Source organism: Oreochromis aureus, linkage group 3 (assembly GCF_013358895.1).
Source record: "Oreochromis aureus strain Israel breed Guangdong linkage group 3, ZZ_aureus, whole genome shotgun sequence".
Taxonomy (NCBI): Eukaryota; Metazoa; Chordata; class Actinopteri; order Cichliformes; family Cichlidae; genus Oreochromis; species Oreochromis aureus.
Window position 1 is genome coordinate 43979364 of NC_052944.1, and position 60948 is coordinate 44040311.

The 60948-nt window shown below is 43.6% G+C and overlaps 2 protein-coding genes across 5 annotated transcripts; both read left to right on the plus strand.

Annotated features, from left to right (window-relative positions):
- Positions 1–34538: 34538 nt before the first annotated feature.
- Positions 34539–56721, plus strand: LOC120438155 (tripartite motif-containing protein 16-like). Of its 3 annotated transcripts, none has more exons than XM_039608587.1 (2): positions 34539–36346; positions 55954–56721. In XM_039608587.1, the coding sequence occupies exons 1-2, from the start codon at positions 34667–34669 to the stop codon at positions 55960–55962; spliced, it is 1689 nt and encodes a 562-aa protein (XP_039464521.1). In that variant the 5' UTR covers positions 34539–34666; the 3' UTR covers positions 55963–56721. The 3 variants fall into 3 exon arrangements, with proteins under 3 accessions (XP_039464521.1, XP_039464520.1, XP_039464519.1); XM_039608586.1 differs by having other exon boundaries at positions 34540–36364; positions 55972–56721; XM_039608585.1 differs by lacking the exon at positions 55954–56721 and having other exon boundaries at positions 34547–36850.
- LOC116334258 lies at positions 47143–54271 on the plus strand. Of its 2 annotated transcripts, none has more exons than XM_039608618.1 (5): positions 47143–47218; positions 47982–48102; positions 52518–52573; positions 52681–53037; positions 53238–54271. In XM_039608618.1, exons 3-5 carry the CDS (start codon positions 52525–52527, stop codon positions 53522–53524), a joined length of 693 nt encoding a protein of 230 aa, XP_039464552.1. In that variant the 5' UTR covers positions 47143–47218; positions 47982–48102; positions 52518–52524; the 3' UTR covers positions 53525–54271. The 2 variants fall into 2 exon arrangements, with proteins under 2 accessions (XP_039464552.1, XP_039464553.1); XM_039608619.1 differs by lacking the exon at positions 47143–47218 and adding an exon at positions 47827–47886.
- Positions 56722–60948: the final 4227 nt, after the last annotated feature.

Below are 60948 nucleotides of genomic sequence, written 5' to 3' on the forward strand. Positions count from 1 at the left end.
ATCAAGTGAGTGAAAAACCTGGAAATATTGGCCCCGTCTCAATATGTGTACTTGTGTTCTCGTGTACTCGTAATACGTCATCAATCGGAGACCAAGTACTGTTCCAATTCAAAGCACGCATCAAGCTGAGAACTCGCTCCGCCTGTTTTATCGAGCATGCATTGGTGGTGGTTTGTGTGGACTTGGTACAGCTAAATATCCCAGAATACATTTCATCCAAAACTCAAATGCAGCAATGGTGGAGGAGCACGGCTACAAACTTTTAAATATTAAATATTACTCTTTCTGGGTCACAAAATGAACTTTATTTTCGGGCAAGAATGTATCTCTGTAAACTTTAAATATCTGCTCCACTTATCAGGATATTTCCAAAAGTGCTCTGATGTTTTCAAAGACGTCTGTTACCCACCAGCTTGATAGCAGACCAAGAGGTCAAGGATCACTAGAGCCCAGCGAGCAGAGCGGATTCAAACCCCCCGTGGTCTTTCATTACTCAAGTTAAACATGATATATAAGTCTCTTAGATAACTTTGAAATGTTAATGTTTGGTTTATTTCAAAGATTAACATTTCGAACAGTGTTTTAAACACTGATTTCCTTTCTGATATGATACCAAGTAAAATTCAGGGTGGTATCGACGACACTGATCCATAACTGACACTCTGTGCAAACATGTAAGGTTTCATTGTATTTCAAAATCCAATTTATAATTGTATTATGTAATTATAATAATATAATAATATAGCTTCACAATGATTACAAGACATCAGAATACTTGTTCTTATTGCTTAATAATGCAGAATTATCATATTGAAATAAAAAAACCTCAAGTGACTCCGTGAGAGACGTCTGTCTCACCCCAGCAGCACCTGTCCCTCTCCTCCTCTTCAGTTCACATCAACATACGCTCATCATATTCTACGACAAGGTTCGTGGTGTTGCCACAACAACTCACTGTCTTGCCACATGTATCGCAAACAGTTTCTTGGCTGTTTGTGGAGGTAATACGTCCACATGTGACTCTGTTTATGCTCAGCCATTGTTGTGAGTGCGCACGCCAGGGGGCTGCGACACATTTATGCAGCTGTATTTCGCATATGACTATAAAAGGCGTAAGAGGAAGTAGTTCCTTCCAATTTAGCCGATCCGAATGATATAGTTTCTTTCCACTGTGTTCTGATTAATTAAAAACTACAAATTTACCCCCAAAGTACTAAAATGTCGATATTTTAATAAACACACCACTAATGTTAACAGTGTTTTATTTGTTCCTGAGTAAATCGGTTTGGCTGAGATTAGCTGACTCTGGATTAAACCTAACATGTTGTTGTTATGACCACATTTTGAGCCCATAGATGTCACTCCTAAAAACTTCCCCTTCTCCCTAAACAACCAAATGTCACATGTTGCCTTATCATTTTTTTGATTGGCTGACATGGTAAACTCTAACACCAATAGGGAAGGGGTGTTTTTTCTTTTTCTTTTTTCACTCGCAAGTGGAGAGCGTATGCTAGGCTGTCTGTAGAAAACGCCGTTTTTGTCTAGCATCCCTGTTGAGAATAACCTTTGCAAATAAACAACAGCTAATAATATAAGATCAAAGTATTTTATTTGATGTATTGACATAAATGACAGAAGAAAAAGGCCATGTATAGCAGGACTACTCAATTACACACTTAGGTGGGCCAGATTTTCTAACCAAAAAAAAATTTTCCCTGGCTCAGACATGCAAAAGTTAAACACGACCATATGTTACAGGCCTTCGATGGACCTGTTTTGAAACTGTTTTTTTAACAGAAAAGCAGAGACGGGAGACATCAGTTGCGTTCGGTCTGCAGGCTCTTCCTCGTCTGATTTATTAACAGAATTTAACAATGTCCTTTTCTTTTCATTTAGACACACATTGCTCTTTTAACAACAAAAACACATTCAATTAAGTCCATAGCTCAAACTCTTTTGGTTACCTTGCACTCTCGCAAGAATAAACGTACAAAATAATCACTGTATGAGTGTCCTTATTTACAATAAATCTGTAACCAAATTTTACTGCTGTTCAGCATCAAAAACATTTCTGTGCAGTACCCTTAACACTGCAATTAACCCGCTTATGTCACCATTATACTTTCTTTATACTTTAACAGATTCAAACAATATATTACATTTGTAAACAATAAACAAAAATACTCTAGCATTGTTCACAAACAGTTTACAATCATCCACAAACAGTATACATCAGACTATTTACATTTGACACATAAGAACTGGGTAGGTTCTAATCAACTATAACTTCAAATAATGTCAGGATAAAAGAAGTGTCCAAGAGCTGCATTTGTCACAAAATAAAACAGATAATAAGACCAGCTGCCTATTTAGACTACGAGTGAAATGGCGGCTTCCATTACAAAATGGCGGTATAGTTAGCTTTTTCTCAAACGGTGAAAAACACTCTCTCACAACATTCGCGGTCTTTAAACTAAAACAATAAAAGGTTTCTTGCCTTTATATGTGCATTGCAGTGAGCAAACTTAAAGTACTAACCTGTTTTTTAACAGAAAAGCAGAGACGGGGAGACATCAGTTGCGTCGGGTCTGCAGGCTCTTCCTCGTCTGAGGCACAGAAGCTATGCGACGACCTGTCGCAGTCAGCGCTATCTCCCCTTGTGGCAATGCCACGCAATTACATTGTCCATAACTTGAAATGAAAAGTGGCATACCACCATAAAATCAGGTCTTTTACATCAAAAACAATTCACAAAAAAAATTATAATTGTGACCATACACTTGTGGGCGTCACACACTCCCCAACAAAAAGAAAATGGCTCCTGACATTTAACCTTTTACCCTTTAGTATTCATTATACTCATTATTCAAACAATTCAAATCACATTCCCTTCCCACATACCCACATTCCTTGTTTACTAACATGTATAGATTGGGCGGTTATAATATACAGGGAAGGTGCCTGGGTGTGCCCAGTGAGATGTCGGAATGTGATATGGCACTAGGTGAAAGTAAGGTAACAGGGGATATGATGGCATGGTGTAGTGTGTTGTGTTTGGTGACTCGTGCACTTCAGCACAACTGACTGATGGGTGTACCCGGAGAGAGGGCTGGCCAAGGGTGTCATATGTGAAATGTGTAGCAGGTCGTCGTTCTCTAGTAGACCTTCTTGGAACTGATTCATTTGTCGGCGGGGTCACATTGGGTGTATACCGTGCCCTTTCTGAAAGCGGCAGTCCAACTTCTCCCCCGTCGACTGTGAAAGGCACTTCGGTGACTCCTGATTCCCGTCCCACCTCATGTTCCTCCTCTCCCATGTCATTGTCAAGTTCAGTGTTTTGGTGTCCACCATCTTGTTCCATTCCTGTTTCCCTCAATTCATCTGTTGCTGTTCGTTCCCCCAATACTGTTGCTTCTGTCGGCTGAGGTGCTCTACAGTTAACCACTCTGCTGAACTCAGCTGTTCCCCTTGAGGGTCCATCAGTATGGTTATAGGTATGTAGAGCATCCTCTTTGGTTCCACTCCTCAAATCATACCTCAACTCATAATACATTGAACTCTCATCATCATCGGAGCTTGTGTCAGAGTGGGGTTGAAATGCTGTCTCTCTTTGAGCTGGTTTGGTTTTTTTCTTGACGGCGGATGGCCCGTCCCCTTTATTTACAGCAGGCAAGTCCGCAGGAAGCTCATTGACAAGATGCAGTAGATTGCGATGCAGAACACGCACTCTTTTCCCATTTGCCTCTGAGGCCACTCTGTAGACTGGGCTGTCATTGTACTGTTCCTTCACCACATAAATGGTGTTCTCCCAGTAGGACCTTAACTTGCCAGGACCACCCCTCTCAGTCAGGTTCCGCACCAGTACTCTGTCTCCAGGTTGGAGTACCACTCCTTTCAAGTGCCGGTCATAGTGTTTCTTCCCACGATCACTTGACTTTTGGCTGTTTTCAGATGCAATCCTGTAAGCTTCAGTCATTTGTTCTTTCCATTTCTCAGCATAACCTCTTGCAGTTTGTGGTTCTCCATCAGTAACCAACTTGAACAGGAGGTCTACTGGCATTCGTGGATGTCGACCAAAAAGCAGAAAGAATGGTGAGTAACCCGTTGCTTCATGGCGCGTGCAATTGTACGCATGAACCATCTGTGGGAGATATTCTCTCCATCTTTCTTTTTTTTCTTCACCCAGGGTCCTCAGCATCTGCAAGATGGTACGATTAAAGCGTTCAGCTGGGTTGCCCTGAGGGTGGTACGGGGTTGTTCGAGAGTGCCCCACATTGCTCAACTGTTGCAGAGTCCGGAAGAGCTCGTTCTCGAACTCCGTCCCTGATCATGGTGCAGCCTTAAAGGGTAGCCAAATCTGGGGATATAATCACTGAAAATCCTTTCAGCTGCAGTTTTGCCACTCTTGTTGCGGGCTGGATAGGCCTGGGCATACCTAGTAAAGTGGTCTACCACAACTAGGATGTACTGATATCCGCCCCTGCTTGGCTCTAAGTGGAGGTAATCGACTGAAACCAATTCCATTGGTGAGCTTGTGGTAATGCTGGACATGGGAGCTCGGACATGTGTCACCGGTTTCTTCTGTTTGATACACGGGCACTGTTGGGTGACATAGGCTTCGATGTCTCGCCTCATGTATGGCCAGTAGAACCGTTGCCTCGCTAGGCTGAGAACTCTTTCTACCCCGACATGCCCCATGTCATCATGCAGATGTTTCAAGACCAGGGATTTGAAGCTAGCTGGTAAGACTAGTTGACGCTTTTCTGCAGTCTTACGATACAGAACTCCATCTTCTAAGCTCAGCTTTGTCCACTCATGCATCATTTTCCTCGCAGGACCTCTCACATTACGTCTCATGTCATCTGTCAGCTTTTGATCTGAGTCTTTCATTTTCATGATCTCACCTATTGCAGGGTCTGCTCTTTGAGCCCTTTGTAGTTCATCCAGATTGATGGGTGTGACCATTTCTTGGATTACTGGTTCAAGCTGGTCACCTTGTGCTAGAGCCAGAGCAGCGATCCATGCAACATCTCCATGCTTGCCTGCTCCACATCCCTCCCAAGTAGCGGCAACAGCTTCTTTGGGGAGCTCTTTTGTACATTCAGTGACGTATCTGTCAATGTCAAGGGGACTCCTCGACAGGGTGTCTGCGTCAACATTTACTTTGCCAGGCCTGTACCTTATATCAAACCTGAAATCTGATAGCTCTCCCACCCATCTGAACCCAACCGCATTCAACTTGGCGGTACTCATGACATAAGTTAAGGGATTGTTGTCCGTGTAGATGGTAAAATACGGGGCATAGAACAAGTAATCCCTGAACTTCTCGCAGACAGCCCACTTGAGGGCGAGAAACTCAAGCTTGCCCGAGTGGAGTCTGTAATTCTTTTCAGCTGGTGTCAGTGTTCGGGAGCCGTATCCAATCACTCTGAGCTTTCCATTCTGATGTTGGTAGAGAACGGCTCCAAGTCCTTTATCAGATGCGTCTGTATGAAGGACGAAGGGAAGCTCAAAATCTGGGTAGGCAAGTACAGGGGGGTTTACCAACATATCAATCAACTTACACAGGGCACCCTGGTGCTTCTCGGTCCACTCAACTGGTGTTTTGGATGGTAACTGTGCACCTTTCCCCTTCTGTCCTGTAACCTTCCCCAGAAGATGCTCCTCTTTGGTTTTCTTGGGTTGCAAAAGCTCATAGATGGGTTTTGCTATTCTTGAGAAATCCTGGATATATGAGCGATAGTAACTCAGGAACCCAGCGATCCTCCTCACATCTCCCACTGTGGCAGGTGTCTCCTTTTTCAGGGCGTACACCGCCTCGAGATCTTTTGGATCGATGCGTACTCCTTCAGCTGACACTAAGCGCCCAACATACCTCACTTCTCTTTTAAATAGGTCACATTTTGTTGGCCGGAGTTTGACTCCGTAGTTCTGCAGGGCTCTCAAGACTTTCCTCAGCCCTTCCACATGTTCCTCAAAAGTCTTGGCGTAGCACAAGATGTCATCCAAGTATGGGATGCAGCACTCATCCCGAAGGGGAGCCAGCATTTCTTCCATACTGCGTTGGAATGCAGCAGGTGCGTTGGTAAGGCCGAAGGGAATTCGCACCCATTCATAAAGGCCCCAGGGGGTGATGAATGCAGTCAGATGACGTGATCCTTCTGCTATAAAGCCCTGGTGATAGGCTTTTCCCTGGTCCAAAATGGAGAACCAGTTGTAACCTCCCAAGGTGTCAATGAGGTCCTGGATTCTTGGTAATGGGTGGCGATCAGGTACTGTGCGCTGGTTCAGGAGACGGTAGTCTATACAGAGCCTTAAGGAGCCATCCTTTTTCCGCACACAAACTATTGGCGCAGAGTAAGGAGATCTCGACTTTACAATCCATCCTCTTGCTAGGAGGTCCTCAATATACTCTTTAACCTCCTTATAGAGGGGTTTTGGAATTGAGGTGTATGATTTCTGAATTGGGGTTGTGTCTTTGAGTGTTATTGTCATTTCCAAGCTGGGGATGCACCCCATGTCGTTCTCATCACGTGCAAAAGCCCCTGACTCTTCCCTTAACATTTTCTTGGCAACAGTTTGTTGGTCTTCAGTCAGGTGGCTAACATCAACAGGTGGATCCCATTCCTGTGTTGCTTGATCTTCACCGCACTGCTGGGGTATTTGAGATACATCAGAGTCGACATCTTGAGTCACTTTGGGCTCACCGAGGTTTGGTAAGTCTGTTTGTACGACTCCTGCTATTGGTTCAATAGTTCCCAGGGCTGCTCTGCCAGTGAGGATCACATCGTGCTTAGTGTGGTTGCCAATAGGTACTTTGACATATGGGACTCTGGCGTCACAAACTGTGAGGAGGCTGTTGCCGACATCAAGCTGTTGCAGTTGTGGGTTACTCTCAGTTGGTTCAAAGAGCACGAGGGGGTTAGACATGTCAACTGTAGAGGAAACTTTACACTTAACATACTTAACTTGACCAGCTGGGATTACTACATCATGCAGGCCCACTTTTAGGACACTCTGGCTGACCCCGCTATTACTGGTAAGCTTGGTCTGGATGAAGTTGACCAGTGCCGTCGCTGTGTCATCCTGGAGGTTCATTGCGCTGCGCAGGAGGCTCACAATGGTGGGTATGAGGTTTGTACTAGCATTTGGCCCCAGTATCAGCTGTTCAATTACATTGAAACCAATCAGGGGGCAGTCCATGGGCACACTGCTCACTAAAAAGGGGACTTGTACAGTCAGGTTTGGGTCACTATTCTCCGGGAGACTCACCATCACGCCCACCCAGCCGTCGTAGGGTAATGGCTGGCCATTAACACCAAGCACACTAAGAGCCTTATCTCCAATAAGTTCTGTCAGTGGCCGGAGTTTGTGGTCAGAGAGGTAGGTTTTTGCCCACTGGCGATCAATGAGACTCACTTGTGCACCTGTGTCCAATAAACAGTCCACTGCAAAGCTATGAATGTAACACTTGATTTTACATTTTTTTCCAACAAGCTGTGCCACTCTCTCACTTGCCCCTGTGTCTGCATTTTTCGTTGGAGGGGTCGCCCAACTACTTCTGACATGAGCAAACTCTTCTGAGCACGTACCTGGTGACTTTGGGTCTGGCTGTTCACTGGTTCTGAGAGTGTGTATTTCAGCAGGAGGCCAACTAGAACTTCTGGGTTGGTTTCGTTTGAGACATCCCACTGCCCTGTGACCTGTCTCTCCACAGATAAAACAATGAGTGCATGAAGTAGCCCCACTTTCAATACACTTGGGACAGCCGTACTGTTTTGCAGTTTGTCTGGGCTTCTGCTTTGGGTGTGCACACTGACAAGTGGGTTCACGAGCCTGACTGGCTGTGAGAGACTCCACCACTTTGGTCAGGGTTTCCACCTTTGCAGCCAGCTCTTCTATGACTTTATTCTTACTCTTAGATTTACAGTCAGTCATTTCAGTGTCTTTAATAGGTTCAAGTTGAGCAGTATGAGCATGTGTTACCTTTTGTCGAGTGGAATATCCCAGTCTTCGCTGTCGCTCACTCTCTTCACTTGACACTTTGTTCACTTGCCTTATCAAGGCTTCATCTGACACACTGTAGTCTGAAAGTAGTGGCTTGAGTTCATTACGAATGTCACTATATTTTGGTAGAAGACCTTGATGAATGGTGCGTAGAAACACATTTTGGATCGTACGTGTCTCATACGCAACGTCCAGGTTATCCTGCCTGGATGCAAACATGACTTTCTGCTTCAGTCCAATCATCCTGTAAAGGAACTGTTGGGGAGTTTCATGGTCATGTTGCTTAGTGCTCAACAATTCCTGGAATAGCTCACTCCCACTCTTCTCACTCAGGTGTGAACGTAGCAAGCTTTTGAGTTCAATGAGGGTCAAGTCATCTTTACTGATCAACATGTCCTTAAACTGTCCAGGCTTGATAATACGGAGCACACCTTGAATGATCTCTCCCTCTGTGTGCTTCACCTTGAGCCCCTCCTCAATCTGCTTACACAGTCCATGGTAGCTAATGTCAGATGCAATGTCCCCAACCTGACCCCCATGTACTTTAAACTCTCTGCGTTGCAAAAATGGCAGGTCTCTTAGGGAAACCATGTGATCAGGCCTAGAGTGTCGCGTGTCTGTGGTGTAGTGGCTGTTTGTCCCACTCTCAGCTCGAGGCTGAAGTGGCTGTGTAATGGTGGGGGTGGGTGTGTCTTGTGTTGTCCCTTGTAAATCTGCTAACTTTTTACCAAGTGCCTCGTAGTTAGCCTTTAGCATTTCATACTCTGTTACTTGTGGATTAACAGACTCAAGAGGCAATATAGCTGAGGTAAGTACATCACTCTGTTCAGGGTGCTTAAGTGTTGTGAGAGTAACAACGTTTTCCTCTGAGACTACAGGGTGGGTTACTTCAGCGGTACGGCTATCAATGAGATGAATAATAGCATCTTTCAACAACAGTAGGTGTGAAAACCCCTGATCCTCTAAGTCAAGCAATGTCTTACAGCGCAGATAAGCACCTATATAATCAAAACAACTTTCCTCATCACCACGTCTTACACTTGCAGGGTCCACATCAGGTACTGGTGTGATATTTGTAGCAATCTGGAAGAGTTCCTCTGCTGTCAGCGCATAAAGACTCTTTCTGATCTGCCAGGCTAGTTCTTTTCTTTCACTGTCCTCCATTGTGTGTTCTTTGGCTAGCAACTCTTCACAGTGCAGTCAGCTCAAACACGCAGCACGTCACCTCTCCCGCAGGGGTTTCCCTCCTCGACACAGGTCCCGCTGCTGCCTCAGTTGCACGTCTGCTGTTCCAACACGTCTGCCCTGTGATGGCCGTCTCTGGTTCGTTGATTAAAGGATCAGCAGTCGCCCTCGTAGCATGCTGATCCCCGTACGGGCCACCAAAATTATGTTACAGGCCTTCGATGGACCTGTTTTGAAACTGTTTTTTTAACAGAAAAGCAGAGACGGGAGACATCAGTTGCGTTCGGTCTGCAGGCTCTTCCTCGTCTGATTTATTAACAGAATTTAACAATGTCCTTTTCTTTTCATTTAGACACACATTGCTCTTTTAACAACAAAAACACATTCAATTAAGTCCATAGCTCAAACTCTTTTGGTTACCTTGCACTCTCGCAAGAATAAACGTACAAAATAATCACTGTATGAGTGTCCTTATTTACAATAAATCTGTAACCAAATTTTACTGCTGTTCAGCATCAAAAACATTTCTGTGCAGTACCCTTAACACTGCAATTAACCCGCTTATGTCACCATTATACTTTCTTTATACTTTAACAGATTCAAACAATATATTACATTTGTAAACAATAAACAAAAATACTCTAGCATTGTTCACAAACAGTTTACAATCATCCACAAACAGTATACATCAGACTATTTACATTTGACACATAAGAACTGGGTAGGTTCTAATCAACTATAACTTCAAATAATGTCAGGATAAAAGAAGTGTCCAAGAGCTGCATTTGTCACAAAATAAAACAGATAATAAGACCAGCTGCCTATTTAGACTACGAGTGAAATGGCGGCTTCCATTACAAATGGCGGTATAGTTAGCTTTTTCTCAAACGGTGAAAACACACTCTCTCACAACATTCGCGGTCTTTAAACTAAAACAATAAAAGGTTTCTTGCCTTTATATGTGCATTGCAGTGAGCAAACTTAAAGTACTAACCTGTTTTTTTAACAGAAAAGCAGAGACGGGAGACATCAGTTGCGTTCGGTCTGCAGGCTCTTCCTCGTCTGAGGCACAGAAGCGTTGCGACGACCTGTCGCAGTCAGCGCTATCTCCCCCTTGTGGCAATGCCACGCAATTACATTGTCCATAACTTGAAATGAAAAGTGGCATACCACCATAAAATCAGGTCTTTTACATCAAAAACAATTCACAAAAAAAATTATAATTGTGACCATACACTTGTGGGCGTCACACATACACTAATTGCAAATTAAACAGTGATTTTGAATTGTGATGTGATGGTAAAATAAATATTTGTCAGTCTAAACTGGGTTAAATCTACGGGGTTAATGATGGGGAGGAGACGGAGAGAGACTGAGTACAGCTACAGAACCCACTTTCTGAAACGGACCCTGCTCACCATTCACCGACAATTCTGAGCTAACAAGTTGCATGTTATTCTTGGATGCGCTTGCAGGACCGGATTTAAAATAGCATGACAAACATATCATACCTGTTACAGCCAAACAGTATCATCAACGTAGCCCGAAGAACATTTGCTAATAACATGAAGTTAGCTAAGTCAGCTATATCATCGTAGCAAAAAAAAAAAAAAAAAAAAAAGCACCACCTACCGTTCTTTATGCAACTTCAAATGTCGGACAAAGTTGGAAGTTGTTCCATCTCCGTCTGTGATTCTCTTCTTGCATGTTTTGCATATTGCATTTCGTTTTTTGTTGACTACTTCGTAGTTTATGTACCCGAAAGAAATTACTCTTGGAAGCATTTTTGGCTCGAGCGTTTTTGTTCTTGTTTTTTTCAAATCTGGTTAATTTGATTGGCTGTGCTACAGCCCACGCTCACATACATACGGAGTGTGGTAAGAATGAATGAATGAATGAATAAAATTAATGGTCTGCACTTTTTATATAATATGTATGTTAAATTTTAGATTTGGGTAAAATATCAAGTCTTTTCAAGTAAACAGGTTCAAGTCCAATTCAAGTCCCAAGTCACTGGTGTAAAAGTCCAAGTCAAGTCACAAGTCTTACAACCTTTTTTCAAGTCAAGTCTAAAGTCATAAAATTAATGACTCGAGTCCAAGTCATGTGACTCGAGTCCACACCTCTGCTGTGCGGGAGCGGTTGTGTCTTCCTGACATCGAGCTCCTTTCAGTATCTGTCGGGCCTTTTTACTTACTGAGGGAGTTCCCTCAAATTTTTGTAACTGTTGTTTACATTCATCCTAAAGCTGACGTTAAAGTTGCTGCTGACGCCATTTTTAAAGTGGTACACAATCTGCAGACTCTCTCACCGGATGCTCCTAATTTTATTCTTGGTGATTTTAACAATTGTAATCTTAAGAAATCACTGAACAATTTCTTTCAATATGTCACTTGTCCTACGAGGCATAATAAAACGCTGAATTTGTGTTATGGACCAATTAAGGGGGCATATAAGTCTATAGCTGGACCTGCGCTAGGTTCTTCGGATCACAATGTTATTCACCTCCTCCCTGCTTACAGATCTGTGATTAGGAGGGAGAAGGCCTGTGTGAAGCGGACTAATGTCTGGACAAAAGACAGTTGTGCTGCTCTTCAGGGGTGTTTTGATTGCACTGACTGGTCCTTGTTTCAAGAGAGCACCTCTGATTTGGATGAACTCACTGATGTAGTGTGTAGCTACATCTCTTTTTGCAAAGACTCTGTGATTCCAGTCAGAGAATCTAAGACTTTCCCTAATAACAAGCCTTGGCTCTCTTAAGATATTAAGGATCTGATTCTTAAAAGGAAAATTGCTTTTAACAAGGGAGACGTTCCCACTGTGAGAATATTGAGGAAGGAGGTGAGGGCTGCAATAAAGATTGCCAAGATGAGGTACAGAAATAAGATTGAGGCAGAACTCAGCAGTAACAACCTCAAAAGAGCTTGCCTTGGTATGAAAACAATGGCAGGGCTACAGACGAAAGGTAAAAGTAGCATTACCTTAGAGGGGTTTACCTCTGACAAACATCTGGCAGACAGTCTTAACAGTTTTTACCTTCGTTTTGAGAACTATGACTGTTCTAGGCAGACCAGCACACTGAGGGAAAAGACTATCACTCCCCCATCAATTTGTATTGATGAGAGGGGGGTAGCTAATCTTTTTAGACACACCAAAAGCAAGAGTCCTGGACCTGACAACATCTGTGGACAGGTACTGAGAACTTGTGCTGATCAGCTGAGTGGGATTTTTCACTATATCTTCTCACTTTCTTTAGAGCTACAGACAGTACCTAAGATTTGGAAACATGCTATTATTGTTCCTGTTGCTAAGGGCAGTTCTCCTAAGGTACTGAATGATTTTAGGCCTGTGGCTCTGACTTCTTTAGTGATGAAGACATTTGAGAAGATAATTAAGAAGGAGATTTTAATGCAGGTTGAACACCATCTTGACCCCTTCCAGTTTGCCTATAGAGCAGGGAGAGGTGTGGAGGATGCTGTTGTCACACTCCTGCATCTCTTGTATAAGCATCTTGAGGCCCCCCACACCCATGCAAGATTATTATTTGCTGACTTTTCATCTGCATTTAATACAATTCAACCCCTCTTACTTGCTGACAGGCTTTAGAATCATTTCAAGCTTGACACTAGTCTGGTAGGCTCGGTGACAGACTTTCTGACCAATAGGTCACAATGTGTGAGGGTGAATCATGTATTTTCTGATGTGCTCTCCTCCTCTACTGGATCACCCCAGGGTTGTTGCCTCTCTCCCCTTCTGTTCATTCTGTACACAAATGAGTGTCGCAGCAATCTCACGAACAGACATATCCTGAAGTTTGCTGACGACACAGTGATCGTCAGTCTTCTAGTGGGGGATGAGTCAGGCCATGGACAGGTTGTTGATGATTTTGTGAATTGGTGTGATGAGTCCTTCCTTTCACTTAATGTGTCAAAAACTAAAGACATGATTATTGATTTTAGGAAGTCCTCTTATAGCTCATCACCCACTATCATTAAAACCGCCGATATTGGGATAGTTGAGAGTTATAAATATCTAGGTGTGGTACTTGACCATAAACTGTGTTTTGAATCTCATGCTGATGCCACTACTAAAAAAGTTCAACAAAGACTGTTCTTTTTAAGGAAAATGAGATCTTTTAATGTCTCATCTGAGATGTTGTCCTTGTTTTATAGAAGTTTTATCGAATCTGTGATGTCTTTTTGTATCGCTGCGTGGTTTGGTAACCTGACGGTGAAGAATAAGAATCGGTTGGGACTTCTGGTAAAAACTGCTAGCAAAATTTCATGGCGCTGGCAAGATGGACTTTTGGCCATTTACAATAGAAATGTGCTTAGAAAGGCTCATTCTATTATTAATTGTGTGAACCATCCACTTCACAGTGAGTTTGAGTTGTTGCCTTCCGGCCGCCGTTTTAGAGTACCTCCGAGGAGGACTAAAAGACTCCAGGTCTCTTTTATCCCGACTGCGTCTTGTCTCCTTAATGGCAAATAATTGTCCTTGAACTTTCTATCATTATTATTGTTATTATTATTTTTATAGTATTGTTCTGTTTATTTTTATCCTGCTGCTAAACTAATTTCCTTTTGTGGGACAATAAAGAAATTGAATTGAATTGAATTGAATTGAACATTGAAAATATTTTCATTCAGGAGGAAACAGTTTAACAGGGAACAAAAACAGCATGTTAATATGTAGTTTACTCTTAGTTAACTATGCTAACTAAGAGTAAACACACAATTATGTATTGCTGGTTATGGAGGAATTGTGTAACGGGCTGAATATGGATGTTCACTTACTCCTTTCAAATGTGTTTACTAGTTCTATGACCTGTGACCCTGGCACTCTCCTCGTCTTCACACCAGACAATTTCTATCATTATGTTATCAACAAGGCCTTGAATTATACTGGACAAGATCTGAAGTACTCCCTCCCTCCTGCTCGGTTCCTGTGCTACTGCGAGTGTAACTACCGCCCCTCCCCCCTCTGCTCAGCACGAGCACAAGACTCACGAGTGAAGCAAAGAAACAAAACACAGCTCCCAATAAGGAGCCGGATCACGCCATTCACTTCAAAGAGTTGGCTGTAAGAGCCATTTCGTTCGCGACCGACACATCACTAAAGAGCACATTACAGTAATATGATCCTGATTTAGCTGTTAACGGTTTCTTTTGCAACATAGCTGTTCATTTACAGACAGCTGAAAAGTAAAAATCTAATGATTCTCCAGCTTTTATCGTTCTGATTTCTCAGCATATTAAAGGGCATAAGCTAGAAGTTTGTATCCACAGACTCAAGCTTCAAGTGCTTTATCCAAGTGTGAGACTTTTCCCACTCACCCCAACCAGTCAAGGGAGATGTCAGCCCATCCCTGAGCCTAGTTCTGCTGGAGGTTTGTTCCTCTTGAAATCAACTTTTTCCTTCCCACTGTCACCAAGTGTAAAGTAAGGACAGATTATGGTTTCAGCTCTGGCGACTGTTGGGTTCAAAATATTGGGAAGAAAACACAGGAGGAATGCAAGTAACCACAATGGTCCAAAAGATGAATTCAAGCGATGACTTTAATGAAAATCACACGTGTGGGAGACACACCCTGCAGAACATCAAAGGTGGATCTCTCAAACAATAAACAACATAAAGGTTTTATATGGGCAGATTAATACAACGCCCCTTCATGTCTTAAACAGATACAATATTTGCATACGTCAAATCAAACCCACAAAACCCCAGTTAACTTTTGACCCCTTTTTAAAAGAACATTGACTTCCATCCTTCTCTCGGTGCAGTCCCCGCACCCACAGTCCCCACAAGACAGTTAGACATCCTGTACTCTTATCAAACCATCACCTACACCCACAAAAACTGCAACCTTAGCAAGCATGCTTACCTTTCACCTAAATAAACTCACTTGTATGTCTGTGTACGTGTGGGTGTGTGTGTATGTCTGTGCATATGTTACCCTTGCCTTGCACCCTATGTGACCTCTCTGCTTATGCAACCAGGCTGGAGCCATCCTATGTGTGATGATCTTGGCTTATATGTAAAATATATAAAAAAGGTATTAAACAAATGTCTCAATCTGATACCACTACTTAAAACTTAATAAAAAGGTATACATGAATAAAAATAATAAAAGAACAGAATACAAATGTATTGTAAGCATGTGCAATCCTTCAATAACTCAGGTCATCCTCACAGTAGATTGGCTAATCCTAACCAAAAGTTTATAACCCTCAAGAGACGACTTCTTGAGTCACAACTCCTTTAAGGCACAAATGCAATGTGTAAAATAATCATAGGTGCTCCTGCAATAACAAATTATCATATGATTATACTGGCACCTGTACATAAAGTAAATAAAGTAAATAAAAGTGAACTTAAAATGAATGCAAACTTTAAGGTAATATCAATAAATGCATCAATGCAAATGCTTGTTATATGATTATGATGCGATAACAGTATCCAAATAATAAAACTGAAAATAGTAAAATGAACTGATAAAAATGGCAGGAAAAATAACATCTCTTTTCTCCACAATTCCTCTGATGACCTCTGGAAAACATCCAGAGGTCACCAACACTGGTTGTCGTGTCACTCCTCGACCCACATGCCTCCTTCCATGTTTGTCAATGGCATCATGGACATTGAGTCACAGCTCCAGGGTCCACTGCCCTCGTAATCACCTTCTCTATCAAACCTCTGACACAAGGAATGAGACAACAGCCACAAGTGACCAGAATAGCCACTAAAACAGATAAAGAAAGCATGACCGAAATTACTAACCCTTTCCACCGTCCGAACACCGAGGTCATCCAGCCCTCCAGCGGATTCTCAATTCCAGAGTCTTCATGCATAGTTTTAGACAGACTCCTCAGACCCTCCAGAGCTCGGGTGACCGAGCCGTCTGGAGCAGTGTTATTCGGGATGAAAGTGCAACACTGATCACCGAACATAGCACAAACCCCGCCTTTTTCGCCAATAACATGTCCAGCGCCATTCTATTTTGCACTCCCATTAAAGAAGTCGGACCCATTTGCTCAGATAGCCCTTCCACTGCGTCTCTGGTAAGGTTAGAGAGTCTCAGCACATTGTAATGGACGTAATTAATTCTGTCTACATTCTTATTTGGGGTCACTGGAAAGAAAGCAGAAATTATGGGAAGATTTTCAAACCCAGCGGCTATTTGATCAGCAAGTTTATACTCATTCGGGACTCCCTGGGCACCTTTATGGAATCAATCCAGGTAGGTGAATTCATCCTAGGATCATAAGCATGTGTCCCCTCAGCCCCTCGTTTTACCAAAATGTGTCTTTTGCGCCTCAATGTCAATGTGCGTGTGTTGTGCTGTGGAATAGCCTTTAGCTGGTTACCAATTAACGTGAGTGGTGCTCCTAGTCTCACCATTGCACACGTCCCCCACACTTCCCAGAGGAACACGAACCAAGAGAGTTTTTGCCCACAATAATAATACAACCCACTTCTAGCCCATGTCCCAATTAGAGTGGTCGCATCACTTACATTATTTGTGGTTCTCCCGTCTGGATAACAGAGCACCAGTTTGGGTCAATTTCTCCCAGCTTATATTTTACTCTATCTGTGGAAAACTTAAAACACGTATAGTTATCTTTTCTGGGCATAAATGGTCCTGCTTTGGTATATTTGTCAATCGGTGGGAATAAACTGGACAACACAGTACAGTTGCCAGTACTCACCGCTCCTCTGGTCATTCGCAACATACAGTCATAGCCCCAGTGGTCTTCTGGATGTAAAGGTGCAGGTTCTGTAAACAAAGCGCGGCCTAGCAGGCGCACAAGCTATACAATTGGACACTTCCTGTTCTCTCGCATTTTGAGCCATCCAATCCAGCCAGATATTGCTGTCACTGAACCCTGTGGCACGTTCGATCAACTCCTGAGGTTTTAATCTGGAATAGTCCACTGACAGGACTCGTCTATCCTTTGGTTCCTGCTCCTCTGATACAGCGTCCAACGACCCGCTTTCCCCTTTTCCTGTAACATTGATAACAGCATTTGGTGAATTGTTAGTCCTGTATGTTCCTGCATCTTCTCGAACGAGTTTTATGGGATTTGCCTTACCAAGAAAGTTAACCTTAATTAACCCCTTTGGATCAGTTCCTACAGTTTCTACACCTAAAACTAAATATACAGGGTTTTACGACGCCAATTTCCCAATGACAAAGTCAATGGATTTTGAGATGAACTATAATCCTCTGAAGTCTTAGCTCATTCTCTAATCCTACTTCTGGCGGCTCCCAATTTTCTCCCGTGTAACCCCTCACCTGGTTCCAGTTCCGGCACCAGCTTTCATAAGGCCGACTTCCCCTTTCGCAATGTGTGTTTACCGCATAATCCCAACAGACCCACACGTTATAGCCTCTCCAGCCACTGCTTGCTCCCTTACAATTTATAACATCACATAAATCAAACGTAAATGCCGTTGTAGAACCATTAACATAATCTAGTTCTAAGCCACCATATGTGCTGAGACACTCGTCCTTTTACCTGAGACCTCACGCTTTGTTCTCACCCACGGTTTACTTTCACTACTTGGCGTCTCAGTTGGTGTTGGGCTGGAATGACCTCCTCGTTCAGACAGTTTGCTTGGGGCGGTCTGCAAAAATAAAGCAAAAACATATGGCCATGATTAGTATCATGACTGACATCAAACATACCACAGAAAGCAACATCTTAATATCTTTTCTCCCTCACGAGTTTCTGGTTGTTGTGATGGCATCGTGTCAGGCAAATCTTCTAAGGTTTCTAATTCTTGTAATGGCATTATGTAATGCAACTTTTGTGCTTTAGCATAAGACTTCAACTCTCTCTTCTTATTACAGTCTTTTCTCAGCTTATCAGTTCGTTACCACTCCTTTTTTGTGGCGTGGCGATCTTCTCTTCGGCTGCTCTTCTCTCTTGGCCTCCCAGGTGGACTACTGGTTGCCCGTTGCACGGCTGAGAGGATTTATTCTGCCTCTTATTTCCAACCGTGTTAGATGGTGCTTGGCCTTCCCCAGCAAGCCCTCGTCTGCCGCTGCGCACTCGCGTCCAGTGGAACCAAGTGTCACCTTTCCTTTCAACTGGACCGCTGTAGCCGTCCGGGCAGTCACCTCAAACGGACCCGTCCAGCGAGGCTCCTTCCACTTTCGCTTAATGACCTTCAGCCAGACAGCCTTCGCATCCGGAACCTCTCCTTTCCCGTGGGTTTCTCACACGCCACCTGTTTTGTGAAACTGGACACAAGTGCTTTCAACTCATTAAAATATTCAGTGTGAGACCTGTTAGTTCTCCTGGGCTGCTCCACCGGGCCTACTGTCCAGGGTGCCGGAAACTGCCTCCCGGTCAGCAGCTCGTAGGGACTATATCCTGTGGACTGATTAACAGAGCAACGTATGGTCATCAAAGCAATCGGCAGGGCTGCAACCCAACTCAGCCCTGTGTGTGTGCAAATCTTCGCTATCTTATTTTTCAGATTTAAGTTCATTCTTTCTACTTTCCCTTGAGATTGAGGATGATACACTGTTCCAAATTTGTGCTGAACACCCAACATTTTCTCCACTTCTGCCAAATCTTGGTTTTTAAAATGAGTTCCATTATCTGATCTAATTCTTTTGGGAAACCCATGTCGAGGAATGTAATGATTGATTAAACACTTAATTACACTCTTCGCGTCCTCCTTCTTTGTTGGCCACGCTTCGGGCCAGCCTGTCAAAGCATCTACACACACCAACAAATACCTGACTCCACCAGGACCTACATCAATCATGTCAGTGTAATCAATAACAATCTCTTCTCCTGGGCTCTCAGGCACCTGAAACTTACCTGATTCGGGCTTGACCGTTGGCTTGGGATTGTGTACTCCACAAATTAAACACGTCCTGGCCTTTTCCCTTATCATTTCTCTCAGATCAGGATGCCACCAATGACACAGATTCTTCTCCATCTGTGCCACACCCACGTGGGCCAGCCCATGGGCCTCACTTACCTTCTGTTTCGCCATTTTGGCTGTGAGGACGGGACGCCCGTCTGGCCCCCGCCACAAGCCACCGTCCTGACAGGCTCCTTTTCTTTGCCACACCCCCTTTTCCTCTGGTGTGGCCTCCTCCTGAGCCTGTCTCACCTCCTCAATCCTGTTGGTGATCACTTCCTCTTCAGCTATCACTTGGATCATTTGTCTTGGTCCTTTGTAGCCGGCTGCTTCCTTTGCGGCTTCATCTGCTCTCTGATTTCCTTTTGCCACCATGCTGGTTCCTTGTGAGTGACCCTTGCATTTTACGATGCTTACCTCATCCGGGTCTCCCAAAGCCTTTTCCAGTTCCTCCATTTCCTTTTGGTGGCAAATAGGTGCATTGGTTGCTGTTCTGAATCCTGCTCTTTTCCACTGGGCCAATTCCACATGCGCTGCTCCAAACGCATATGCTGAGTCAGTGTAGATGTTCACTCTCCTGTTCTTGGCCAATCTCAGAGCTTGAATTAAGGCTATCACTTCAGCTCTCTGGGCTGACTGCTGTCCCTCAATTCTTCCTGCTTCTTTGACCTGATACTCATTTCCTATCCTGCAGACTACAGCGTACCCTGCCTTCAATCCTTCTTCATCTCTGTGGCAACATCCATCTGTGAACCAATCTTCGGCTCCAGGTATGGGTTCCGCCTTCAGGTCTTCTCTGATTTTCTCTTCCACCTGAGCTTTTTTGACGCAATCGTGTGGTTCTCCTGATCCTATTAAATCTGCCATGTTAATGCCTTCATGAGTGAATGTCAAATTTGGGGCGTCTAAGACTTTGCTCAATCTCTGTTGTGCCAGTGATGTCATAGTAAACGCCTGTGAATTGACATACGCCACTACACTGTGTGTAGTCAGTATTTTTAAGGGGTGCTCTCTCACTACATGTGCTGTTTTCTGAATGATTTTTGCGACCCCTGCTGCATGTTGTGTGCATGTGGGATGCCTTGCTTCTGTTGGATTTAATTTTATGCTGACATACATGAGCACTTGCCTACTTCCCCCTTTTTTCTGAAACAACACACCATTTACAATGCCATTTGTTTCAGAAACATCCAAATAAAATGGTTCATTGTAATCAGGTGTTGCCAAATCAGTAGCTCTAGACAAATCCTGTTTCAGTGAAATGAACGCTGTTTCAGTGTCAGGCGTCCAAGGCAACACTGCCTTAAGATTTCGAACGCCAGCTGTCTTAATAAGATCCCTTAAAGGGCAGTTTTTCCTGCATAGTTTGGGATAAACTGTCTGCTGTAACCTGTCAAGCCAAGAAAAGAAAGCAATTCCTTTACAGTTCTCGGTTTTGGATGTGTCAGAATTTGGTCTCTGTGTGTGTTCATTAACCCCACTGATTTGTGTGCAATCACCCGGCCCAGGAATGTTACCTCTGGTAGAACTAATTGCAGTTTTTCTTTACTTACTTTGAAGCCACATTCTGCCAGTCTGTTCAACACCACCAGAGAAGCTGCCGTACAAGCCGCTGCTGACTGGGCTGCAATTAAGAGATCATCTACATACTGTATTAATGTACAGCCTTCAGGCAATTGACATGGAGACAAGGCCTCTTTCAGCACCTGATTGAAAATGCCTGGAGACAATGCAAAGCCCCTGTGGCAGCCGAGTGTATCTAAACTTTCGGCCTCTGTATGTAAATGAGAAAATGTCTCTGAGTGACTCATGCAATGGGAGACAGAAGAATGCATTTGCTAAATCAATACAGGTGAACCATTTTGATCCCATTTCAGTGCAGTTAAAGCTGTGTATGGGTTTGGCACAGGCACAGTGTCAGCATGCAGTATGGCATTAATTGCTCTCAAATCATGTGCCATACGGTACTTTCCTGTCCCCTGCTTTTCTACTGGCAAAATAGGTGTGTTCCAATGTGCGTATGATGGCTCTAACACTCCTACCTGCAGCAGCCCTTCAATGGTCTCTGCGATCCCTGCCTCCGCTTCTGGTTTGTGTCTATACTGCGGTCTGTTAATCGGTACATCTGACTTGAGCTGGAACAGAACAGGTGAACAAGTAGCCAGACCAACGTCCGTGGGCCCTTTGGACCACAGACTGTCAGGCAGTTTAGACAATTCAGCAACAGCATCAGGATGATCAGTTCTCTCCCTACCATGTGTTCTGGAAATTTCTTTGTGTTCAAGCACTACTGTGTTGTCACAGACACAATTGATTCGATATATTTTACATTTTGTGCATAAGAAACATTAGGAATTTGTGTGGACTGCCACCAAGCATTATCCAGTGCTCGCTTAACCATCGGTCCCAGATCCCTCGCCTCGTGCCCGTCATGGACCGCTAAGGTAATGTGCGGAGCTGAATCCTCTCCCACATTGTACCAAGGCAGTTGTTCATCAGTTAATTTCACAGCAGCGGCGACACCTTCTGGTCCAATATAAATGTTTTACAATGCACCTTCCAGGTCTGACCCTCAAGCTCAGACTGGAAATGTTCCCGATAGGTGTCATCATCTTCTCTATCATAGAACAGGGTAACATGGAATGGATCTCGTGGCGGGGAATAGGCGGCCAGGCTCATTATCCAGGGTTTCCACAGCACAAATTGTCTCAGAATGTCTTCGTCCACCAACCTGCCCCAGTAAATGTCGGCTTTCGGTTGTTCAGAGTCTTGGACTAGATATTGAGTCTTTGAAAGTGATCCCAGGCACGGGAATTCTTTTCCTCCCGGCAGAGCAACTGTCAGTCCATCTGCAGAACACATAATTGTAGCTCCCAGTTTCACAAGCAGATCCCTGCCCATGAGGTTTACAGGCACCTGTGGTGACACCACGTATTGGTGTTTCAAAGTCTGTTTTCCCAGCTTGGTCAATGCTGGATCAGTGAGAGGCAGAGTCATTGGAACACCGGAAAAGCCCACCACCTCAACCGTGTGACAGGAGAGTGATGCTCTGTCTGGTGTGGCTTTCAATGTTGAATAAGTTGCTCCAGTGTCCACCAGAAAGGACAATTCTGTCCCCTCCACGGACATCGACAGCATGGGCTCTGCCATTCCCACACTGTCTGCTCTCTCCGGGTTTTGTCAGAACTGCTCGCCCCCCCAGCCCCAGTCGACTACTGGGTACTGAGCAGCTGGTGCCGCATTTGGGTTTGGTGCCTGATGTATTCCCCTGAAACCACCTCTTCCTCTCGGGATCCACGTGCCTGGGGTTGATAGCCTCGCCCTTGATAGCTCGGGGTCGGGTTGGGGCAATTTCGAGCCCAGTGTCCTTGTGCTCCACATCTGAAGCAGCCAGTGGTCCAAACTGCGTTGCTGGGATTCCCTGCACTCTGAGCCCTTTGTCCTCCCCTCCAGGATCCACCACGCCCCCTCTGCGATCCCCCGGTTCCCCAATTCCCTGCAGGTTGGCGCTGCCTTGGTGCCTTAGCGGGCCAGCGGTCATCAGGGTAGAGGTTCGGGTCCAAATCCGGCCACTCAGGCACAGGATCAGGCTGTGGGGTTGCCACCATCATTCTCTTAGGACTCTCTTTAACTTCTTTCTTTTTCTCTCCCGCTTTATCTCTTGCCTCAATCAACTGTAATTTCACCAGTTGCGCCTGAGCCTCCTCCAGCTCCTTCTTTTGTTTGTTCACACTATCCTGTTCGTGCTGCAAGCGATGGGTCACATGTCGCTCCCACTGCACCGAATCTGCCACGGCAAAATCAGGATTCTTCTCTAGGTCAGCTGCGACTTGTTTGGGCAGTCCCGCTAGAACGGCGGCACGAAACCAAGCTCGATGCTCCCCCTCCTGGCCGGGATGTATGCCTGTTTGCGACAGCCACTGCTCCTTTGCTTTTGCTAAAAACTCTCTGGGGGTATCTTTTGGATCCCAAATAATCTTTGGTATAGCTCCAGTGTTGGGTGCTGGATATTTTTCACGAACTGCCTTTGCTATTTCGTTTTGCACTCTGTAATAGGGAACATCATTAGGGTACTCAGTGGTCTTAGCTATCTCCTCTACATCAGACAGACCTCCACCCACCATACAACGTCCAGCCAGACCTCTAAAATCTCCAATAGCCAATTCGTCTCCTTCGGTCAGTGCCGCGCTAATTTCCTTAACCAACTTGCTCCCCCCTCAGTTATTGGTGGGAGCTGGGAAAGCCAAGGCTTCCAAATCTCTGACCTTATATGCACGATAAATTGGCTGTTGTTTAGGTCCAACTATTAGGGGCATAACAGATTTTAGCTTAGACTTCCCTTTCCTATGCTTTCCTGTCCTCCCTGACCTTCTGAGTGGTCAAACATAGACCTCCTTACTCCTCGTGCTCCTACAGTCTCCTCCTTTGTTGGATTTTTTCCCACCGTTCTGTTCCTCAGGCTGATGACTGGACCTGGGTCAGCTTCAGCTTTTTCTCTCATGTCCTCTTCCTCATCACTCTCTTCTTCTGATGATGTCACACAGGCAGCTCTCTCTACCTTTGACATTTCTCTTGCTGTCTTCTGTCTAACCACATCCAGTGTATGCAAAACCTCCAACAGGCCACGTTCGTCCTCATTCATACACCCGTGCACTTGTCCTTCCCATCGTTCCTTCTTCAGTTTGGCCAGGATCCCTGTCCGGACCGGTGCTTCCCGGGCTGGTGTTGGCAATTCCTTGAATTTGGACAATGTGAGTTCGTCTCCTGGTGATGTCATATCCCCATTGGAGAGGTCAATTCAGTCTGGTTCTCTGGCCTTGACGGTCCTTCCATCGGGTCTTCTTCCTGGGCCACGTCACCACCAGTCAGCGAATGGTGAGGCGAGGACAAGCCTACATCTGCAGCTGAGGCCATTGTCCCTCCCCCACCCATGGGCTGAGTGTCCACCGCGCTAAACCCTTCTTCACAGGGAAGACTTGGAATTGTCAGGGGTGCACTCACATATTGCACGTCTGCAACTCCCCCCAGGACCACGCCTGTTTGACCCTCAGGGCCACGCACGTGTCCTCCTTCAAAAGTCATCATAGGCATGACATATGGTGGTGGTGGGGCACTGGGTGTCAATGTGGCCCAGGGATATAATCTTGGGGTGTAAGATTGGTTAGCTTCCTCTGCCTTTGGAGTCAGCTTCTTCATCTGGTCCTCTAGTGTCTTATGTTCTTGTTTCAATTGTTTCAAAGACTCCACGATACTTACCATTTCTTCTGTTTTTCCTGTTACATCCTCCTTTTCTTCCTTCATCCAGGAACATGCTGCATTCCACAAGAACAGCCACTTGCAACATTGCGTGTGTTTTGCCTTTAAGTCCTTAATTTCTCCTTTGGCTTTCCGGTTAACTGAACGCCCTCTGACTCTTTTTCCAGTTGTTTTATTTTCTGCTCACATCTCTCTCCTTCCGCTTTGAGCACTATATTTAGGGCTATTTTATCCTCCAATCCTTTCTGTTGGGAAGCAATAAATTTACTTACCTCCGCTTCCATAACCTGACACTCTTTTTCCACTGATTTGGATGCTCCAAGACCAGCCAAACGAATGGCTCTCTTGAGCTGTTCAAGCTGCTGCTTAAGAGGCTTATAGCCCCTTTCTCCACTTGATGTCACACTTGGGCTGTCAGCCATTTCCTAAAACACAGACTTACCTCCCCAAATGACGTCACTCGGCTCCTCCTCCCGGGTTACCTCGCCACGTCTGCCTTTCAGTTTCAGAATCAGTCTCACCGCTTTATCAGCCACTATCTCCTCCTCCACCTGCTCAACAACACACAGTTACCCAACCTGTCAGAAACTATCCCCGAGTTTAGCAACATTCGCATTAAATCACACTCCTTTATTTTCCACGGTAATTTCATAAAGACACCAGCACTGTATGTTGTCCTGTGTGCGCGATGTGATGTAACTCCATTCACAGAGCATCAAATCAGCGCAGACTTGCATCAAGGCGCCATCATCCTACATTAATAATAAAAATACACACCATGCTCTAGAGAAGAGAGCGACACACCGATTAAACTCAGGCTCATCTAATTCACAATTACACCCATTCAATCACACCCTTTGAAACAACACTCTGCAAAATCTCCTCCATTTCAAACACACCGCCACATCCACACAATCTCACCCACACACTTTCATCACCCATATTATTCATTTAAAATCACCTCGCTCCAGAACGTCACAAGCAATCACACGGCCACCATCATGCCATTATATTAAAATCAGACCCACTATCAACAGCCTCAATCATTGAAAGAAGGAAATTAGCCGCAGAAGAAGGCGCCCATCCCGGTCGTCTACATTCCCGCCAACTCAATCAACCCCTGAAATAAAAAGTAACAACGGCTCAAATAAGCATCTAAGTCCTCCGCCTCTACTTCTTCCCATATTGTCAACTCATATGGGTCATCCTCCGTCTCTACATGACACACACAGTTAACCTCCACCAAAGACCCTACCACTCGTGTAATTTCAATCTTACAGGACGCCTCTAACAGCATGGTTGGATTTCTATATAATTTTATCCAGCCTAAAATTTTAAATTAAAAATAAAATAATCTTTAGAGTTTTCCCTAAGCACAAGTCTAGTTCAACCTCTCACAAAGTTGGTCCTACACTGACCCTAACAAGTCCACTTTATTGTGTGCTCATGGATGCTCTTATTACTTTATCACTTTAACAATCTGTCACACTTATTAGTGGCTCATTTTTGCTTAAAACGTATGTCTGAACTTGATCACAGAGACCGAGCATCATTCAGCACTTCAAGCTGACAAACTCCTGTTTCTCTGTATCAAAACAGCTCATAAATCTTTACCAATTCTCTCCTGATAATGTCCTATAATTTCCTCTACTTAATTTACCGTACATTATAAGTACAGTTTAAACTAGACTTTAAAATTTCAACTAAATTAGGACGTCCTTTTATCTTTATACACTCACAGTAATCAATTAAAATTGTACACGCTCATATAACCTCAATTAGGCTACAGTTTGCTTCCCTTAAACACACCACATACTATACTAAAATCAACAGATAACGGGGTTAAGTAATATATTTATAAACTTTTAAGCTTTAAAAGGAAACTTAAACTCTCATAGCATCAAACATACATTGCTTAAAACCATACTTTGCTTAAATCAAAAACACTTTCAAACTCACACCACAGTTCCTCATCATTTAATCACAGCAGTGAAACAAAACTTCATTCACTTTCTTATAATAAATAAAACCAGCATTTGATTATAAAGAACATTTGCAAAGCATAATTATACATTCAATAACACGCTGAACAAAAATAAAACTCCTTTGTGCACTCCACAACAGTCACCTCATTTGCATACACCCGCATCATCTAAAAATAACCTCCAGCGCTGCAGCACGCGCTCAGGCTCACCAGCTGATCACAGACAAAATTCTTTTCTTTTACATTATATTACAATGACGTCCAACAATCACCACCACAAATATCAGGCCTGACATTATCAACACCTAAATAATTTTGACAACTTTAAATTAACCGCCCAGCGGACAAACTTCCCGAGTTTTTTGCAACCAATGTCACCGTTTATCGATCCCGGACCGCGGCCTGATTTCTAAACTTCTAACACAATTTAAAAGCGTCACTCAACCCAAGCTTCACCTGAAAGTTTTAAGTTGATACTACACGCCTGAAACCCGGTTTCTCTGACCAAAAAAGCGCAATATACTATCCCGGACAGTAAAAAGTGATTCAATCACTTTAGCGTATTTTGGGATGCCCCGTACCCCACAGATTGCCAAACTGGACTAACCCTATTCATTAATAGGTCAGGGTCAAGCGTCCTTGACCAGGAGAGACCGTCACATCTGAGCTCTGCGCTTCCTAAGACTATTCCCTAGTCCCGTCCTAAGATAATTTAATTACTTTGAAAACATCACCTAAAATCACACAAGCAATTATATTGATGTTCAAGCCCGGCTTTATATTCAATTGAGACTTGAATGTCACAAACTTTCACCAATTACCTATTATACTAAATTCATTCTATGCAGTCCAACTGCTTTAAATACACTTATTCTCTTTAACCAGTACTATCATTTTCAACGTTTCATTATCATTACTTCAATTTCAGATTTTTCACGAAAGTCAAAACAGACCTTTACCAGTAATTTCAGTGAGCAGACTTTCAATTTACACAGCCCAATTTGACACACTTTGGTTCATAAGATCAACAGGTGGTGCCTACCTTTTGATGTATGCCGGCTTGTCACTCACTGTCACCACTGACCGATGCCTGAGCGCCTGACACCTCGGACCCCTTTCCGTCCTGTACTTCCCCCCCCCCGGACGAGCCTCCAAAATGTTGGGTTCAAAATATTGGGAAGAAAACACAGGAGGAATGCAAGTAACCACAATGGTCCAAAAGATGAATTCAAGCGATGACTTTAATGAAAATCACACGTGTGGGAGACACACCCTGCAGAACATCAAAGGTGGATCTCTCAAACAATAAACAACATAAAGGTTTTATATGGGCAGATTAATACAACGCCCCTTCATGTCTTAAACAGATACAATATTTGCATACGTCAAATCAAACCCACAAAACCCCAGTTAACTTTTGACCCCTTTTTTTAAAAGAACATTGACTTCCATCCTTCTCTCGGTGCAGTCCCGCACCCACAGTCCCCACAAGACAGTTAGACATCCTGTACTCTTATCAAACCATCACCTACACCCACAAAAACTGCAACCTTAGCAAGCATGCTTACCTTTCACCTAAATAAACTCACTTGTATGTCTGTGTACGTGTGGGTGTGTGTGTATGTCTGTGCATATGTTACCCTTGCCTTGCACCCTATGTGACCTCTCTGCTTATGCAACCAGGCTGGAGCCATCCTATGTGTGATGATCTTGGCTTATATGTAAAATATATAAAAAAGGTATTAAACAAATGTCTCAATCTGATACCACTACTTAAAACTTAATAAAAGGTATACATGAATAAAAATAATAAAAGAACAGAATACAAATGTATTGTAAGCATGTGCAATCCTTCAATAACTCAGGTCATCCTCACAGTAGATTGGCTAATCCTAACCAAAAGTTTATAACCCTCAAGAGACGACTTCTTGAGTCACAACTCCTTTAAGGCACAAATGCAATGTGTAAAATAATCATAGGTGCTCCTGCAATAACAAATTATCATATGATTATACTGGCACCTGTACATAAAGTAAATAAAGTAAATAAAAGTGAACTTAAAATGAATGCAAACTTTAAGGTAATATCAATAAATGCATCAATGCAAATGCTTGTTATATGATTATGATGCGATAACAGTATCCAAATAATAAAACTGAAAATAGTAAAATGAACTGATAAAAAATGGCAGGAAAAATAACATCTCTTTTCTCCACACGACTCAACGTCACCGGTTTGCTGATTAATTACCTTTTTTTGCAATAGCTCTCACTGCGTTGCTAAAATTGACTGCTTAGCTTCTGTGAACTGTTTGTGCTGGAATTTTCATTTATGACTGTTAAAAACTCCAATTCTTTTGATCTTCGGGCTGAAAGAAGAACAACACTCAGTGTTTTAATGCTCAATCAACAATCACTTTAATCAATACAATTCTCTTTATTCCATACAAACACTTCGAGCATTACAAGCGTCCGAATGGGAGATGTGGACAAAGTCATAAAAAACTTAAACATCCACATTCTTTCTCTCTCTCAGTGAGCCTAAGTTACAACCTTGGCTTCCTGCTTTTCTCCTCCTGTGTGAGATGAGGGAGAATCTCCCGTGCAGTATGTTCTGGTATCTTTGTAATCAGGAAAGCAAGGCCACGATTCTCTGCAAACAGTATTTCTTCATAAACAGTGTAACTGATTCCCAATAATAAATCAGCAGTGTAGTGTAATACAAATCAGTGTAATAATTTCACAATTTCTAAATCAGAAGTATAATGCAACCTAAAACAGGGTAATGATTCTACAACACAGACATCCACAACCTTTGTCTCTCAAAATAGGTGCCTCCTGATCCCTCTCTATCTCCTGCCTCCTTATCTCGTGTCCTTGCTGCCCACTTCTTCGCACACTGTGTTCTCCCAGCTTTGGCTCACCAACACTGTGTCCCAGTAACGGCAGCATTCTGTCGCCTCTGCTTCTCACATGAACCTCTGACCTATTCTCCCAATTCTGTGTGTGTGCTCTATGTGTGAATGTTTAGTAGCCTGACCTATGACCTACTTAAATGAATAATGAATATAATGTTTTACTATGGTTCATACAACTAAATCCCCCTAATACTACAATAATCTATTCTTACATGACTCAAATTCAATGTGTGCATTGCAAATATCCATTTTAGACATGAACAAATAGCAACTAAGATTTTTTTTGTCTTTTACAGAAGCTGCTGATCAGCTCAAACCTCGGAGACCAACTTTAATATCAATAAGAAACCATATCATAATTGGAGTGACAGCAGCCGTAGCTTTAATCTTGGTGGGTTTTTTCTGTGGGTTGTGTTGAGAAAGAAATTAAGCCAACGACACCTCTATGCTGATGTAGAGATGTTGAGTGTCTCAGAAAAACAAACTGGGACTGACAGGATTCTCTGTGCAGGACCAACTTTGGATCAGAGCGAATCATCAGTCACATCAACAAAAGACTCTCAGCTGCTTTAAGTACAGGAAGTGATGTGTGCTGTGTAACATGACTTATGTTAATTCAGGCTCATATTATCCTGGGATTGAATTCACAGCCATAATCATTAATGTGGTTGAAGGGAGAGATTATTTCTTACTCTTCTGGTTACTGATGGATGTTGTAGCACAGAGCGCTGCCTTTCATAATCTTTCTGTGTACATATTGTAAATACATCTTTATTTTTATGGGTTTGAATTTTTCTGAATTTTCTGTCTATTTTTTTAACTAACTATAACAAATGGTACTGATGATTTACAGAAGATGATATAAGACAACAGAAAACATACCTGGAAATACAAACCAGAGGCAAAATGAAATATTTACTTAAAAACAAACTGAAAATGGTCATCAGAGCCAAGCTTCATTAAATACAAACATTTCTAGTTATGTTGTTTAAAGGTATTTTCTATTGACACCCCGAAAAATCAGATGAGGAGACTATCGTGCGAGATCAATCAATTGGAGACCAGAACAACAAACGACAGAGGCACCAGACAAGTGCAATCAAACGATGAGTTTATTAACACCGGAGAGGAAACATCAGCATGTCTTCCTCTGACAAAAATACAATGGATGCGGGTTTTATAGCATAGAAAATTAACGCCCACACATACACGTTGTGGGGATTATATCATTTTAATATCATGTTTATTCATTCATATTCGTTCATATTCTTTTATTCATGTATATCCTTTTATTAAGCTTTGAGTAGTGATTAAAACATTTATTCAATATATTACACCTATAGTTTCATTTATGTTGTTACACATATTACAAAATGGGCTTACAGAAGAGCCTTTTGTCTGGTAAGAGGTTACAAGTTTTAGTTGGCGAGGTGAGAGGTGAGACAGAGTGTACTGAGGCCGAGACATACAGTCTGCACACACATACACACATACACACACAGTATATAGGCTTATTTTTAGGTAAGAGTTCAGATATATTTTGCTTGCAACTGCATTTTGTGCCTGCATGAGTGACAATTCAGTAGGATGTGTTTCTGATGATTCCAGAGATAAGCGAGAAGAAGCGAGAAGACAGGAAGCACCTGGCGTCGAGATCGGAGAGAATGTTCTTTTTGAATGTGTCAAAGGTTGTCATTGTTGTAACTGATGCATGTCATGTATCTGCTTTGACGCATGAGGGGGCGTTATAATACCCTGACGTATAAAACATTTTGAGTATGCTTTTTTGGGGGGATTTTATGCTGAGGATTGTGACGGTGTATTTCCTCCACACGTGTGTTTTAATAAAATCATTGTTTTGACGCACTTGGACCTGTGGTCGTTTGTCTCTCACCTCAATTACGAACCGGTAACAACGTCAATACAGGTCAAAAATACATTGTGTACAGTCATTGTTTACAGACAAGGGTACATCTTGTACATCTCTAATAACTATAAACAGACATGTAACTTCTCTTTTCTATAACACCTTCCTTTTAAGGTAATAAACTTCAAGCTTCAGGGTCTCTAAGAGCTAATAATGGACCCTCGTCATCAATCACTAAGTAGACTAAATTGGCGCAGGTCTCAAATAAGAAGCAGAAGACACTGGGGCCCTCGCTCAGGCCTGCTACTAGATTTATGTGTATTGTAAGCATGTATGCAATTAACCTGCTATGTTCTCATCTTCCCTCAACATGTATCACCTGGACACTCTCACCAGTGAAGCTTAAAACCCTCTTGGATGGAACATCAACTCTAGACCAGCACAGTTATGCAATGTGTATAAAATGAACTAAACCTGTGAATAGAATGAATGTGATGACAAACATATTCAATGCAATATGAACCCTGTAAGAAATATTACTGATAAAATAATACTGTAGAACATGTTATTAATGCATTTATCATAAGGCAGATTATATGGTAGCAATAAAAGAATCTCTAAATCCCAACAAGACCATCAGGGAAAGTGATCGGCTTCTTTAAATTCTGATCTCATAAAACTGTCAGACTACAGCTGTGAGTTCAGACTTTCAGGATTCATTTACAGCTTTATTTTTTAAACACTACAGATTAATCTTGTTATTGTGAATCTGAGACTCTGCTGCCTTTACTGATTTTAATCCTGTGTCTTATTCAGCACACAGGATTTTAGTTTTTTCTTCATTTAAGTTTCCACCTTCAGCCTCATTGTTCTTTCTTTCCAGCTGAGATGGATTTTAGGTGGAAATGAGACAAACGGTTCATGAGCTGCCAGCACGTTACAGTTTTTCTCGATTGCTAAGACACATTCCTGGAAAGCTGATCTCCTTTTCCCCACACTGTGAACACAAAACCCAATTTTCAAGCTACATTCACAAAACCTCTGACTCTTCTTGCAAAACCAAACTTTCACCCTCAAGTCGATCTAAATTAAATACTCTACTGAGTAGTCACTAAACACTACATAGAGAAAAGGAAAGCACAATGCTCAGGACATGAAGCGGTAGAAATAAATGTTTATTTAGGCTAAATGCATGTTGCAAAACAAAATACCTGGGCATTTCTAACACTTGTACATAGAAAAGAGAATTTGCCAAAAAACAGAAATCCTGTGCATTTACATGTAGCACTTGTACGTAGAAGCACACAAATATAAGTGCATTACTCCGCCACAGCATCATTTCTCCGTACTGGGTCAGGCCACAGGACTTCATCTACGTCACAGGCCACATTTTCTCTGGCCAGGCAACGAGGGAAAAAAAACCCTGGCATGCCGTATCCAGGCTTGACAGGCCTCCACACCCACAGGTGCATCACAATGACAATGTGTTGACAAGATGTGTCTAAACAGGTGAAAAGTGCTTATGGTTTTGTCAAAAGAGTGACTGATTCAATAAGTGGGTTCAGGCAACTCAGACTTTGGTTCAGACAATAGGGTTTAGTGTTTTAGCAATCGAGAAAAACTGTAAATATCAGTGTCCTGCTGTGCAGTTTATTTATTGTGTTTGACTTTATTGCCTCCATGTGGACTTTTGTGGGAATCAGTTAAGTGGTGAAGCTGAATGATGCCAAATAAATGACAGGTTTAATAATGGACAGCAGGGGTGATTTTAGGTTTAAACTTTTAGGGGGACTCAGCTGTCAGTCATGCAGTGCCTTGGAATTAGTATCAATGCAATATGCTGTCTGCAAATGTGATCAACCCTTTTCACATTTGCAAACCTCAATTCAGTTGGATGACCAGGGGTGTAATTTTGAATCGAAGGTCTTTGGGGAGATCTGCCGGTGGGTTGGGGTGGAGAAAATGAGGACAACACCGCTCCACCCAGAAAGCGATGGCCCGGTCGAGCAATTCAACCGCACGCTGGCTACCCAGCTCGCCATCCTCCCCAGCCAACACCAGCGTGATTGGCCCTCTGGTCGTGTCAGACTGCAGTCCAGGAGTCCAGCCAATCCAAGCCTGCTGCCTTGATCTCTGGGCGGGAGCTCAGGACACCGTCGGACTTGGTGTTCAGGTCTCCTCCCGAGCCAGAGATTGCTGGAGGACAGGAGATGGACTATTACAGGAAGCTGAGGGAGCGGCTACAGGTGGTCCATGACTGCTCCCACTAGGCCCAGGCCAGCGGGGGAGTGCAACAGAAGAGGGCTTACGACACCAGGCACCGAGGGAGAGCCTTTGTGCCTGGAGATAATGTCTGGGTGCACTGCACTTGGGTGTCCCCCAAGCTTTGCAGTCAGTGGCAGGGCCCTGCAGAAGTCTTGGCACAGCTATCTGAAGTTGTGTACCGGATCCGCATGCCGGGCCAAAGGCGCACGGTGGTGTTGGGGACTGCTGTGCCCGTACACCACCTCTCACTGCTGTTGTGGGTGAAGGGGCGTTCCTAATAAAAGGCTGTGCTCCCTGTAGCTCCCTGTATGGCTAAGGCAGGAATAGCAGGTGGAAACAGAAGTCTCTGTCTCCTCCTTGTCTGAGCTCGCCACAGTATCAATATGCTCTGTTTACAGTGTCCACTGGTGTTGTTTAATGGACCCACCGTCGGCCCCATTTTACAAGCGCTCTTTAAATGACAGTAACTCCACCACCGTTTATGTTAGAGAGAAAATGCAAACTTTTTCTAAAAGGAGAGAAGCTGCGCTTTACGGGGATATTTCGAGAAGACAAGCTTTAGGAAACTTTACAGTGAATCATTAAAATGCACAAGTAATGATGGTCCAAGCACAGGTGAGAATTAATGATGCACGGAGCAGAGAAGCAGGTGTGAATAAGTACCCCAAAAACGTCTGGACATTGAAGAAACTAAGTCCCTAGACTCAAAAATGTTTTAATACATATTTAGTATAGTTCATATTTAATGTTGATGTTGTGTTACACTCTCTCACCTTTGATGGTGTTTGAAGGAGAGAAACAATTGAAATGAACATAAACTTAAATGCAACATAAGCATCATGTCAGTGGCTGCCTTATCTGTATGTTTAGGATCATTATCCTCCTGCTTTGACTAAAACTGAAGGACTGTTTGTTAACTTCAGTGAGAACTCTGACATTTCAAAAGTTTATTTATATAGAAGAAAGTGTTAACAAGCTTAAAAGTTGATGTGAGCAGTAAATAAAAGGGTTAAACACACAGTATCGCTCTCAAACTGCTCCTCTTCCTGGAGTGAAGCACAGCCTGATAACCCTCCCTCTTCTTCCTGCTCTTAAACACAGCACCTCCTCTCTGTCCACGTGTTTCCTCGTTCCCTCCCCTTCAGATCTGCATTTTGAAGATGGGTGTAACCAACATGTGGTGATGTGTAAGAGCTGACAGGCTCCATTCACTGCAGAAACACATGTTGTTGAGATCAGAGCTCAGACTAGTTTCAGTGATAAGGAAGAGAAACTCACACAGTCACTGACACTGAGAGGAGAAATGGCGCAGAAAGGAGTTCAGCTGGACCAAGAAACCTTCTCTTGTTCCATCTGTTTGGATCTACTGAAGGATCTGGTGACTACAACCTGTGGACACAGCTACTGCAGGAACTGTATTAAAAGTTTCTGGGATGAAGAGGACAGGAAGGGAATCCACAGCTGCCCTCAGTGCAGGAAGACTTTCACACCGAGGCCTGTCCTGGAGAAAAACACCATGTTAGCAGATTTAGTGGAGCAGCTGAAGAAGACTGGACTCCAAGCTGCTCCAGCTGATCACTGCTATGCTGGACCTGAAGATGTGGCCTGTGATGTCTGCACTGGGAGGAAGCTGAAAGCCATCAAGTCCTGTTTAGTCTGTTTAATTTCTTACTGTGAGAAACACCTCCAACCTCACTATGATGTAGTTCAGTTTAAGAAACACAAGCTGGTGGCCCCCTCCAAGAAGCTCCAGGAGAACATCTGCTCTCGTCATGATGAGGTGATGAAGATTTTCTGTCGTACTGATCAGCAGAGTATCTGTTATCTCTGCACAGTGGATGAACATAAAGGCCATGAAACAGTCCCAGCTGCAGCAGAAAGGACTGAGAAGCAGAAGGAGCTCGAGGTGAGACGACTAAACATCCAGCAGAGAATCCAGGAGCGAGAGAAAGATGTGAAGCTGCTTCAACAGGAGGTGGAGGCCATCAATGGCTCTGCTGATAAAGCAGTGGAGGACAGTGAGAAGATGTTCACTGAGCTGATCCGTCTCATCCAGAAAAGAAGCTCTGATGTGAAGCAGCAGGTCAGATCCCAGCAGGAAACTGAAGTGAGTCGAGTCAAAGAGCTTCAGGAGAAGCTGGAGCAGGAGATCGCTGAGCTGAAGAGGAAAGACGGCGAGCTAGAGCAGCTCTCACACACAGAGGATCACAACCAGTTTCTACACAACTACCCCTCACTGTCAGCACTCAGTGAGTCTACACACTCATCCAGCATCAATATTCGTCCTCTGAGCTACTTTGAGGATGTGACAGCAGCTGTGTCAGAGACCAGAGATAAACTACAGGACATTCTGAGAGAGGAATGGACAAACATCTCACTGACAGTCACTGAAGTGGATGTTTTACTGTCACCACCAGAGCCAAAGACCAGAGCTGGATTCTTAAAATATGCATGTGAAATCACACTGGATCCAAACACAGCAAATAAATACCTGTTATTATCTGAGGGGAACAGAAAAGTAACAAGAATGAAACAACAACAGTCTTATTCTGATCATCCAGACAGATTCACTTATTATTATCAGGTCCTGAGTAGAGAGAGTCTGACTGCACGCTGTTACTGGGAGGTGGAGTGGAGAGGTGAAGCAGTTCGTGTAGCAGTCGTATACAAGAATATCAGCAGAGCAGGGGGGAGCAATGAATGTTTATTTGGAAACAATGACAAATCTTGGGCATTACGTTGTGACACAAACAGTTTTCAATTTTGGCACAACAAAGTCCAAACTGTCCTCTCAGGTCCTCGGTCCTCCAGAGTAGGAGTGTACCTGGATCACAGAGCAGGTATTCTGTCTTTCTACAGCGTCTCTGAAACCATGACTCTCCTCCACAGAGTCCAGACCACATTCACTCAGCCGCTCTATGCTGGACTTTGTGTTTCTGGACTTTGTCTTTGGGATGATGGAGACACTGCAGAGTTGATTAAAGTCAAACAGAGAAGACAGGTTCATGTTGATCCCTGACCATTATATGTACTTGTGTAGTTTCTAAATGAGGCTTTACATTTTAGAAGCTGAGAAGTTCAGTGGTCCATTGATGTGTGAAAATAATATTGCACTGATTCAAACTGTACTTACATTTATATACCTTACATCAATATAAATCTGAATTTGTTCTTATGGCTGATAATCATGTGAGTTTAAATGATACTACTCTTCATATTCAGCATGTTTGAAATCTGTCATCAGTCTGGTTAGTGGTTTTATTCTGTAGTTGCTGTAGTGGGTTGTCAAATGCAACAATATATTGGAGCTGCAGTGATTCATCAGTTAGTCAATGATTAGAGAATTGATTGTTTTATCATTATTTTAGTCACATTTAAAGCTGGTTCCAGTTTCTGAAATGTGAAGATTGTTGATTTTCTTGATCATATATGACTGTAAACTTAATGTCTTTGAGGTTTGAACTTTTAAAATGTTACAAAAATTGAATCTTTGAGGTTTTTTTAATTGTTCTTATTTTATCTAGAGTGATGACATTTAATGTCATTTTTCAGATGACAGATGTGCAGGATAGACATGTTTCATTGCCCTGAGCTGTGTCTGGCAGGCAGAGCGTCTCCACAAACCTGATGCTTCTGATTTGGAGAAAATGAGCTGAGGGAGACACCTGGTGGACAAACACAGACATGACAAGAAGAAAGACTAAAGTGCAGAGTGGAGACAAACAGCTGGAAATACTTGTTGGAAAGGATTGTCATGCTTCAGACAAACACACAGCACACACTCTAACAGTCCTTTATTTGCACTGAAGGAGACACGTGAAGAAACCAAATCACACAATAATGAAGTGAACACATTTATAGCCAGTGTTCAAGATGATGGATGAAAATCATGGATGTATTTATGTATTTTTAGGTCTGTGTCACAGAAACTGTTCAGCTATTCTCTGTTTATTAGTCTATTTATCAGGAACCTGTGTTGATTTTATCTGTAAAGGAACCTGAACCTTTTAAGGGTTTTCTCATAGCAGTTTTGGGGAGTTTTTAATTAGATTTACCTCTTCAGAATAACTTTGTGATGTCAGATTAGAAAGTCTGTGTCCAACCCTGGTGTTTGATCAGATGTTTGATCCCTGCAGGGATCCCTTCCGTGGACTCTGTATCGCCTAAATCAGATAACTCCGCTACTGTGTGTTTGGACTCTAAAGACATTATTCAGAGTGACACCTCGGTGTCAAGTTGAAACTGTCTTTGGCACCATTAACCTAGTTTACCCAGTGACTGTTACTGCTCCTGAGCTCCGCTCTCCACTTCCAGTTCCTGTTCCCAGGGCAGCTCGGGCCCAGCTTTCCTTTGCACCCTTACCGGTTCCTCGGGTGGGGGTGGCTGAGGTCCAGCTGGTCCCTGCTTCAGTTGCCAGGCTAACTGAGGCTGTATTCATCCCTGTACCCGGACCTGCTCCTTGGGTGAGGATGGCGGACACCCAGTTATTGCCAATGCCTGTTCCAGTTCTCCGGGTGAAGGCAACTGTGACCCTGCCAACTCCTGCACCCGTTTCAGTTCCCTGGGTGGGAGCAGCAGAGGTCCAGCTAGCTCCTGCGCCTAAACGGGCTCCCAGGGTAAAGACAGGCAAAACCCAGCTCGTCCCTGCGCACGTATCTGTTCCTCGGGTGGGGATGGCTGGTGTTCGGCCAGGCCCAGTACCCATCCCTGTTCCCCGGAGGAGAGCAGCTAAGAGTCAGTTACCTGATTAGTCGCAAGTTCAACAACCATCACAGCCACCAGCACAACCACCACCACAACTTTTGTTTCAGCCATTAGCTCATTTATCAGCTCAGTTTCCTGTTTTATCACCAGCTCAGCCTCAAGTTCAGTTTCTAGGTCAGTTTCTAGCTCTATTACCTGTTCAGGCTTTAGCTCTGTTTCCAGGTCCCTGTCTAGCCCAGCCCTGTTCACTTGCTGCCATCCTCTGCTGAAAGCTCTGGTGAGCTCATTCAGTCAGCTGAGTACTGCTGTCATGGTTAGGCTGTGTGTAGGCATGATGAGGACCCAAACGCAAACTCACAGGAAAACAGGACTGAACTCAAAATACAGCTTTATTGCTGACAAAATATAACGGCGATACACAATAACATGAAACTAAACTGGGAAGTACTAAGGAACTGACTTACGAGGAAACACATGGCGGGGCACACAGTCATGAGGGAGATCGCGACACAGAACTGAGGGAGACGCAGACATAAATACACAGAGGGTTAACGAGGGAAGTGGGAGCACATGGGGAACACAGGTGACACTGATAATCATAACAAGACAAGGCAGGAGTAAACGCAACACTGACGGGAGACTGTCAAAGTAAAACAGGAAGTACACAGAGGTTCAGACAGGAGGAGAGAGAGCACGGGGAGAGCACAGACATCACGGGCTGGGGAAAACATGGAATAAAACACAAGAGACGAGGGCTCACAGATACACAGAGGGGCACACAGGGGGTAAGAGTCACAAGGGGAAAAACGCATAAGGAACAACGTAACAGAGCAACCCAGGAAGCATGGCCTAAATAAGGAACAAAATACAAAAATACATGAAGACTACGAATACTGGGCCAACATGGCCCAGGACCATGACAACTGCATCTTTCTGACAAAGCTCAGACAGACTGTTAGCACTGTACGTGCCCTGTGCAGCTACAGTTAGCTTCACCTCAGCCAGATTTTTCCGCACCTGCTGGCTCTGCATTCGACTCCGCTGGGGGTTCAGGAGAACCGCTCCGGTACCTCCTCGTCTCCGCTGGCGGCTCTGGTGAGCCCATTCATCCGCCACCTGCTTCACCATCTGCTCCATCGCCTGCGGCTGCCACGTTGCCATCTGGTCCAGTCTTGTCGGCTGTGGTTACCACACCATCGTCTGGTTCTGCACCCACCAAGCCTCCACCAGTACGCCCGGTGCCCGAGAATTATCGCCCACGCACACTTCCAGAAAACAACATGGATGTGCAGTTTTTCACTAAAACATGTTTTTATCTCAGATGTAAATTTATCCAGTGAATCGTTGAAACTGTGAAAAATTAGCTTGTTTGTGTTTTGTGACATAAAACACCCAGTGTTCACAAAGGCTCATGTGTGGAAATGTGCCGATAATGTGTGTTGGGAGCTGATAACAAGTTAAGACAGCCAGCAAATGGGTGCCCTCGATAATTGTTCTTTTAACAATGCTGGTTAATTCTGTCGTGTTCATGTTGATTCTTAGTAGCAGTTTGTGGTCAGTGTGGTTTGTGCTCGGCTGCAGGGGAGGAGTGGAGCAGTGGGTTCAGGGTGTGGTGTCAGGGGATACTGGCTGTTACAACCAGCAAGCATCATCTAAACACACCTTCCCTATTTGAAACAGTGAAACAAATGAGATTCATGGTACTGTGGTGGACCACTAGAGGGCTCCACTCACACCCAGTGTTAAGGAAGTGTGTTCCTGTGTTTTGTGGTGCGATATGTGCAGTTGATGTTGGAGAGGAATAAAGAAGGAGTGAGAACTGGGAGCTCTGTTTCGTTGATGCTTACCTCCACATTGGTGACTCCTGACTCGAGCATGCAACGGGCCGCAGATAACGCAGACTCCGCGGCCGCCGGACCTCCGCCTCCTGTTGCAGCTATGTTCACTGTGGCACTTCAACTGCTGGACCTTTGGCTCCATGACCCCCCGTCATGGTTCGTACATGTGGAGGCTCAGTTCGCCCTTCGCGGCATCTCGGCTGACGACACGAAGTATCACCATGTGGTGGCCTCGCTCGGCCCGCTGGCCACCCGTCGCGCGATGACCCTCCTCCGGGACCCACCCGCCCAAGGGAAATACGCCGCCCTTAAAGAGCTGCGTCTTCGGCGCTATGCACTCTCCGACGCTGAACGAGCCGAACAGCTCCTCAACCTGTCAGGCTTGGGTGGCGGTACCGCGCTCAAGCAAATGGAGAACATGCTATCGTTGCTCGGGCCGGATGACGGGGGATTCCTCTTCGCCCACCTCTTCCTCCGCCAACTAGCGGCCGCCGTGAGAGCTGTCCTCGCAAACTCCCCGCTTCTGCCAGCGAAGGATTATCGCTCCCTGGTTGAAGAAGCGGATCGCATTCTCCTGGCTAGCCGCACTTTCGACGTTCATGCCCTGGCTACGGACTCACCGGCGGCACCTTCCACACCTCCACCTGCCTCCCCCGGAGCATCCGCCCCCTTGCTGACGGCAGGGATTGCTACACGCCGGCACCGCAGAAGGAGCATCTGTTTCTACCATCAGCATTTTGGCGACAAAGCGCATTGCTGCCTGCCGCCTTGCGCTTTCACGGCCCAGGGAAACGGACCCGCCAGCGCGCCGTAGCAGCCGTGACCGCTGGCAATACAGAAAGACTGCTCTTCATAGAGGACTCGGAGACGTTTTCTCGTGGACTCCGGCTCCCAGAAGAGCCTCCTTCCCCCTACCGCTGCCGACGGACTAGCAGCGAACTGTGGGCCGCAGCTCATTGCAGCTAATGGCTCTCCCATCAAAACGTTTGGGGAAAGGTTGGTGACTGTTTGTTTTCATGGCCGGGATTTCCAGTGGAACTTTGTTGTTGCCGCTAGCTCTGTACCTATTTTAGGTGCTGATTTTCTGTGTGCTCATGGATTGCTTGTCGATGTTGCTAACAGACGTTTACTTGATGCTCTCTTGTTTTCTTCGCTGCCCTGTTTTACTCGGGCCGCCGAGCCCCTGATTTGAGCTAATGTAGTGACCTCCGGGGATGCTTTTCAGCGTTTGCTTTTAGAGTTTCCATCGCTGTCTGTCCCTAATTTCTCTAGCACGGTAACGAAGCATGGGGTTGGGCATTATATTCCCACGGTCGGGCCCCCGGTGTTCGCGCGCGCGCCGCCTCGACCCCGCGAAACTGTCCGTCGCTCGGGAAGAGTTTCCAGCCATGGAGCGCCTTGGCATTGTACAGCGTTCGAACAGTGCATGGGCCTCTCCGCTTCACATGGTGCCCAAATCGGACGGTCGGTGGCGGCCATGCGGAGATTTTCGCCGTTTAAATAATGCCACGGAGAATGGCCGTTACCCCATCCCCCACATTCAGGATTTTTCTGCCAATCTCGCCGGAACGTCGATTTTTTCTAAAATTGACTTGGTGTAGGGGTATCACCAAGTTCCCGTGCGCGCCGAAGACGTTCCTAAAACCGCTGTCATTACCCCCTTCGGATTGTTGGAGTTTTTGCGCATGCCGTTTGGCCTGAAAGGTGCCGCCCAGACCTTTCAGCGGCTGATGGACTCTGTTTTGCGTGGGCTGCCGTTCGTTTTTGTTTATCTGGATGATATATTGGTGGCCAGCTGCTCAGCGAGCCAGCACGAGTCCCATCTGCGCCAGGTTTTCCAGCGTTTGGCAGTGCACGGCCTGATCATCAACCCTTCCAAGTGCCAGTTTGGGTTGCCTCTTCTGGATTTCCTCGGGCACCACATTTCTGCTGAAGGTGTGGTTCCGTTGCCCGACAGAGTCCAGGCCGTTTCGGCTTTTCCGCGTCCCACGTCGGTTAAAGCGTTGCAGGAGTTCTTGGGGATGATAAATTTTTATTTCTCCCCAGAGCTGCCCACCTGCAGCCACTCTATGCTGCCTTAAAAGGTAAAACAGCCAAAGATCCTGTTGACTGGCTGCCGGAACGCGTCCAGGCCAAGTCTGCGCTGGCTGACGCCGCCCTGCTGGCCCACCCGCTTCCGTCGGCGGAGATCGCGTTGACCACCGACGCGTCCGACGTGGCAGTGGGTGGGGTGTTGGAACAGCGGGTTTCAGGTCTCTGGCAACCGCTCGCCTTTTTCAGTCGTACGCTCCGGGATGCTGAACGCAAGTACAGTGTTTTTGACAGGGAGTTGCTGGCCCTGCACCTCGCGACATGACATTTTCGTTTTTTCCTCGAGGGTCGCAACTTTACTGCGTACGTTGACCACAAACCTTTGACGTTTGCGATGTCCAAGGTCTCTGACCCATGGAGCGCACGCCAGCAGCGCCAGTTGGCGGCCATTTCAGAGTTTACCACAGACATTCAGCATGTGGCTGGTAAGTCCAATCACGTCGCTGACTGTCTCTCACGTGTGTTGGTTTCTCCGGTGTATGTCGGCGTCGACTACGCTGCCATGGCCGCCGAGCAACGTGCTGACCCGGACGTCCTTGCCCTTCAGTCAACGAAAACGGGCCTCGTGCTGGAGGACACCCCGGTGTGGGACGGCGGTCCGCACCTTCTTTGCGACGTTTCCACCGGCCGCCCCCGCTCGGTGGTTCCCCTTTCGTGGCGTCGTCGTGTTTTTGACTCGGTGCATGCCCTCTCTCATCCCGGCGTCCGGGCCTCGGTCAAGCTGGTAAGCGCCAGGTTCATTTGGCCGGGCCTTCGCAAAATGGTGAAAGAATGGGCGGCGGCTTGTATCCCATGCCAACGCTCGAAAATCCACCGGCACACGCAGGCACCCCTCGAACCTTTCCGTGTCCCCGGTAGGCGTTTCGATCACATTGATGTGGACCTGGTTGATCCCTTGCCGCAGTCACAGGGTTTCACACACCTTTTGACTGTGGTGGACCGCACGACCAGGTGGCCGGAGGCGGTACCCCTGGCGTCCACGACAGCGGTGACGGTGGATAGAGCATTTTTGTCAACCTGGGTTTCACGTTTCGGTCCCCCTGCTGACATTACCTCAGACAGGGGCCCCCAGTTTGTTTCTGAGCGTTGGTCTGCTATGGCTGACGGCCTGGGGGTCAAGGTCCACCGCACCACAGCATACCACCCGCAAGCTAACGGGATGTGCGAACGGTTTCACCGGTCACTTAAGGCCGCGCTCCGGGCTTCCTTGACAGGTGGCGACTGGGTCGACCGTCTTCCATGGGTTTTGCTGGGATTGCGTAGCACGGTTAAAGAAGACCTTGGGGTTTCCCCGGCTGAACTGGTCCTCGGCCAGCCCCTCCGGGTCCCTGGGGAATTCTTACCTGAGAGCCCTCCCCCATGTTTCGATACCTCTTTGTTGCCTTTTCGCCCCCCAAGAGACTCATTTCCTGTTCCTGGTCCTGTGCACCACTGCCTGCCTGACACTTTTGTTCCGAGTTCGTTGGACTCTGCTTGTTTCGTTTTCGTCAGGCACGATGCCCATAGGACTCCGCTGCGTCCACCATATGACGGGCCATACAGGGTTCTTAAACCAGGCAACAAACATTTCATTTTGGACTTTGGCGGTCGGCAGGAGGTTGTCTCTGTTGACAGACTTAAGCCTGCACATGTTGTGCAAGAGGATCAGGTGGTCCCGGCCCAGGCTCCTCGCCGCAGCCGCCCACCTGCCACCGGGCTGATGGATTCTGTTTTTTCCCCTAGGCGCGACCCACAATCGACGGAGTCCGAGTCATCTGCAGCTTTTTCTGACTCCCAGTGCCAGCCTCGCTCCTGGGATGGGTTGCCCTCTGTCAGTTCCCCACCCCCCCGGTTCAGCCGTTCCGGCCGTTTGCTTAAGCCCCGGGTCCTGGACCAGTTCTGCTGGGTGTTCGGGGGGGCATGTGTGGTGGACCACTAGAGGGCTCCACTCACACCCAGTGTTAAGGAAGTGTGTTCCTGTGTTTTGTGGCGCGATATGTGCAGTTGATGTTGGAGAGGAATAAAGAAGGAGTGAGAACTGAGAGCTCTGTTTCGTTGATGCTTACCTCCACAGTACAATCCAGAGGATTTCTGAAACAGGTTTCCAGCCTTATATTTCCAGTTTGAATTAACGACACATTAGTGAATGCTCTTTATCAGCTTCCAGGCTCAAGCAGAATAAAGTGCACTTTGTTCTAAGATGTGTTAACACTCACAGTCTGACCACTTGTGTCTCATAGCGATCGTGGAAAACACATGACATAAATTATATGATGACCCTGCTCACTCGGTGGGTTTGGGCAGTGTGAATAACCCTCTGAAAGCTGCAGGGGAATAAGCAGGTGTAACGTTGTCACTATTGGAGGTGAAACATTGTTTAAAGAGGGAGGATACTTACACACTTCATAAACCAGCAAGAAGACATTTTCCCAGAAATAGAGTTTTGGTTAGTCAAATCGACAAACAGTTTAAAGCTGATTTGGCTGATATGGGTGAATATTGTGCAGATGATGATAATGTGAGATACTTACTGACATGTACAGATGGATTTTCTAAGTATGCATGCAGGTGTCTTCAAACCAAGGCAGGAGCATCTGTTGCATCTGCTTTTGAGGATGAGTGAGGGACGTGTACCCGTTAAACTAACAGATGAAGGCAAGAAGTTTAATAATAAACATTTCCATCAGCTGATGGTTCAGTTTAATTTCACACATTTCTCTGCATAAAGCCAGATTGAATCAAGTGTTGTGGAGCATTTTAACAAAAGCTTTAAGGGCCGTATGTGAAAATACTTCACATCTGTTAACTTATGAAGACATGTAAATGTGGTCCAGGACCTTGTGCTGTCAAGGCCAAGCAGCCGATGTAAAGAGGTTGGAGCCAAAAGCTGACTCAGTGCATGTTTGTTTGATTTGAAGAAAACTTAATTTATCGCTGGGATCACGAAGGTCGAGGCGAGACATGGAGGGAATTCCACGGATTGGGACTCACTGTACCAGAGGGAGAAGGTGAGTTATTTCCAGATGAGGTTGAAGGTGAGTATGATGTGAGGTGAGTGAAAGGAGATTTTGCTTCATTGTATTAAAGGTCAAAGCAAGGCTATGAGGGGGGTTTCTCCAGGTGTGTGGTGGAGTGAGGAGAAGAACAACATGTCTACCTTTCCTTTCCTTTTTCAGAGCAGAGGTGCAGACAGGAGGGCAGGCGGGTGAGTTTTCAGACTTACTCCGGGAAGCTGAGAGGAAGAGCAGCGGCAGCGAGCAGGTAAGTTTCCAGCAGGCAGTGAACAGACAAAGAGGACGAGCATCAAAATTTCCCCTCAGAGGTGAAACAAGATCATGATAAAGAAGACTTTAACACATTGTAAAGGCGGCACCACAGAAGAGGGAGACTTTAATGTGGCTGATACGCAGAGGTGGCAAAAGTACACACATGTTGTACTTAAGTAGAAATACAGATACCTGTGTTAAAAAATGCTCCAGTAAAAGTTAAAGTACTGATTCAATGTCTTTACTTAAGTAAAAGTGAAAAAGTACAGGCTCTGAAATGTACTCAGAGGAAGAAAGTAAAAAGTAGCTGAGCTCTGCCTCATGAGCAGAGAAAAAGAAGGAAAATAAAAAGTGGCTCTATTTTCTGTTGCCTACATTGTAGAGGGCGACTTTGTCTCTAAACAGGAAAATGAGGAGTCAGGGGTTAAAGTGGATTCAGCATCTACAATCAGTTGTAATAGCTCAGTGTCTGGAAAAGATCACAACTCACAATAATTTCTATTGAGAGCTTCAGTAGATTTTCTGACTGTGCAGGCTGTGATCAGCTGACCTGCTGCTCTTTGTGGATTTACACAAGTGAATTCAACCAGATGTCAGCAGATGTTTTCATGAGTTGAACAGGCTGATTTCCATCCTCTACACTGACAGTAAATTGTTTATGCTGTTTTTATATTAGACACTATTCAGCTGGTATGAAGGTGGAATTCAGTGAATCTAAGCATCATGAGCTTAACTGCAAATTCATCTCTGCTACACTTGATGTAACCAAACTCTGAGCATGAAACCACAGCCGCTGTGCTGCAGTCACACACTGTTCTGTACTTTAAATCCATCACAGTGCAGCAAACTAACCTGTTCATCCTGCACTAACCTGCAACCTTTAAATAACACAGTCAGTCTGTCTCAGTTTGTTTTAGCAGCACGTTTCAGAATATGAAAAAAACATAATGTCACATGTACAGACCCAATATTTGATTTAAAAACTGAGCTTTAAATGTTACAGGTAAGCTTTACTCCCTCCCTGTGAAATACAGCAGCTACAACTCACTGTGAGACAAACTGCACATGTTTGTGTTTGCTGATGTTTGTTGAGCTGATAGAAACGTTGCATTAGAAACAAACTCACACTTAAAGTTTGATGATTGAAGGCTGTCTTCATCCTGCTCTCAGTCTTTGTGTCATCACCCAAAAGTTCAATGTTGCAGTGAAACAGAATTTACAAATACAAAAAAAAAGAAGAAAAAAAAAAGACGTGAACTGATCCATATCAGTTTATAACAATATTGGACGCTGACAGGTAACATAGTTTTCACCTCTGTCGCCTGGATGTGGAGCTGTACTGTAAACACCGAAGCCCAATTCGATCAGAGTAGGAACAGAAATCTTTAATAAACTAAAATAATAAATTTCATCAGCTTCTCAGCTGGTAACTGGTGAATACAAGCAGACTAGTGGATCAGAAGGTTAAAGTTAGCTTATAATCTCTAGTGGTTCAAACTTCATTAACTAATGTTTTTGATGCTATTTAGAGAACAGATAAAAACAAGCAGACACTTTAGTCACAGCAACGTCCCCGTATTATCAGAACAGTTTTGCTGTATTTCAGTTAAAGTTTGTTTTAAATCTGCATCGCTGAAGTGTGTCGGCAAAGAAAGTCTTACTTGGTGATTATTTACAAACCTGCGTCTCTGTGAGCGCACTGTAACATCATGACATCATAAACACTACATATAAAACTTCATCTATCCTGTATTGTCGTCATTAGGTAAGCTAAGAAAATATAACATCTGATGATAATTCCAGAAAATAATACTAAATGCATTATTACGAGTATTAATATAGTAGTAGTGGTATTTTTAAAGATGCTTTAAATATATGTAGGGGTGCTTGAGGACCTCATAGGAGGAGTTATCAAAAAGCGGAAACTAAACGGAGCACCTCGTCAGAGTCGACTTGTTGCTAAAGAAGAACAAAGGAGTATGTATTTGATCGTGTTTTTTCTTTTCTGTTGAGCACACTTAAGTATAATAAGTAATGGTATCGTGTTATGCTGTAGTGTAGATGTTTAATCATAGTATGTAAAGCAGGGTGTGACTGGGATTAACAGTTTGCACGCTTTGCGTGTTTGTTCTTCCAGCTGATCATTAAATCGATCAGAAAGTGACAGAAAGTGGACATGTCGCTGATCGCTCTCCTACAAACAACTAATTAGACTTTAAAACAGTCCGTGTGAACGTGTGTGCTCTTGTTGATTACCTTTGGTGCACTTTCTGCAAATTGTTAAAAAAAGACCAATTATGCAGGTTATTAATCATAAGTTTCGAAGCAAAACAGGAAAAATGTCTGTGATGACAGAAAAGGCAGGATAGAGACAGAGAAGAATATTTTAGCTTTGTTGATATGATGCAAAATGAGAACCGTTTTTCAAGTGCGCAACAGGAAGTAAATAGCAGCGCAGCTTTCAGGAAATATACCCATTGTTATAGTTACAGTAATTAGCTCGTAGTTTCTGTTGTTGTGAATTAAAGACGAGGGCTGGGGTTGTAAATAAGTATACCAAACATAATTTTTGTGACGCTTCTTAAAGGAACTTTTAAAGAACACCGATCACATGACCTGTTTAATTTCGCCTCATTTATTTTCTGGTGAGAAACGCCCCCTGTTGGCTAATGCTCAACTTATCTGTGAGGTCTGATGGAATGAAAATCTATTACACTGATATTTTGTTTTTATCTTGCAGGTCAGTGAGTGTAATGCACCTGGTAAAGTCAACAGAAAACTTCACATGTTCTTCCACGTTCGTAGAAAGGAGCTCATGGTTCGTAGAGACAGCTGCCAGAGACGGAGGAACGCAAGAACAGGTAGAAAACTCAGCCTGAAAACATCTAAACATGTTACTGGAGTAACAAAACAACACACTTCACTCTGATGTCAACAGACAATTTTAAATCTTGTAGCTGAAAGTGTGCACAGAATAATGATCATGACTTGGATCATAGACGACCGTTAACTCTTCATGTGCTGGTGAGCTGCACTGAAACTGTGGCTGGGTAGACTCTGTCAAGTGTCAAGTGTCTGTTATTGTCATTACCATGTGCAGTCGTACAGTACAGAGTGAAATGACAGCTTTCCTCCGAGACCCTGGTGCTACATATGACATATAATAGAAAAACACGGGACTATGTAAAGTGCAATGTGCAAAAAATTGCTGAGAAAACAAGACAAGACAGTGCAATGGAAATGTGCAAAGTGCTGAGTTTTGTAGACGAGTGCTTAGCAGTGACGTGTATGAAGGTGTGTGTGTGTGTGTGTGTGTGTGTGTGTGTGTGTGTCAGTCCAGTCACTGAGTGTTCAGGAGTCTGACGGCTTGGGGGAAGAAACTGTTCCATAGTCTGGCAGTGAGGGCCCGAATGCTCCGGTACCTCTTTCCAGAAGGCAGCAGGGTGAAAAGTGTGTGTGAGGTCCTCCATAATGCTGGTGGTGTTGCAGATGGAGCGGGTGCTGAAAGTGTCCTTGGTGGAGGGAAGAGAGGCTCCAATGATCTTCTCAGCTGTTCTCACTATCCATTGTAGGGTATTGTGATCCGATATGGTGCAGTTACCACAACAGGCAGTGATGCAACGGATTAAAAATCTCACGGTTCGGATCGGATCACGGTTTTAAGTCACGGATCGGATCAATTTTTGGATCAGCAAAAAAAGAAAAAAAGACAAAATTTTAACATTTACTTATTAACTTATTTAAGTATTTTTTGCCTGTTAAAAACATTCAACTCAAGACTCATTCCACACAATTATATAAAAACAAATTAAGGTGCAGTATAGGGCAGTACAGGGCTTTGTATCCACCACTCCTGTGATATAATGAGCGGTCACGGTCACGTAGCTTTCCGTTGACCCTGATGTCCACCCATTTGTAGTTAGAGCAACAGAAGATGCCTGGGACAGTTCAGCCATAACTTTGAACTTTTCCTGCTCATACATGCCTGGAGTGCAATTTGTCACTGAAGTGACAAAAGTCCACACTTTTCCCCTCAATTGTTCCGTCTGTCCTGCTCACATCTCCAATGGTTGTACACGTTGTCATTAACGTGGCTTCACTCCACATCAGCCACGCCACTTTGCTAGCTAAAACACCAGTGTCGGTTAGGGTTGCCAACTGTCCCTTAAAAAACAGAATTGTCCCGTATTTAGAAACAAAAGTACACGTCCCGTATTGAGCTAATAAGGGACGCACTTTGTCCCGTAATACAGTGAGAATCAAAAGTAGTCTATAAATGTTAATGGAATTAACGCTTTGTTTGAAAACATAATTCCCAGCCCCTCTCCTGCTTTGTGACCAATGAGCTGACAGCACACTTATGACAATTCGAGTATGACAATTCAGATTACTGCTTATCTCATTGGTCGAGGAAAAGTCGGAGAAAATACAGGAAGACAACAGATGACCACAACACCAACAGGGAAACAAACGCAGACACTGCGGTGCAAGTCTCGGACGACAGTACACCTAAAGCTGGGCATACATTGTGCGATTTTTTTCAGTCACGTTGTTCAGCTCCTGCTCAAACTGCACGATTGACTCGCAGGGTTTAGAAGTTCTAGGTCACGATGCAGGGTCTCACACTATACGGCCCGATGCTCTGATGCGACCTGAGTGCTCACACTGTGCGTCCATAAAATGAAGGTTATAACAGAAAATCTGTCGCTCGCTCTCCCTCTGTGTCTTTCACTCACACTGACACGCACACCATCAACTTTGCTAAATTGCTAATGAAAAACATTGATCAGGCACCTGTGATTGAGCAGCAATGTAAATCCAACTATTTTCACGGTTGTTGTGGTCGTGATAATTTTGTGAGGCCACATCGAAAAGGCTCGGATGAGCTTTCCAAAGTTCTACAAGTTGTGCCTCCATCGCTTGTGTCCAGATCACACGCTGCACAGCCGTGCTGTTTTTTTCACTGAAGTTTACGTGTTTGCGCGTGAGCGGCTGCGGTGACACCCTCACGAGCAATTGATGATCGGGAGCTGGTCGTGAGGTGTTAATCGCTTCTCGTTACCCCACGTATACTGCACGGTGCACGATGAATGCCAAAATCGGGCCAATCACCAAATCGGTTGCACGACTCAAAAATCGCACAGTGTAAGCCCAGCATTAGACCAGCAATGTTCCCCTCAGAGAAAGAAGAAAAAGGCTGCAAAAGTACTGGGAGGAATGGGAAAAGGAAAACACCTGGCTGGAAAAAGTGCACGATAACACCTATAAAGTGCACTGCACTGTGTGCCGGTGCACTTTTTCCATAGGCATGCTTCTAATGGTGGGCATATGAAGAACATGAGGGGCGTGAAAGCTCGGGGAACCCTTAACCAATTTTTTGTCCACCAGGCCACGGCAGAAGCAGATATTGTCTGTAAACACTGGTTTGTTTGTTTTTTAAACCCTCTGGTTAAGGTTAATATGGGCATGTGCAGTGAATATCAGCGCTATGTGGACAGAAGTGTGATAATATAATTTATTTTGTGTAATAAACAACTGCAAGGATAGATGATTACAACAAATAGATGACTAATAAAAGTAATACATAGATGAATAATGATGATGAGTTATGACGAGTAATCATGGGAACAAGCGGGTTTAAAAACGGCAGCAGCTGATTAGCATTAGAAAAGCTGAAATAATACCTCAACTGAAGCCAATTGTACTAAAAGCACTATATGTGCACTGTTACAAGAATGTTTTTCGTTCTATTGTTTTCTATTAATTTATATAATTTTAAGTTAAGCAGGACAGAGTTATTTTAAAGAAACATTTACTTATATTCTCAAAAGTTAAGTATGACAGGCTTCTGTTTAAGAAAGAGACCTGTTTTATTGTGTTAATGTTGTCATTTTGAGCTAAAAATAAATGGCTAAATGATCATTTGTTTCCCATATGGTCATATCACAAAGAATATGCATCTACTTAAATCAAATTCAAGTCAAATGTTTAAAAAAATAATTTCACACACACAAAAAAAAGCTACAAAATTCACCACATTGGGAAGGGTGAAGACAACTGGGTTGCCCGGCCCTGGCCACGAGGTGTCCCTTATTTATTTTTCAGGGAGTTGGCAACCCTAGTGTCGGTACATAAGGACGCTGTCATAGCCTGTCAACCACGTTAATTAGCTGCGTATATACGAATGTAATTTGCGTGATTCAATTCAGGTTAGATTTTTTTGTGTGCGCAACGCAGATTTTTTGTGCGCAGAGACCATGCCAGCAGTGCGCAATTGTGCACGTGCGCAGTTTAGAGGGAACATTGCTTGTTTTGCACAAGGGAATACGGCCTCCTGTCTGCAGCTAAACACCCCAGTAGCTTTTGTAATAGCTGTAGCCCGGTCGGATTGGGGAGCAAAGGGCTGCTTAGATGCCGGAAACTCCTCTGCTCCTCCACTTGGACCTTTAGGACCTTTAGCGCTGGCCATAACTATCACTTGACAGACTGACTACGCGCACCATATACATACTTTTTTTCCTTCTTTTTCGAATCTTCGGATCACGTGCGTTCCGAACCGTGGAGTGGGATCGGTTCGGATTATGGATCAACCGTGATCCATTGCACCACTACCAGGCAGTGATGCAGCTGCTCAGGATGCTCTCTATAGTCCCTCTGTAGAAGGTGGTAAGAATGGACGATGGCAGATGGGCTTTCCTCAGCTTCTGCAGGAAGTAGACACGCTGCTGGGCTTTTCTTGTTATGGAGCTGGTGTTGGGGGATCAGGGGAGGTTCTCCACCAGGTAGTGACCAAGGAATTTGGTGCTCTTGACAACCTCCACAGAGGATCTATTGATGTTAAGTGGGCAGTGATCTCTCCGTGCTCTCCTGAAGTCAACAATCATCTCTTTTGTTTTGTCCACATTCAGAGACAGGTTGTCAGCTCTACATCAGTCTGGTAGCTGTTGCACCCCCTCTATGTATGCTGACTCAGCGTTCTATAGTAGGATTTTGAAATTCATACCATAGGTGAGTTAAATACGTCTCTGAGATGAGTTTGAATCCCTGTGATCTTGACCTCAAGTACAGAGTCAACTTTTCTGAGATCACCTGGGATTTTCACATTTACCAGAAGTGCAGCTGCTGAGAGGCTGAGGGGTAGCCGCCAAAATGTTTTAGAAGATGAAAAAGTTCATGAGAGACAAAATTCAGCTCTGTTAATTTTTTTATACTCTTATTTAAAACATATACATGTGTGTGAAAAGGTTCTTCCTCAAATCAAATTTTATCGTTACAGGGAGAAAATGATCTGCAGGATCCTGCTGCTCATCATCCTCACCTCATGTGTCTCTGGTTAGTTTACAGCTTCACTTTATGAACTCCAAATAAAGCTCAACAACAGATTTGTTCCAGTTCTCAGTGTGTCTGCTCCTCTCTTTCCCTCTCTGTCTCCTCAACAGGATCATTTGTAGTCAATGTGACACAGACCTCCTATCAGGCAGAGGAGAACCACAACATCACACTGGAGTGGACGTTCACCACCAAACCTGACAGATCCACAAAAACTCTCAACATCCTCTGTGAACTGATAACTGATAAAGTCTCAGTCCTGTATCAGGTTCATGAAGGTGTTGAGGTGTCAGAGTCTCAGGATGCAAAGTTTTCAGGACGAGTCCAGAGTGACAAAGACGCCCTCAGAGAAGGACGAATCAGACTTCAACTGTCCAGACTCAGGACTGATGACTCGGGTCTATACCAGTGTGAGGTCAACACTGATTATGGTTACAGCTCTGACGACTGTCAACTCAATGTCACTGGTAAGCTGATTTAATATTAGTTAATTAATTACCTTTTTTTTTTTGCAATAGCTCTCATTGTGTTGGTAAAATTGACTCGTTGGCTTCTGTGAACTGTTTGTGCTGGAATTTTCATTTATGACTCAAATACAATATGTGCATTGCAAATATCCATTTTGGACTTGAACAACTGGCAACAAATATTTCTTTGTCTTTTACAGCAGCTGCAGATGAACTCAAATCTAAGAGACCAACTTTAAAATCACAAAAAAACAATATCTTAATTGGAGTGACAGCAGTTGGAGTGGCAGTAGTTTTAATCATTGCGTGTACATCTCTGTATGTCATGTTGAAAAAAATAATAATTCACCGTAACCTCTATGCTGATGTAGAGATGTTGAGTGTCTCAGAAAAACAAACTGGGACTGACAGGATTCTCTGTGCAGGACCAACTTTGGATCAGAGCGAATCATCAGTCACACAAAGAAAAGACTCTGAGCTGCTTTAGGTACAGGAAGTGATGTGTGGTGTGTAACATGACTTATGTTAAATCGGGCTCGTATTATCCTGGGATTGAATTCACAGCTGTAATGAGTAAAGGGGGGACAGTTTTTGCCACCAAAATCCACCTGTGCTGCACACTGGTATTACTGGTGTGTGCCCGTGTCTGCGTGTGTGTCCACATATGCCTGTGCAGATGGAGGCGATACAGTTAAGCTGAAAAAGTATTCGATCAACAAATGACTTAAACAATGACGTCTAACCCAAGAGCAAGCAAAAGTCACGACAAGAAATCACAAGGCCTGGAAGTGCATCGTTGACCAAGATGGAAACCCTGTGGTACCCACGGCGACGTCTTGGCCTCGTGGACGACCTCGGTCTGCCAGCTAAGGACAAAAGAAGACGAAAGAAAGAATCATTAATGTGTCTGAAGGGAGAGTTTATTTCTTACCCTTCTGATTACTGATGGATGTTGTAGTACAGAGCGCTGCCTTTTCTAATCTTTCTGTTAAAAAAAATGTACATATTGTAAATACATATTCATTTTTATGGGTTTGAATTTTTCTGAATTTTCTGTTTATAAGTCTATTTTTAAACTGTGTATGTTCCCAGGTTCCAAATACTGTGTCACAAATAACTATAATGAAGGGAACTGACTGAGAAACCATCATAAAGTTTTCTTTGAGACTGTATGAGTAAAAGACACTAACACTAAAACACAGATTTCAGAAAGTATTAAAACAGAGAAATGTAATGTGTGGTGTTGAGTGTCATACTTTTCCATGTTGGCCAAATGGAAAAGTTTTAAAATACATGGAAATGTATTTTAAAACAAGACAACAAAATAGTTTTTCATGTTACTATGAATAACTTTGCATGTATGTATATTTATGTATGAGAGAAGAAAAAAATGGGTAAAAACATATTTTGGGATAAAACCATAATATTTAAAAAAGTAGAAATTTAAAAAATGAACTGAAAAAAAAGTAAATAAGGAAAAAATGTCTGTGTGCTCAGTTTGATTTAATCCAGTGAACAACACAGCAGCCTTTATATAGCAAGGTTAGAGCACCACCATCTGGTCGGGGTTTGGGTTAGTGTAGCTGGAAGTAAATATTTATGTTCACCACCAAACCTGACACATTTATCCTCCTGAGAAGCAGCATTTATGTCCTCTGTAATGGACATTTGTTTTAAGTCTATATCATTTCACTTATTTTAGTCCTCATGTACTAAATAGAGGACGTCCTCGGGTTTCCACTGATATCTTGTGTGTTTAGGTGGCATCTTTTAGCTTCAAATGAAAAGGAAATAATAAAAATAGTTCATTTTTTTCTCAGACTCAGTTTGACAAAAGAGCTGAAGCCATAATCAGTCTTCATCTGACACAGGTCCAGTCCTGAGTCATCAGTCCTGAGTCTGAACAGTTGAAGTCTGATTCGTCCTTCCTGAGACTCTGACACCTCAACGCCTTCATGAACATGATAGGTGTTGATGTGAATACGTTGTGTTAAATGAAACCAGATTTCTGCCCAAACAAATTGTCATGGACATAATACAGGACAGAGATTTTTTGATCAGTTATCTCTCCACAGAAGATAAAAATATAATTCCAGGATCTGTCAGGTTTGGTTGTGAACGCCCACTCCAGTGTGATGTGTGTAATGTTTTAGTCTCTAACACAGGCAGGCCAAAAAGAACAGGGGAACAGTGGATTTAAGCACCTGTTTAAAACTGTTGTTGAAAACTCAAAACAGATTTTGGCACAAAATGGAGAACTCACTGTGTGATCATGTAGTTCAAAGTTCAGTCTGGAAGTGAAACAACAACAAAAGTGAAACTGCAGGAACAAACATGAGATTCCACCGATCGTCTGGACAGTGATGCAAAAAACACGTGTTCAACTCGACTGCAGGATTTAACTTCAGGACTTCTCTGACAAATTTAAGGTTCCTCCCGAGTGCTGTGCACCATCTAGTGGCATCTTTGAATATTGCAACGGGGTAAGGAGTGCAGTGAAAGTAGCACTGAATCAGTTTTTAACAAAAAATGGAAACATACGTTTCATGACTCATTTCCATAATGAACTATTCTCACTCTTAACCCCTAATTTATTTATTCTTTGAATTTGTTTTTACTTTATTTGGCCAGGTTTGTGCACACAGACACACACAAACACACGGACAGTGAGCACACAATAAATAAGAAAAATCAAGTTACAGAAAGCAAATAAAAAGACTCGTTTACACCAAAGAGTGGGGCTGTTACTGAGATGGTGAGCTCAGGTAGAGTGAAAGAAAACAACAGCTCTGTTCTTGTAATCACTGTTAAAATGTTTACTGGGAAAAAGCTCCTTCATCGAAACACCTGACAACAGACTCTGATATGAAGAAAAGGAAACTTTGTAGCTGCTCCATCCACCACTGTTTGTTTAAAGTCAAATAGAGAAGACAGGTTCATGTTGATCCCTGACCATTATATGTACTTGTGTAGTTTCTAAATGAGGCTTTACATTTTAGAAGCTGAGAAGTTCAATGGTCCATTGATGTGTGAAAATAATATTGCACTGATTCAAACTGTACTTACATTTATATACCTTACATCAATATAAATCTGAATTTGTTCTTATGGCTGATAATCATGTGAGTTTAAATGATACTACTCTTCATATTCAGCATGTTTGAAATCTGTCATCAGTCTGGTTAGTGGTTTTATTCTGTAGTTGCTGTAGTGGGTTGTCAAATGCAACAATATATTGGAGCTGCAGTGATTCATCAGTTAGTCAATGATTAGAGAATTGATTGTTTTATCATTATTTTAGTCACATTTAAAGCTGGTTCCAGTTTCTGAAATGTGAAGAAATGAAAATCATGGAGCATTTATGCATTTTTAGGTCTGTGTCTTACAGCAGAAGCAGCATTTACATGAACTCACTGGCCTTCATCCACTGAACACTCTCTTCTTCATCACCTCATCTTCTTCTGACTGCTGCTGAGCTCCAACCCTTTTTACCTCCTGGAGATGATTCATATTCACTGAAATTTCACTCATAACACATAAACTGTTCAGCTTTTCTCATAGTAGTTTTTAGGAGTTTTTAATTAGATTTACAGCTTCAGAATAACTTTGTGATGTCAGATTAGAAAGTCTGTGTCCAACCCTGGTGTTTGATCAGATGTTTGATCCCTGCAGGGTTGGATTTTTTTCTATGAATGTTGAATTTGTTGTATTTGATTTCAGTCAGATTTTTACTGATGGATGATTCGTAGTAAAAAGTGGATCTACTGACAGTTTATTTCTTTATTATTGTGATTAAAATGTGAAACAAATATATTTTCCACTTTTTGTGTGACAGATGCAGGAATTTCTCTGTCCTGCATGTGGAGAAATCTGCTGTTAAAGCAGAACATTAACAGGTTTTATTCAAACCAAGGGCGTAGATTTGGCATGGACGGAAGGGACATGTCCCCACCAATATCCAGCGATTATTGAATTGTCCCCACCAATAATTTGATCTCTTCGAGTAAAGAAAAACAAACCCGATAGAACGAAAAAAACGATCTGCAACATCTCATTCGCCCAGCGGTGCAGAAAGAGTTAAATTACGTTCTCTACTGGAGTCCTACCTCATGTGACAAATATGGCCAATGTGATTGGCTGTGCCTTTCAGGGAGCTCTGTTTAGTTTTAGCAGCACCAAACCTGCGCTGCGAGGCCCTGCAAGGAGGAGAGGAGGATGGCAGCAAAAAGGAAGAACCTGGATATAAGAAAGTATTTTTCAAAGAAACCTGTAAGTCACTTAAAGACAAGTTCACTCATAAAATGTGTCCGTCATAATAACGTTACAGGCTATGCTAGGCTTTGGCCCACATCAGTCTAAAACTGTATGTAACCATGAATAACGTGTTTTGGAAACTAACTGCACAACATGCAGCACTATTAGTTCTCTCAGTCCCAGAGTAGCATTTCTAATTTTGATTGAAACTGTCAGAGAAAACGGCAGCCTCGAGCAAGCCAGGATATTAGTTTACAGAGGCTGTTAAAATTATATGTCTAACGTTAAAATGTTGGTGACACAATAATTTCATCCTAATGGCACTGACATATTCATAGGGTTCATTTTTGAGACAAAATATCATGAGGTAGTCATGATTTTGCAAATATTCCACCTTGTAGTGCAGTTTGCACAAATTGTTTTAAAAATGCACTCACCCTACAAACATTACTGATGAGTCAAGATCTGCACGAAGTGACAGAAACACTGAAGCAGCTACAGATTTTATTCTTATTGTCATGTATGTCCTATTTGTCAGGTGACAGAAGAACCAACACAAAGCTCAGAGAGTAATGGTGACACAAGATCACAGGTGAAATTGGATGATGACTTGTTGGTTCATGACTGTATTTGAAGCACATGTGTGACTGCATGTATTTGTCTCACTGTTATTTATCAGGTGACAGAGGTGAAGAGGCGAGGTCACAGGTGACTGACTGATGATTTGGTGCTATAGATTAACGAGAGGAGAAGGCATGTGTTTGGCTCCTTCACATAGTGGACATTGAGTTGTTGTGTGGGGCACCAGTAGTCCATGTCTGTTGCTGTAACAGTAGTTCATGTTTAGAATAAAAAATCCCAGCTCACTGAGTTGATCGGGGCAATAGTGCCTAAAATGTTGCATCATTTTGCTGAGAGATCTTTTACTTTGTGGTAATCTTAGATGAGTAGTTTTATGGACAAAAACCACCAGGTCATTCAGTGTTCCCTTAGTGCTAATGTATCAGAGATGTTGGTGTACTATAACTGAAGTTAAGTCATTGTGCAAATGTACTGTTTATAAGATTCGGGGAAACCTGCAGTCAGCTGAGACTGAAGAAGTCACTTGGGTGAGTGATGAAACGTTTCTCCCACAAAATGCTACGTCCAGATGAACAGATTCAACTTTTGGAGATTTACTTTCCTGGATGATTGAGCATGCATCAAGACGATATAACTGAAGTAATTTTGTTAAGTCCTTAAAGTCATATTCTTTTATTGTCATGACTGTATTTGAAACTATAGACAAATGAACAAAATTATTTTTCAGGAATTCAAAGAGAAAATTTGTACTTTATTTTAGATACCTTTATGAATGCAAAACTAACTTTCAGAGGAGATTTGAATTGCATCAATAATCCCCAAATAGACTGTTTTCCACAAAGAAACTGTAAAGATTCAAACGCTGATCTTCATAATTTATGTTTGCAGCTGAACTGTTTTGATATTTAGAGACTTGAAAACCAAAATCAAATCCAGTTCACTTGGATTAACAAAGATCTTTCTAAGAGATCTAGAACAGATTTTTGAATCATATCAAATGGCTTAGATGTTAAAAAGTCCATCTTCCCACATCCATTCTCATCACGTTCTACATTGATTATGTCCTGAGCACCTGCATCACTGCCTGGTATGGTAACTGCACCGTATCGATTCAATTCAGTTTTATTTACATAGCACCAAATCACAACAACAGTCGCCTCAAAGCACTTTATATTATTAGGTAGAGCCTACAGTAATACATACAGAGAAAACCCCCCACAATCATATAACCCCCTGTGAGCACACACTTTGGTGACAGTGGGAGAAACTTCCCATCTTCATAAACCAAGTTACTTTTTGCACAATGCTCAGTCTTTTCCACATTGCACATTTCATTTGACTGTCTTGTGTCTGTATCATTCTAATCTGTCTCGTGTTGCACTGTCTTTGTTTTGGTTTTTTGCAATTTTTGCACATTGCACTTCATGTAGTCATGTGATGATTGTCGGTTATATGCAGTGTTGGGACTAACGCGTTATTAAGTAACGCGTTACAGTAACTACGTTATTATTGTGGTAACGAGCACGGCAACTAGTTATTATGCCAAAACCAGGAACGCGTTACTCGTTACTGGGATTTAGATAGGCTCGTTACTCGTTACTTCGTGTGGTGGATATCGCAGAGCTTCCACAGATTCAGTAACATTAGCAAGTGGTGGAGGCCAGCAGGTGGATGAAGGAAAAGGGAGAGAGAGGAGAGACCCGAAGCGGCCGCCGGTCCGCGTGTCAGGTGAACTGAACTTCAGGTAAGAAGTTATGACCTGCAGTCTATCTGGGTCAGATATAAACCAAGTTTAGGTGGAGTTTATTTTCGTTGTGCTGACTTTTTCGTACTGCGTGCTAGCTAGCATGACGGGGTTTCTATACAGCTGTGTGGGTGCTATGTTACTGATGTTGAACTTTAATTTGTTCATACGGTTAATTATTAGAGTTGCCAACCGTCCCGTAAAAAACAGAATCGTCTCGTATTCAGAGAAAATATTTCACGTTTCGTACTGAGGTGAAAAGGAACACAGTTTGTCCCGGACTTCAGCTACAATGAAAAAGACACAAAGCTGAAGCTGCACAGCTGCCTCTTCTTCTCTCATTCTCTCCTCTCCTGTTTCTACTTCAATCACGAAACTGATCAATGATCAGCTGATCGGCTTTTCTCTCTTGTTTATTTATCGCCCACTTTGCGCCAGAAAGAGGAAACCAGCGGATGTCGCGTTAAACAACAGCAGCACGTTTAAGCTTGATCAGCTGTTGTTAGAATTTATTTAATATTAATTGCTAGTATCAGCTGATGTTTGCTGGAGCCACAGCTGTAAAGCTGCTGGTCATGATATCGATTTGGTTATCTGGTGAGAGGGAAACATGAAGATGAAACCAGGAGATGTCCTTACTGAATCATCAGAGCTGAACAGGTGATGGAGAAACAGGTTTACCTTTTAGGTGACATGAATGAGTTGAAGGGAAGTTATGAACTGTTTCTGAGAGACAAATAACCAGTGTTGCCAACTCCTCAGTAAGGAAAATCGCTATTGGTTGTCCTAAAAGTCGCTAGAAGTCGCTAAATGACGTCATCACCTAATTTGCATAATTGGTCATGCTAATATAATTGTAACCTATGTTGTTGGAGAGAGAAATAACATCGTGGAAGAGACATAAAGTGAGTAAAAAACGTCCTAAATGCATTTAGAGTTTATTTAGAACTACAAATTAAATTTCTTTTAGCAATTATTGTTTTTTTTAATGTCACAATTCCAACCCTGCTCCTTTACCCGGGCTTGGACCGGCAAAAGTGACCCGAAATAGGCACTCTGGTGGAGTTACTTTGTGTGTGTGTGTTTATAAGTAGTTTTAAACCTTGTGATCCACAAAACAGCATAAGAGTAAAAGAGTAAAAGAAGAACTGACTGTGTTACAGCACCCGCTGCTTGTTGAGAGTAAAAGGGATACGTGCTTTCACGTCTTTTTTTAGCGACTTTTTTAAGAAAAAAAGTCGCTAGGGGGTCTGAAAACTCGCTAAATATAGCGACAAAGTCGCTAAGTTGGCAACACTGCAAATAACACCAGGATCCTTTTCTAAGTAGCT

Bases quoted from the DNA above. Each gene is read 5' to 3' on its own strand.
- LOC120438155 (XM_039608586.1), top strand. From the start codon at position 34,667: ATGGCGCAGAAAGGAGTTCAGCTGGACCAAGAAACCTTCTCTTGTTCC.
- LOC116334258 (XM_039608618.1), top strand. From the start codon at position 52,525: ATGATCTGCAGGATCCTGCTGCTCATCATCCTCACCTCATGTGTCTCT. The intron at 52,574-52,680 runs GTTAGTTTACAG...TCTCCTCAACAG, and splicing joins CCTCACCTCATGTGTCTCTG to GATCATTTGTAGTCAATGTG. The intron at 53,038-53,237 runs GTAAGCTGATTT...TGTCTTTTACAG, and splicing joins CTGTCAACTCAATGTCACTG to CAGCTGCAGATGAACTCAAA.